This window comes from Ambystoma mexicanum, chromosome 4q (assembly GCF_040938575.1).
Source record: "Ambystoma mexicanum isolate Mex_15411 chromosome 4q, UKY_AmexF1_1, whole genome shotgun sequence".
In the NCBI taxonomy this organism is placed as follows: Eukaryota; Metazoa; Chordata; class Amphibia; order Caudata; family Ambystomatidae; genus Ambystoma; species Ambystoma mexicanum.
In genome coordinates this window covers 771,581,287-771,653,375 of record NC_090928.1, presented here as the reverse complement: position 1 = coordinate 771,653,375, position 72,089 = coordinate 771,581,287, and positions in this window count along the sequence as shown.

The following is a 72,089-nucleotide window of genomic DNA, read 5'->3' as shown; positions in this document are numbered from 1 at the left end:
GTGGAAGATTCAAATGCAGCTTAAACTTTCAATTCAGCATTTTGCTCACACTTCGCTGCTCCCCTCGGCTGCTTACTTGCAGAAAACGTTCTCATAATTTCACTAGCTTGCGTTGCTTTAGAATTGTACTTTAACTGTTCAGAATCTTTTGAACATAAATGCTTCATTATAGTAGCCATTCAGAAATATTCTTATTCATTAGCCTATTGTTGGCCTTGCATTCGTCTATTTCATCATTCGGTTTTCATCTGAGGCTTTCGAGAACGTGCTGCCTGCACACGAACACTCAAATACAGTGTAGCTTCACTAACTTTGAAACGTACACTGGGTTTCTCTCATTCATTGGCACTCACCAGTCGCATAACAGTTCTTTCCAGTGTCTTGGTTTGTACAGTTAGGATCTAACTGCCTGCCTCACAGACACCTCTAAACTGTTGTTTCCAGTCAGGGAATGAGCACTTCTCGGCCACAGCATTAGGAGCGCCTGTTTCCACGGCTCCCTTCTCTCGCGCTTCCCGGCTCCTTGCAGACACGGCTCCCTTGCCAAGCAGTGACACTCTGTTACACTATGCCTTTCTGAAGCGTCTCGGCATTCCGTTCCATTACCCTCCGGTTTCTCGCAGGCTGTGCTGGCCTCTACTGCCCCTCTCTCACTCCACAGGCTTCTCGCTTCATTTGCTGTTTATGGACTTCACCTTTTATACACCTGTGAGTCTCCAACAGGCTGCAGGTGTGAAGTCCCAGGTCATTTGCTTGACCACAATTAGTCCAATTAACAGGACATGCCTGACCTTCAGCTCTCTAGCCTTCAGGCTCCCTCTTCTTCATATCAGTACTATTGTGGTGTTTCCTATAGGTAATGTTCATTACTCTTGGGGTTAGTTTCTTCTTCTCAGTATTTGGCCTGACTTCAGAGGAAAACTAGTATTTGGGCAGCAATATCCTACAAAGGCTGAGGGAAGGTACAGGGTATCACTGCCAGGAAATGGGGGATACCATATCTCACCTTCAAAACCCTCCTCTCCAATCTGCAAGGACTCTCCACCCAGGTATTCCTCCCTTGCTAGTCCACCCCCAGGAGGGACTAGCCACCTGAAAATGTGATGCTTCAACAGTTCTCTGATTCCATCACTTACTGGTGATATTGCAGAAAGCAGAGTTCTTTGAATAATGTATAATGTAACTTTACGTGTATTTTAGAAATGTTTTGAAGTAAAGAGAGTTTTAATTCACTGGCCGATAAGCGGCATTATGGTTATTGAATTAAGTAGTGCTTAAAGGTGGCCCTGTATTACTTGTGGTGACTTCCCTGCATAAAGTAAGGGAACCACCTTCAATTTCATTTATTTAAATAAATGTGAGCTTTAATCGAACAGCTTGCTTTGTGGAATTATGGGGTGGGTCTCTATACCAAGGGGTGGTTGTTTACTGAAAAGATACACACATAGGAAAATTCTCTCATCAGATGAGCTGACAGAGCAGGTCCCGGGAGAAAGATCTTGCCAGGGCAGGACATTAGAAGGATTAGTTAAACATATAACAGGAGCAAATAATGTTCATGATTATGGTTATAGTTCATAAAAATAGCGTAAAAAAATCAGAATCAGCTAATATTATCCCCACCAATATCATCACCACATATATATGGTCGTCAAGAACGGCCATAGGTGATATTATTAGTGAGGATATTTTGGGGGGTACATGGGAGCAGGGGTTGCAGGGGTGTCCCTCGCTCCCCCCCAAAAAATATGGGGGTTGCAGGTGTGTCCCCCGCAGGTTTAATGGGTTAACATCACTGCAAAAATATGGCCATTCTTGTATGGTGATATTGTTTGCGGGGATATTAACACATGATCATTTCAATGACCCTTTTTGTAGTTATGTACGTAAAACTGCCTGGCGATGAAAGAACAGAGCCATTATGAGTTGGGTTAGTTATGGCAATGAGGGTGCATAGAAAGTACTGCATGGGTTACACATTTGTCACACTGGTAATTAGGCCCTTAATGACAAAAGGGGTGGCGCGGTAACTTGAACACATCGCAATTATCATGAATGCCCGAGAATAAGCATGAGAAAGTCGCTAAGTGCACATGAAATTATAACACAAGGAAACATTGGCTGGTTCCCAAATAAATAAATGGATTGTGATTCAAAGCAGGCACCAGCCTACTCCCAAAATAAGCATCAGGGCGTAGACAAAAGGCATGCGCACCCCTGCAGCTGGTGAGGTGAGGGCAGAAGAGGCCATTGGAAGGCAGGGGGCGTGTCACTCAACTACATGCAGATATAAACCCCCTCCTAGCGCCCAATGCATGTGCGTGCATATAAGGCATGCAGTGTGAGATGTGGGAAAGGGCATGGACCCTCCCAGCTGCAAGAACCATTTTAACACTATCATGCTGCCCTCAAACTAGAATATGCGCTTAGCGTGCAAACAAGATAATGTACAATTTGAACATTAACAAGGTATCATTTCAAAAACATATGCTGATATATACTATATGTGCAGTGTGCATTTTTATTAGTAATCATGTTTAATGTTATATCGACACGTGCGTATTTCTAGTAAGAAATGAGTGATAAAGCATTGTGCAACAAATGTATATTGTTATTGACTATGTGTATTTTTGTTAAATTTATGAATGGGTAAGGTTTGTTAATTTAAACAAATTCACAAATAAAAACAACAAATCATTCACATTCCTGCTCCTCCTTTAATTTTCGTGACTAAAATGTTTCTTCATCCCCCAGATCAAAATGGCACTCAGCCACGCGCATTGCGCATGCTATTTTGAGCTTCACAAAGTGTTGCCTTTGCTCTCTTTAACTGTTCCTTTTTAAAATGGCCTCCTCTTTCAATTTCGGCATGTACGTGATCATATGCAGTTAATACCCGTGTACGCAATCACATCAGTTTCTGCCTGTTTCTCAATGGCATGCTTTTAATTCCACACGAAGGCCAAAGACGGTGTGCTTTTAAGAACAACACAGAGCCGACAGAAGGTTCAGATCCGATTCCACGGTAGAATGGGCGGGAAACACGCACTGAGTAAGCGTCCATGCTACTCTAGCTACCTCTCAACACCACACGCTGGTGTGTAATTGACACAAACACTAAGATTCTAAAAAGACGCCTCTTGTTTCTTTTCCATCACAAAATAATACAAGATTTATTCATGGCTGGAAACAAAAGAAATACCTTTCTACTGGCGCAAATTCAACTGGGGAGACATATGGAGGATTTCAGTGGAATTCTAAGCTGCTGCAATGTCTTTGCCTTTTATTTTTTGCTAAATTATTTATCAGTAATTATCAGTCGAGAGGGCTTGATCAGTACTTTTAAGAATTTATTTTTCTTTTCAACCTCATTACCCCAGGGGGATACTGAGAGGATTAAAATGAGAACCATGCAAAAATGTTTGCCCCCAGGGCTGATCCAGCGTTAGTCCGCGATATCCGTTTGAACAGGAGGCCGTATAGCTGGTCCAAGCATTTTTCCTTCTACGTCTCCCCCATGTAATTGGATTGTCACAGTGCCCATCAAGACGCCGATTCGCTGCGACGATGAAGCACTTTAAATGTTCTTGCATTGAGATGTGGCCTTGGGACCCTTTCACATTGGACAGCTCCACGGCATTAATGTTTCAGAAGATGCAAGTTATGGCTGAGGCATCATTTAAGCCCCATGCTCACTGGGGATTCCTCCTCTTAGAATTGGAGAGCGACAGTGTGGTGTGTCTGTGGCTTTGACCAAGCCATATCATGTAAGCAGAGTCACATTTGGTGCTTGGCTCGTCAACAGGCCTAGCAGTAGAATCCAGCAAGGTTTGCGAGACCCCCACCATGAACATGTATTCGAAAAGATTAATACTTGCAATGGGTGATCTTTGTGTTGTTCATTCATTCTGGAAAGCAGACTGTATTTTACAACCTATTGGGTAGATCACCAAAGTTATCTTAAAATGTACTGCTTAGGCGTTATCATATCGATCGAGGCCATTGAAGGCTATCCAGTATGGGCAATTTACAATTGTACCTCACTTGACTAACTCATTCAACGAATGTGTGTGAGAATGGGTGCTTGCAGGATATTCAATGGGGCGGGGGGCGGTTTAACAAGACAACTACTCTACCTAGCTCATTCTGATGATCAATTTCAAATAGGCTGTTTAAAGGCTATTAAAAGGGGGCAGTATACCACTCTTTCTCACTTGCCTAGCCCATGCTGTTCCTCACTAGACCAGCTCTTCCAGTCACAGAATCTCAGAAGAGTGCTTGGAGTATATCTATTGGGTCAGTTTAGTACCACAACTCGCTTGGCAAGCTGGAGTTTCTTGAGGGCACATTACGTCTGAACGTACAGGATTTACAAAGTGCACCTTGGAAGCAGCAGTGCTCTGTGCAAAGGGGACAAATCCAAGTGTTTACAAGAGGGGTGCAGGGGTAGCACAGGAGCTGGGATGGGCAGGAGGAGCATAAGCGGGAGAGATGTCGAGAGGGGAACATATAGGACTGAATGGAGTGATCAGTGAGATATTAGTTGAAGAGAAGGTGTCTTCAAGTTACTTCAGTTGAGCTGTGGCTCCGCCCGTTTGGTTTGTACATCTACTGCTGTTAATCTTATTCAAGAGCATGTGAATCCATAAAAGATCCAATGCTTGAGAAGGAATAAGTTACATACCTGTAACTCCTGTTCTCCAGCATTGGTATCTTTAATGGATTCCTATGCAACCCTCCTTCATACCCCTCCATGGCTCTACTTGGTTCCTACTGCACCATTTCGTGCCCTACCAAATCTGAAGATGGCCACCAGGGGTGGAGCTAAGGGGACCTGTCTAATTGGCAGTGGGCAGTATGATCCAAAATGACTCTAATAGAGCACTAAAGTGACAAACAGTTTAAGAATTTAAAGATAAACTGCTTTAATGTTACTGAGAAGAATATGGGTTAGAAAAGAAGATGGGTTACAGGGGCTCTCCCCCTGTAATGATGAAGTGAATGGTAGAAAAATTGAAAGACAGACGATGTAAAGGTATTAAGAGGTTAAAGTGACAACATGAATGTAGGGTGAAGTAAATGCAGGATGCATAAGTAAAGACATACATCAGATGCATGAAGGTGGGTATCAGGGGGATGGATGTGGGAGGACCCTCTCTGCATCCACTGCAGCTGATCTCTGGAAATGTCTCATTTGCACAACTAAAGTTCAAGTCCTTTTGTACAACATCGTTTGAAAGTACTTCTTTGAGTGCCTCATCTTTAATCATTGCAGCTAGCTAGTACTGCCAATGAATCTCGGGTCAGAGGTAGTATAGTGTAGTGTGATTGGAGACTATCTAACAGGGGCACTTTACCAGGGTGTGGGACAAGCCTGGTAGAAATTCTAACCCTTCGTCTTGTTATAACACTGACGTTTTCAGGTTTCAGATAGTAAACAAATGAAAAACACTACTCTGTTGGAAGCAGGACTTTTTGTCTAGCTCTGTACATTTGAATCACGTGACAATGTAGACCTTTGCTCTGCAATACATCAGGGCACTGAGCTCCCCAGCATCTAGTATGCTCGATAAGCCCAACAAAGCTGTTTTTCTATTTGTGGGAAACTTCACAAATTAGAGAAGAAAGAAACGAAACGTGTTTTTGGCGATACATTGGAAATAAATTAAAGTACACCTAAAACTATGACTGCAGCTTTGTTAAGTTTGAGAGAGAACTATTTGTATTATGGTGTAACTGATAATGATTGTTCACAGCATGAAGTGATGGAGAAATGACGAAACTCTGCATTGATCAAGTCCCGCCTGTTTTCAGCTCTCATGCTGGAGCGCAATAGATTGCAAGTGCAAGAGTTCAGATCAACTCGTTCTCAGCTTTATTAGTTCAGCTGCCTACGGATGCAATGGACTCGGGCCCGCACCCGGTGGGGTAGATATTGTAGACACGGAGGACCGCTCAATTTAAAACATATGGCAGCATATGCTTTAATTTGTATGAAGAAGCCATTTTCCATCCCTGTGGGCCATGATTAGGATCGCTTTAGCATTTCTTCCTGCTAGAAAAATATGAGAAATTGCTCAGAGCAAGGCTATCCTTGGAAGTCTCATTCAATGCAATTCAAAATAGACGCAAGCGTGATTCAGTTTCATAGAGGATTGATTCGCCAAGGCATACTGACATATGGTTACCGCTTACATTGTTACGATAGAAGCTCTTTTACTGAAATTGAATATTATGGGATCTTGGTGCAGTCTGAAGAGGACTTGTGTTTATTTGACACAGTTAACAGGAAGGTGCCTAGAGGAACAATTCCCATAACGTAGATCCCTAAAAGCAATTCCAAGAAACCGGCTTGTCTGAAACTAAAGTAGGCATAGGTTTTGTGTCCTAGTGCAGGATCTTTCTTTTTCAACAAGGAAGAGAATATGTTTGGCTTCAGAAATGACTGGAAAACCTTTCCGTTTTTAAGTGTTTCCATTGTCCTTCATAAAAGTAAACTGTGGTGAGGTGCCGGCACCGCACACCCACACCAGTCCAATGTGCCTTTCCAGCATAAGATTACATCACACACAAGACAGCCAGAGAGAGAAAAGTGCAGAGGACTAAGATCGACATGGTGGTGGTTGACAAAGTCCTGATTGCTGGTGGCAGCAAAAGGAGAGGGGGGAGTGCCGGGATCTCTAGAGTCCTGAGTTGGAGGAGAGGCAAAAAGAGCTCAGGCCTGCATGCTCTACCTAGGACACAGACTCAGGGGAGCAGTGAGTACCGGCAAGTAACCTGGTCTTAGCGTGAATGACAAAAGCAGCTGACTCAGCAAGCACAAGTAGCAGCGTAGAATCAAGCTGACCACTCAGTGGGTCTCAAGCCACCAGGGAAGGAGGACCAGATCAACCTGGACACGATAAAAAGAAAAGAGTCATCGGAGGACAGCAGGCTACTCCTCCAAGGATGCTGACAAGAGGGGAAGACTGAAGGACATTTGGAAGACAGGTGAATCAGATTCATAGCCAAATGGGAGTCGAGCTGGATAAACTGACCAAGACGAGAACTGATTGATAAGTGAAGGAAGTGGCTGGAAAGAAAAGGAAAGCCATGAGGGGGAAACTGTTGCAAATCTGAGTGCCGAGTCCCCACACTTGCTTTTTTCATATCACTAGTGAAAGCACAAAGGTAAAAAGCACTCTGGTGGAGTTGTTGCAAGTGTGAAAGCAATATTGTGAAAACTGCAGTTGGGAGACCACAGGAGAACACCATAGACAATCTGAAAATATGGTTCTTACTGGATGCTATAGTAAGAGAAAATTACAGTGGCCCGAGCATACTAAATACTGTTGCTGCATGTTGGACACTGTAGTGAAAACAACTACAGAGGTATTCGTTTTTACTGTGCTCTTAAGTGCACAAATGATCAACCCCCCACCCCACCCGATAAATATATGAAGATTACAGGGCCTTAAAACAGCCAAATATAGGGACAGGAGGAATGCAAAGCACTGCAGGGTGGATAGAGCAGTTAGAGTTAACTATGGATACATTAAAAATAGGAAGGACTGCATCGCTGAATGTTTGTTTGTTTGTTTATTCATTTGTTATGCGCACCAGACTCGTAAGTAAACAGGCGCAGCAGTATGAAGATGCAAAACTTACAAAGTTACGAAATATACACCAGATACAGTACTTACATGTTTACAGAATATACACAATGTGCAAAATAGGAGCAAAAGCTAAGAATGGTCTATGTAATTACAGAGATAAAATAGTAGACAATGTATAGAAGAAATGTTGCAGGAGTGATACCCTTCATATATCCCTTAAGCTCACATAAGGGCTGGATTCCACATGGTCCTTAAATGTTACACAGTAACACAATATTAATGCATGGTGAATAAGTCTCTTCAGGTGTGGGCGAAGTACGGTCCAGAATGGATCCTGGGAGGCTAGGGGTCAGTGGCGATGATGTGTTTTATGACATTTTTGTTCTGAAGTTTAGGTAGGGTTGGTCGGCTCTCAAATCTTGAGGCAGTGAGTTCCAAGATGTAGCTGCCTTTACAGTGAAGCTATTACCACCGATAGTTGTGAGCTTGTATTTCGGTATGGTCAGACAGTTGTCATTCATAATTCTGGAGGGTCTGACACCCATACACAGAGACAACGACAATACAAAGCAATGCATGCGGGGCACTGTAGTGAGTACCAAACTGCCGGAACAGTGAGAATGAAAAGGACTCCTCTTCGGATATTTTAAGGACAGCGAAACAGAGAGAGATTAAGATTTTTAAAAAACACAGTAGGCTTTATATTGTAGTGAAAACCAGAGACAAAGAGATTGGGAATACAATATATTGTATATCGGATATTGTAGTAAGAACCAACTACAGAGATTGTGAGCAAAGCATGAACTAGCTTGCCTTTCTGTTCAGCTTGTAAAGAGACACTGAGACAAAATGTGTTGCATGCTGGACACTAGAGAGAAGAACTGCTTCAGAGACATTGAGAAAATTAAGCAATGCAGATTAGACACTGTAGTGAAAATAAACAACAAAGACATTGAGAGAAACCAAAACATTGCCTATTGGAACTTGTAGTGAAAGACAGGGAGCACATAATATTGGAATATAAATTGTGTTAACAGTGAGCCAGAAGAACATTCAGCAACAGACAGGCTGATATCAGTAAGGTAACCAAATATTATTTTTTATTTCTATTTATTTGTAGAAGAGGGGTCTCAATTTCAATCAGGAATTACTTAAAATGTCACATTGACAAAAGGCAGAAGCATTCCCCAGAAGAGCTCTCTGTACAATAGCATAAACATGAGAATAATATTGAGCCATTTTAGGAGGGTGTGAACAAAGTCGGACATAGGACAGAACCACAAAACCTAAAAAAACAAAGAAAATCAGGTGACATGCAAAAGTAACATTAGCCTATGGGGCAACTGCTGCAAACTAAATCTGAGACTGTACAAATGGTGATGAATCGCAGGATTCAGTCACTTCTCCCCAGGGGGAGGCTTTCCCTGTGAGGCTAGGGAGGAGAACCCGCTACACTGTGCCCTTCTTAGATGTAGAGGCAAGCAGGACCTCACCAGAAGAGACCCCCCCCCCCTTGGAGGCAAGGACTCCTGTTTTGAAGAGGTTCTCCCTAAGTTACTCACCCACAACCCACCTCTAACAACTCCTATCTAAAGAAGGCATGAAGAACAAAGTAATGTGTATTACTGTGGTGTACAAACCTTATATCCCTGTGAGAAGGAAAATGAATAAGATTCTGAGAAGAAGAAGATTGTCAGAGTAATGCAGAGAATTCAGACAACAGAGAAAAATAACTTTGACACTGTGCTGGGGAAGGCCCAGCTGTGTGTCATTAATGGAGGAGGAGAAATCCTGTCAGAGACAGCAGCCCAGGAGATTTGAATTAGTTGTACAAGGAGAGCTGTACCGGTCCGGGACATGCAGCTTCCAAGCATGGAAGCAAGTTGATGAGTGAAGGCGACATGAGAGAAGCCTGAAGTGAGAAGAGCTGAGGGAAGGATCAGATAGGTTACCGAGTCAAAGGTGGTGGCATGACAGAGTCAGTGGACTGCTAAGTCCAATAACGACGCTGAGATCACGGACCCGTTTAAGGCACAGAGGAAGAGAGAGAGAGACGCAGAGAAGCCAGAAGCCAACTTGACGAACTGAAGCAAGGATCCCATTCTGGTCGCAGGCCCGCTCACGCTAACTTCAAGTGATAGATAACAGGGAAGGTGGGATACCTGAGGGATATCCAATAATACGAGCATAATAATCATTCTGTCCCAGTGAGGACCGCAACTTCATATTCCCCAAGGAGAGTGGGATGTCATATAAGGACATTCATACTAATGAGAGAACAGTAAAGAATCAAGAGAATCATTACTGGTACCTTCATACTCATCCCAGCAAGACTAAGGAAGTGGAAACAGGTGATAATCATTACTGGAACATTCATACTCGTCCCAGTAAGGCCAGAAAAGTGAGAATTGTTATTGGAACCTTCATAATCGTCTCAATTACTATTGAGTGAAAGAGAAAAGCAAGATTTCAATTGAAAATCCTTTTAACTGTCCCAGCCAGGGAAAGGAGTGGACATTGTGTAGAGAAGAAACACCAAGTGTGATAAGTAAAGAGAAAGAGAAGAATAACCTCATAAGGGGAAAGCAAGGTGTCAAGGATATGATAGAGAAATAGAAGAGCCCTATTTATGTGATTTATGAACTGCTCAAAGTAGTTGCCAATAACTACCTATCAATAAGTTACTAAAGTGACTGTGCTGACAAGCATACCACAGGAGAAAGGATTCATTGTCCTGTGGCTCAGTTGATTTGGTAGTGGTAAGACAGAACAGTTTAGTTTTGGACAGAAGACAGATCTTTCTTTTGGACTCACTGCCGACTGACAAGCACCCTAGTTAGTTTCTTTTAGGTAGGGAAACCCCATAGATTGGGGACAGTTAGGAGTGTACATCTTTTCATTTGGTTTCTTAAAAGTCCTTCAATGGAAGATATCAGTGTCTGTCCTTCTTCTGACCTGCCATAAAATATACAAAATCAGATTGTTACTCGGCACTGGAGGGAGTTGTTTGATCAGGTAGGGGGTAAGGTGAAGCAGGTACCTCCTCTTTAACCACTACGCAAAGTCAAGCTTTGATGAGATCCACAGTGGGGCTGGCTTTGAGAGAGATGAGCAGTGGGTGTCAATGGAGCGGAGCAAGTAGGGAGAAAGAACCATTACATCTTTGATACCTTACTTTAACACATGCACAAACCTCATTAAAACAGAGATCTGCGATTAATCAAGTTTCACACCTCAACCGCTCCACTGCCTGAAGTCTTTGTGTTTGTTATCTTTAAATGTCCACTTTTCCTCTTCTCGGTCATCCCTGCTCTGTAAGGGCCACAATTAAATATGCAATATCCAGAATTGATGGTCTTTCTTCCCTTCCATGCGGCTACAATTCTGATCGGCTGTTTTTCAAACTTTAAAGGCATTTTACTGAACATCAATTTGTAGAAATGATAATGATCTTGAAAAGGTGTACACAAACCAGCAGCAGAAGGTTCTTTGGAAATTCCAGAGTGGAGGTCGGTCTCAGAAGCAAGATTTCCCCCATGCATTAGGGATTTGGAAAACAGAGAAATGCCTTCAACCTTATAATCATTGAAAGCACCATGAGTGCAATTACATAGCTGGATTGGGAGTGTTTCTGACCTGCTACACCAAATAGTCAGGCAAATGTTTACTGTTTGAGAGGAAAAAAGGCTGTAGAGAAAAGGAACACGGGAAAGAGCAAAGGAGGAGAAAGGATACAGTCAAAGCAAGATACAGAGGCGGATCACACAAGGCCACCTGACTCGTGTTCTAGGTAACAATCAGCTTATCACAAAGTTCAAGCAACTGTCTTCAAATCTATAAATCCCGCCCCTCCCCCCTCCCGGTGATTGAATGCTGTTCTCTCAATTTCTGCAAGTCCCAACATTTCTTGTTCATTGTTCACCTTGCAAGAGGGTTCCACTTTTTCAGGTCACCATTATCAGTGTTTCAATCTCTCACTTACCAGAATTTCCGAATGTTTGGGACAATCAATAAACATGTGCCAGAGGTTAGGCTTGGGATGTTTACATCACCAGCATACATCACTATCTTGCAGCTTTGTCATTTTCTTTGGCCACCAGTACATACGAAATGATTTCCTTTGAGTAAACATGTTCAGAATAGTTCTGCATACTGTCTGAGATGATTGTCCTGGCATTACTCTGGCTGGAAATAGCTGCTGATTCAATAGTTAGCTGAAGCCGACGTTGGACAGTGAATGAGCAACTTGTAAGAACCCATCTCCTCTGTCTGTAAAATGGTTTCAAGCGAGTGACAAAGGTGAATTCCAGATTTCTCCAGTGGGTACGCATGCTTTTTTGCAACTTGATGAATGTCAATACTTTACCATTTAGAACCATCTCTTTCACAAACACAAGCCTAATTTCCTCCAGAGGGGCCAAAGGTTTCTCAGACCCTGCATCTGGGCAGGTAGGTTGTGCCACAAAACCACTTGAATATTATTTTCCAAATCAAGCCTTTTGTTCTTAATGCACTGTTTAATCACTTATCGCGTGAGCGTGATGATGTTCAATGAACATTGGGTTTACTGTTTGCTTGTGCCACCAGGAGTGAAGTGGCGTGTACAGATAGTTTTTCTATTTGTACCCAAGCGGGGGCCTCATTCACAGAGCATTTTTCAATGGGATTGCACCATTATAAAAGGCTCCTGTGAATCAGGCCCTTAGTTTCTCCACTTCCCAGCCATGGAGGCGTGGTAGCATACGTTTTAACGGAAAGTCATGGCGGTGAGTCCTAAAGTCTGGAAAGTCAATCCTTCCTTTATAAAGTGAACTCTCATTTTATCCAATGACCAATGAGATGTTAGCCTGGCTGCAGGAGTCCATAGGAAGTCTGAAAACAATGCTTCTACCCATATTTATACAGCCAATGGACCTGGGTTGCTGACATTCTGAAAGATGTACATGATTCTAGGTGGCAGAAATGTGTTCACTTTTGTGAATAATGAGGGACTTAACACATTTCCATCTGGAGAGGTCAGTCTTCATTGTTTCGACTGCCCTGCTAATGTTTGTTTCCAAATACATACTGGATTCCTCGGGATATATGTATATTGCCAAATATTCCAGTTTTTTGTGCAACAATCACTGGATCCTTAACTCCTAAAGGGGGGAAATCTTCCATTACATGACTGCTTGGTGACAACACTCCTATCCAGCAAGGCGGCAAAACATTCCTTGAACTTGGCACCAGGGTAACATTGTAAAATCATATGTTATCATGCTGAAGAACTTTCAAAAAGCGGCTTCGCCTTGCAGTTCTTATGTCTCCTAGACCACCAAAATTCGTGTCACCTTTGCTCAAGAAACATATAACTTCCTCTCCTAAAATGTCAGAGCATTTAAAGATCTGCTTGCAGCAAATCCCAAGTTGGCAGAATTTACAAGCTGAAATTCCTGTACCAACGTGCTTCCAAAGCACACCAAGCTGAGTGCTTAACCTGTCGGAAGTAGTGCAGGCAGAGGCCAATGAACAAGTAAGTCTTTTATAAGAAAGGACCCCGCAGCTTCAGAGCCCACACAACGTGCACCACCACCTCTCCCTCCAAGCTCCAACTACTGATCTCCCTTCACCCCCAAGTTCTACTACAGAATCCAAAACACAGAAAAGGCTCAGGCAGCACGAGCCAGCCAGCACAATGTCACAGCACACACACTGACCACCTGTGGAGTGCTCCTGCTGAAACACACAGACTTTGTACATGCCACCTTCATGGCTAGAGCACTCTGGAGGGCACTCCCAGAGTAGTTGCACACTTTTACTGCTACATTTCAAACTCTCACATAATGTGCACCTCTGAGCACTCACGGCGAAGAAAGAGACTCCTGTCTGCCATCTGTGGTGGTAAGGAAACTATGAGGTTAAACCAAGAATGTCGTTAAACACCCTGCCTCCATGATGTCTGAAGTGAACACCTTTAACTGGAAGATTTATTTCTTGCACAATGTGTCATGTATCATTTTAAACATCCCTCATTCACTTCGCATCCTAATAAATGATAAATTACTCATTCCAAGTCTGGCGGTAACCCACCGGTGCTACCGGCAGTTTGCCGCCGGACTTTAACACTGTTTCCGCCGCCTGAGATCCCGGTGCCAATGGGACATTACAAGTCCTGACGGCCCGGGATATCAGGCGGTGGAAAATGTTGTGCCCCATTCCCGTGGAGTGAGGACTCCACGGGAATGGGTGCACGGAAGCACTGGCACCATGGCAACCCTGCCTACCGGGACCAATGTGCTGGAAGTCATCTGCTCCAGCAGGCAGAGTTGTAGTCCGTCGGTCTGGAAAGGGTGCCGGTATGTTGCTACCGGCACCCTTATTTCCAGACCGGCAGACTCGTAATGAGACCCGGTGAGAGTCAGCCCGTTCCCTGATCTCCAGTGTCCAAAGAGTGGCAGGGGGTTGTGCTCCGCCTATAGAAGTGGTACACCTCTTCTTGAAATGTCAGGGGGATGGCCTTTCATCAATATAAATGCAATACGCAGCATCTTGAAATTGTATTTTCTTTATTATTGTGAAAAATGAAAACCTTACACAAAACAAAAATAACACCAAATCAAAAGAAATTACCTATCAGTAAAATACATACACACATTATAAACATACAACATTGATGATTGTTTGCTATTAAAAACATAAACAAAACTTTATTATTAAAGTTACAAATGTACAATTCCGAATGTTTTTTTTTTCAATCTAGTCATCGCGAGTATCAATGAAATATGGTTGCCCTCCGTCAGCCTAATCCACAGTGGCTCTCCTGCATGAATGAATCTGAAATCATTTAATCTTTCGAAGAAAAAAGACTTAAATTGATGGTTCTGGGACAATAAATCACAAGATTTTTGATGATTTCATACGCGTCAATTGTCCTACACAACCTACAAATTCTTCTTTGAATAGGCCCAATCTGCTTTATTTTATGTATGTTTTGGTCCTCTCCTCCTTTGGCTAAACACAAGGGGAGCCCTGGAGTTTAGGATTACAACCTCCTTGTCCAGGCACATAACTGTAGTACACCATACCACAAACACCTTCTCTCACAGGTCTCTGCTCTAAACTCCTCATATAATCAAACCCTGCCGAAACCAACTGTCCAAATGTTGCATATGTCACTACACCTGCCAGTCAACACAACTCACCTATGTCATTTGATAACATGAGGTGCAACTCTGCCCTCTACTGGGAAAAATACTTCAATACAATCACCTATAACCAACCAATTAAACTGGCCTGGGACTGTGATGTCACTGTACCACTGAAGAAAAATGTACAGTGACATCACACGCCCAGGGTGACAAAATCTCTTAGAAACATTCTAGACTCTAACATTGGCCCAAAAGGCAGCCCAAAGACCTAACTACCCACCCTAGCAGGAGAGGCCTTTCATTGAACACCATGCTGATTATTTTGATTATTTCTTAAGAGATATCAGTTCTGCATTTCATGTGGCCCATGCATGCATACAGTTACAAATAAAAATAGTCAGCAGAAGCTGCTTGGTCTCACAGGTGTCTTACATGCCGTACGTGACACAGCCCATTCATTTAACTCTGTCCATGCTGCTCCGTTGTTGAAAGCCTGGACAGAGCCACATAACGTGTCCCAAAAATTGATGTGGTGCAGTATATCAAACTGATATTGCTAGTTGGCGTTATCAAATTCCATTTGGTCATTTAAGCTGGGAAGCAAGTATCGTTTCAATCGAGAGTTTGTGTCGTCTAGGGTTTCAAGGACCAGTCAGATGTTGTCAGACCTTCTTAGCTTGATCCTCATGTAGGATATCTTTGGCCAACAGCTACAGCCTTTCTGTCCAAATCATTGCCAGCACTTGGGCATCCAGGTTTTTCAGTGATATTGGGCATTAGCACAGAACCGATGACCCCTACATTGTTGCCATGAGAGGATGCCTTTAGAGTACTAAATTGATCTCAGAAGCTCATGGGAAGCTTTCGTTGACGTTGAGTTGTGTGGTTTCTGAAGAAATGGTGGCAGCTAATCTTTTATCATTTTGTAAAACTCTGCTGTTATACCACTGCTCCTGTTCAATTTTGAGACTTAGGGGAGCCCATGGTCTTAACAGATCTTCCATTGCGATTTCCTTATCTACTGATGCTTTACTAACGGCCAACCATTTCAGAGTATATCGAGTTTGTCCAGAAAGAAGTCTGCCACTGGTGATTTGCAGACTGGTTGAGAATACAGTTGGGTGTAGAATTTAGCAAAGGTTGTGTTTACCACTCTTGACTTTGTGATGAATTCCAGGGTTTTGTCACTGATCCCATGGGGGCAGCCCCTTCTAATTGGGCCAGGGTGGTTTGGCTGCTATCCTATAGTCCCCCTGGGGTTGGTACTCAGTGGGAGGATTTCATGGGGAGGGAATCCCTCTATGAGACCAGTGACGACTAGCATGGGAGAATGTGGTATGTACACTCTCCACTTCTGTCCCCTTTATCCTCCGACCCTATTCAATACTCTGTAGTCCTCCATACTCTGATATATTTGAGTAGAGTAGAAGACCCATCCATATATGATATAGCTAGATGAGGAAGACTGGGGACTGCCGAGATAAAGTATATGGAAATATTGGGATGAAGAAGAACTGTGGAGAAGGAAAAGGCCTACCACAGAACCAAGATACGCAGTCCAGTCAATTTAAACACTATGTGAATATAAAAAAGGAAGAAGGACTACACAAGTTGTCTAAGCCACCCTGGAGGAGCTGCGACAGGGAGTCAAGCGAGAAGTCGGGTGTCCGGGATGCTGAAGCGGGAGGAGGCTGGTGTAGAGCAGGGCCAGAAGCAGGAGACTGCTCACCAAACACCAAGGACCTTGCGTCTCTACGTTTTGGTCAGTGTGGAAAACTGAGATCACACTGAACGTTGAAGGGCATCCATTGCAGAGCCGCCGCAGCAATGTACCCAAACCGAAGAGAAGGAGAGGCCCTGTCGCAGTCCACAGGCACCAAGAGAAGCCAACAACCTGCAAAGCACGAGAAAACAGGTATGCAGGTTACCAGGAAGGGCCGATGGCCAGGAGAAGTCCTGTGAAAGCCCCAAGGGGAAGAAGAGAACCATGTACAAGGGTCTGAGACTCATACAAATTCAAGGAAGCCCCATGAGAGCCATACACAAGAGTCAGGACCCCATATCAATTTGGAGAAGTCCAGCGAAGCACGCAATTGAGGGTCGGCGACCCATATGAAGTCGAGGAAGCCCCACGAGAGCCAGTGCGAAGTTGGGGAAGCCCTCTGGGAGCCATATACAGGGGTCAGCAATCCATATTAACTCTGGGAAGTTCTAAGAAATACGCAACCAAAGGTCTGTAACCCATATCAAGTTGGGCAAGTCCCAAGAAGCACGCTAACAGGGGTTTGGGACTTTGGTTAAGAAGTCAGAATAGTCAGGGACCCATTGTTAAAAGAGAAAACCCATTAAGCACAACTGATCTCCATCAACAAGTTTGGCAGGATAGTGTCACGATCCATGCCCCTGAGCCCCTCAGGTATAACAGCCTCCTGGCAGCAGTTGGGCTAAAGTCCTTCACACCGGCCCCAAGGGCCTTAAAACTCCACCAGAAACATACATGGAGGCAGTCCTGGCGCCTTTGGCGCCAGGGTCATTATCAGGAATAAAGCAAAACCAGTTTTGGACCTTAATCCAACATGGAGACCTATTACACAGCTCAGTTCTTCAGAACCAAGCCATGAGGTCTAGTGTTTTGGGTGTGGCTGGGCCTGGAACTACTTGGCCTGGAACTACTTTACCTGGGCTATTTAAACCACACCCAAACAGCAGAACACGCTTTGCGTTATCCTGCACTCCTGCAGCGTAACGCTCACGGTGTCCAGCTCCTGCTCATCTGCTTCTACGGCGGCTCGATCCTGAAGCCCTAGATCTGGATTCCATTAATAACCTGGAAGAACAAGAACAGCATTAGCGAGCAAGAACACTTACCTGTGAAGTAACGGGTCTTGAATTCATCCTGCGCTTCGCTTACCTCGCCAATCTCCGGAGTTCGCCGCAACCTGCAAAGGTAAAGAAACAAGGGCAGCATTAATAACAATTCTTACCTGGGCAAGCAGCGAGTCCTGGCAGCACCCTGCGCTTCTCTTACCTCGCCCATCTCCGGGTTTCATCACAACCTGCAAGGGAGAAGGAACAAGGTCAGCATTAACAAAGCACTTACCTGGGCAAGCAGCGTTTCGATCGCTCATCACTCTGGAACATCACCGCAACCTGTACAAAGAAGGGAAGAGAATACAGGTTAGCAATTAACACCAATAAACAGTGCAGCGCTCCGCGCATCAATAACTCACCGTGGTCTTCGCCATTGACGCGGCAACTCCGACATCGCAACCATCCCTGTGAAAACAAAAAGAGACATTGTTAGGGAACAGCGTAGTGGAGCAAGACGCCGAGAAGACAGAGAAAACGGAGCGAAAGAAAGAGACAGAATAAAGACGGAAAAGACCATATAACTCACCTGGAAGACAGCAAGGAGAGTCAGAGTCACAGCCGGTCTGGACCTGACATAAGGGAATACGGACCAGTGAAGCAACTAGGTCCATGGAACGCTCGCACCAAACACGCTCCCCTGCACAAAGACGCAGGACAGAGAGTTCAACACACAAAAACCTAAGGTGAGCAATAACCCCAAGGGAGGGGATTTGGACCAGAGGGAGGTGGGAGTCCACCCATCACAGAACTAGTATCTTAACCCTCCATTCTCCTGTTAAAGGCGCTACCCAATGTCTGGCACATAACCAAGCAGAGAGGGGTCCAGGATAGCGCTTAGACCTCCATTCAGTATCGTGTGGCACCCCCGTGGATACCAGGTGAGCGTAACATATAGTGAACCAGACTTGCTGCTATGTCTGTGAACCTGAGGGGGAAGCGAGACATTACCCCTGATATTTGAATACTGTGTTTTTTGTGATTCGGACATCTTGAGAAAGGCAAGGGGAAGGAAGACATTCCCCCACTGATCCTTTTTGTGCCAGTTTTGTGAAGCCTGAGAATGTTAAAGGGACGGAGGCGCACCCCCTCCCTCTCAGAGTGTGAACTGAAAATAAAACTGTAGAGATATTCTTTTCTACATATTTGACAGATTGTCCATCTTGGAGAACATACTGAGAACGTGTGATTTCACACAAGGAGAAGAACTGTTTTTTCTTTCCTCATCAGGAAGTGAACATTAAGCTATCACCCAGAAGTAGGGAGGGAGTAACTCTTCTGGACCAAGAAGATACCCAGTTTTCCTTGGTTTAGTTTGAGTGTAAGGGAAGGAATTAGGTTTGGACACAGAATTTTTAGTATTGTTGTTGAGGCAGGATCAACCCCTCTTAGAAATAGGGCAAGATAGGTTTTCTTTTCTTTATTTGTATTCCTCAATAAACGTCTTTGCCAACAGCTATGTCCCACTGTCTCAGGCTCGTACTTCTGCACCCTTACACCTTATTATGCTACCTTTGCCATCAAGGTTGTCATGAATGGAAACATCACTACAGGCTAACTTAGGCTGGGTGTTTGTCCACTTTTTCCTCCTCTGCTAAGTACCTGGATTCAGGGTAGAGTAGATAAAACTTGTCTTGCTTTAAATGGTAAACCTTCAGATCATATTTTGCCTTCTCTTGTCGATGTTGTCCTGATACCTCGCAAAGTTCTAAATTATTGAAGCAGTATCATTAGTTTTAAGTTCATCGAGTATTGATGTCTCTTTCTTTAACTTCTGAGATGTTTCCTTTATACATAAACTCTATAGAAAGGATTTCAGACACTGCCACACATTCCCCATATTTTGTACACGTTCTGTGTTGCTTTCAAAGAAAAATACTATTGTTCACCTAATCATATCTATAAGAGGATTGCAAACAGAAAAGATGTATCAAACCTCCAGAATTTGAAATGCATAGCAAGTGTCTGTGGTGAAAATGCCATGTGTGCCACTGCATGGTCTGGTAGAGATATACTGCCCAACCGGCATTGTAGACTTTATGAAGTCAGTGATTAGTCAATCACACAGTCTTGTCTTGAAATGAATCTTAACTTCTATGCAGTGGAACTCAGTAGTTACCATGGATCTTGTAGTCCTTTATTTTTCACGAAGGCCTGTAAAACCTTCCTGTCTCTGAGTAAACTGTAACTAGTCTTATCATTTTTGACCACCGCAGCATTCACGTCAGGTTCAGGTATCACCCACCAAACGTGTACGAGTCACATCTGTTGTAGCTGTCACTTCTATGAATGCTAGGGCCTCTGAGGCTGTCTTGCAGGGTATATATTCATTCAGTTATGGCTGTATGGTCTCCTCTATTCGCATGTGTGCCGCCACACATCACTGTCCATGCAGACATTTAATTTAGACAGATTTAGCTTGTAACAATATTATGACTTCACATGATTAGCTTGGGGCCCAACTGTTGGGCTCTACTACTCTCTTTGGAGCTTCCATGCCTGTGCATCAATAACGTGCAGAGTTATAGAAACCTTCTCAAAAGTGAACAGGCCACAAGGAGTCTGAAAGCTGGAACAGTCGAATAAAGAGCCATGGTGGTGGTGGGACTTGGACTTAGACTAAAGATAGCTTCATATCAGCTCGGAAAGCCACATACGCGCAGCAAAAGGTGCAAATGAGTCGATCAGAGCGTGTGACGAATCAACATCAGTTTCTGGCTAAGATGAAAGGTGGTGCCCACCATGTCAGGTATTGTGTTAATTCAGAGGATTTTTATCTCAATTTACATTAAATCAGTTGGTTTCTGGACTAGATTCGCTTGATATCCTGTCTGACATAACTGCAAATCTTGATAAGAGAAAAATATGCAGAGTATGAACTCTCCCGTCCCCCGCACACTGAATACTGCAAACTACAGCAGCAATCTTAATGCAAATTGACCAATAAAGATCAAAACAACAAAATGTAACTGAAGCACACTTTTTTAAATGTAATTCAATGAATAAAGCAGAGCTTCAAAGCGGATGATTCATGTAGAGGCGATACAATTCCAATTATGCTCGATGCGTTTCGGGGCTCAGATCCCTTCTTCAAGAGCAATACAAAACAAACAACAAAAACAAAATTCAAACAAACCCATTACAAATTGGCAGCACATCATGTCAAATAATGTACAATAACCATAGAGAACAGTCAGACATATCATAGGAAATCAACAGCACCACAGTGGTCATATACGGTATCTTCATGAACCAACTTCCAGTGTCGTTAAAATGGTTCAGCAATGAGGACATGCCCCAAGTTAACTAAAGTGCATCCCGTGTCTAGACTGTGAAAGCACCCATGCAAGTAGTGTAAAGACTAATGGTAAACAAGGTGGCAAAAAGCCTACCTGGCCTGCATCTCCCTCTGCCTATGACCACCCCCTCCTGGGCAGCCCTCTGCCCGGCAGCCCCCTGCAGCTAAGGGCCCCAAGGCCAAGGGCAACTCCTACAGTTGCGGCTCCCTGTGTGTCTGCAGGTGCCCGCAGGGGACGCTTGGCGCCAGTCCACCTTGGTTAGCTCCACCTGCTCCCTCTGCCCACTGTATTTAGACCTGTCACCTCCTTCGCATTGTGCCCTGTCTTCACTATGCCTTGCAAAATGTGGTAAACTAGGGTTTTTCTCCACTCACAGGATTTTCAAACTTAGGTGGCCTCTCTACTGGGTACCTGATATGCATTACTGTGTTCACTGTGTTCTGAATCTGTGGTAAACTAGGGCTTTTCTCCCCTCGCAGGATTTTCAAACTTAGGTGGCCTCTCCACTGGGTACCTGATATGCATTACTGTGTTCACTGTGTTCTGAATCTGTGGTAAACTAGGGCTTTTCTCCCCTCGCAGGATTTTCAAACTTAGGTGGCCTCTCCACTGGGTACCTGATATGCATTACTGTGTTCACTGTGTTCTGAATTTGTGGTAAACTAGGGCTTGCTGCTCTCTTCCTGCCCGCTCGTGCTTGTCCCCCCCACTCCCTCCTATCCCATGGTGCTCTCTATCTCACCTTTTCTAACTGCTTCTCCATTGACTATCCTACTCTCCTCACTAAATCTGGGAGGAAAAGGTTTAAAAAGGACATCCTGGTCTCCAACCCAGCCCTCCCTATCGCTGACACCTACACCAGTGCCTCCCCTAAGGAAACTCTCACTGACATCCTCTTTTTCGCGCCTCTTCTCCCATTAATGGTGGCACCTGCTGGGACGTCCTCTTGGCCTCCTTCCACTCCTCTAAGGCCATCATTAATGTCTACGCTAATGGGACCGTCTTGGTTCAAGGCCCTCAGGCCAACCTTCACCTCTTTGATAGACGCTTCCCGTGCCTCATCAACTTCCTTTCCTCTCCTGCTGTCCCCCCTCCTCTGTCCTCGGCTACCTTGCCTCTACCCTCCCTCCCTGCCCCCTCCCGTGCTCCTTCTTCTACTCTGCAGGGCGTACCTCTGATCTGTACCCCTCCCCGGAAGTCCTTCAAAGATGGCAACCTTCTCCACATTTCCACTCTTAACTCTCGCTCTGCTGTCAAACATTCCTCTGATATCTGCCGCCTTCTTGAGGAACTGGACCTTGACGTACTCGGTCTCACTGAGACATGGTTCACGGCCAGTTCTGTCACCAGCTTTGACACACTCCTACCTGACGGCTACAAGATCCTCTCCGTGCCCAGGCCCAACCGTGCTGGGGGGGTGTGGCCCTTATCTTCCCTGAGTGGATTCCTGCCACTGCTATTCCCACGCAGACCTACTCCTCTTTTGAATGTCTTGTCTGCCGACGCTCTCTCTCTCCTAGCCATTCCCTTACCGTGGCTACTATCTATCGGCCACCTGGTCAAATTTCCTGCTTCCTCTCCAAGTGGGCGGACCTCTCCTCCTCACTCCTGTCCTCAACCACTCAACTCCTCTTTCTTGGAGACTTCAACATCCACCTGGATGCCTCCTGTTCCCCCTCTGGACTCTTTCGCGACCTCTGCGACTCTCTATTCTCCTGTCTGGGTCGACCCATTCTGCTAGGCACAGTCTTGATGCCCTGATCTCTTCTGACCTTCCCCTCTCTGTCCCTCTCTTCTGGAGTGATCACTTTCTCCTCTCCTCCCACCTCACCCTCCCTACCCCACAGGCAAAGCCACCCTCATCACTGCCATCTTCCTTCTCGGTCATCCGACCCATGAAGCGTGTGTCAGTTGAGGCTTTCGCTGCCACCTTCTCGCACCCTCTTCCCCCCTCAGCTGACTCCCACCCTGACACAGCCCTCTCCACTCCCTACTCTGCTATATCTGATACTCCTTGCCCCTGTTATGAGAATCCGCCTGAAGCCCAAAGCCAAATGTAACTCCTGGTATGACTTGGATCTCGTCACCCTTATACGCTTGTGCAGGGTGGCAGAGAGGAAATGGCTTGCTTCATGTTCATCCTCTGACAAACTGGCCTGTCGCCTGCTCCAAAGGCAATACCGGCTCTCCGTTCTCACCAAGAAGAGAGCCCTTATCCAAGCCCGCATCACTGCGGCATCTAACAATTCGGCTGAACTCTTTAAAATCTGCAAGGAGCTGGCCAACCCTGCTGCAGTCTCTTCCTCTCCTGTCCCCTCTCAGGCTCTCTGTACTGCACTGGCCTCTCACTTCATTTCAAAAACTCAGGACATCCTGTCCTCACTCTCCTCCCATCACCTCCCCTCTCTATTCCCTGCTCATCCTCTGGCCCTTCTGCAGCCACCCCTCCTCTCTCCTTCTCTGCCTTTCCCCTTTTTTCTGCTGATGAGGTTTCGAGACAAGTCCGATCTATGAAAGTCTCGTCAACACAGGTCCACCCCTGCTCCTCCAAAACTATTAAGGACCACATCGACTCCTTGGCTCCTGCCCTTGCTGACTTCTGCAATCACTCCTTCGCCTCTGGAGTCTTCCCATCCCCTCTCAAGCACTCCCTTGTGCACCCCCTTCTTAAGAAACCCTCTTCCGACCCTTCCTGCCCAGCTAACTATCGCCCTATCTCTATCACTCCTTTCCTGGGCAAGCTCCTGGAGAAACTTGCCATCTCCCAGCTCAATCTCCATGCTGAATCTGTTGGTAGCCTTCATGACCATCAGTCTGGCTTCAGAGCTGCCAGAAGCACGGAAACTGCTCTCCTGAACATCCGTGAGGACCTGCTCTCGAACCTTGACTCTAACATTCCATGTGTTCTCATTTTGCTTGATCTCTCTTCTGCCTTTGATACTGTCAACCATACCATCCTACTCAACCGTCTCCGTGATAACCTGGGTATCACTGGTCAGGCTCTGGCTTGGCTGACCTCTTTCCTCTCAAATCGACCCTCCCAGGTCCAACTGGGGTCTTTCCTGTCTGACATCTTTTTCTCTACCTTTGGTGTCCCCCAGGGCTCTAACCTCTCTGCCTGGCTGTTTAACCAGTATCTGGCACTTCTCGCCCACCGCATCGCTGCTCTCTGCCCCAACTTTCAGTGCTATGCAGATGATACCCAGCTCATTTTCAGGCTACCCTTGGCCTCCTCTTCTCATTCCCTCATCTCTGACTGTCTTTCTGCTATCCAGGAATGGTGTGCCGCCAACAACCTCTGCCTTAATGCCAGCAACACCGAGATTCTACTCATCGGCACACCCACTCCCTCCTTCCCTGCAGCTCTCTGGCCGGCCTCTCTTGGCCCTCTTCCTGCTCCTACCTGCAAGGCAAAAAACCTTGGGGTCATCTTCGACTCCACACTCTCCTTCTCTCCTCACATTTCTGACATTTCTAAGAAGTCACACTACCAACTGCACCTCCTCAGAGGTATCCTTCCTTTCCTCTCCTTCCCCCAGAAGCTCACTGTCTCCAGAGCCCTGGTTCTCTCGAAGCTGGACTACTGTAACAGCCTCTATCTCAATCTGCCTGCCTCTCCTCTCCGCCCTCTGCAACTCATCCAGAACAGGACTGCAAGACTTGTCCTTGGCCTCAAGCCCAGGGACCGTATCGCTCCAGGACTGAAATCGCTACACTGGCTCCCTGTGGCTGCGAGGATTAAGTTCAAAACCCTCTGCATTGTCCACAAGGCCTTGTGGGGCCTGGGGCCAAATTACCTTCAACTCTCCCTTCCTAAATATCTTCCTTCTCGAGCACTTCGCTCTTCCGCCTCCAATTCCCTCCGGGTCAGCCGCTTCTCCAAGCAACGAGTTGGGGTGAGATCTCTCTCCGCAGCTGGGGCCTCCCTCTGGAACAGCCTTCCTGCCTCCCTGAAACTTGAGGAGAACCATCTCCGGTTCCGGAAACACCTCAAAACCTTCCTCTTTGCTTCTGCTTTTTCTCTCCCTCTCCCCTGCTAAATCACTGAAACTGTACTGAATCAGCAACTGGGCCACTCACCAATCTCGGTCCTTGGCCCAGCCACTCTCCCCTGCACTGCCTTCCTGGCAACCCCTGCACTGCGGGACTGTCTCTGTATCCCTACAGCCCCCCTTCCCAGCACTTGTCTGCACTTATCTTGCACTTGCCACCAGCTGGCCCTTATTATTTATCTTGTTCATTATTAACCCTTGTACTGCACTTTCCCCTCTCCCTTTCCCCCTTGCACTTTTCCCGTCCCCCCTACCCATGCATTTGCGCGATCTGAATGACACCTGGCCTAGTAGGATCGTTGTCTGTCTCCCCTTGCTCCCCCCTCCCTGCCTCGTCGCGCCTTGAAACACTTGTGTAAAGGCGCGTTACAAATGCCATATCATATCATATCATATCTAATGTGGCGAGCAGGGTTAACTGTAAATCTTGTAGGCGCAACTATCATTCAACCCCATTTCACAACTGAGAGTTCCAATCTACAGGGAATACATTTGCGGCACTGTGTTATTCTAAATTGTGGCTTTTTGGGTGCCCTTAGTTCCACAATTTCATTTAAAGTGTGGACTAACGGGAGAAGAAGTCATCAAGTGTCTGAATTGAATTGTGCGATTTGAGCCCATGCCTCTACTTTTTGGAGTCAGAACAGGCTTGTGAGGCAGCTCCATACCGGGAGCAAAGGTGTATGTATTAATGTATTAAAGGGATGAATATGTTTGGTAATCTTCCTGGGATGGAGTCAGGAGAATAGGCTTGTGTGGCAGCTCCATACCGGGCGCAAAGGTGTATGTATTAAATTATTAAAGGGATGAATATGTTTGTAATCTTCCTGGGATGCTAGTCTTCAATTGCTTTGACAACTGTTCTGTTCTCCTACCAATTAATCTGCATACATTACTTGTCTATCCAATATTTATTTAATGACTCTTTCTTACCCTTCCCGCATTCCGTACTTTCCCTAACCTCATGCCATCAGCTGGGTTAACTTTCTTACTATTTTCAATTTATTGTGTTCAAATATGTGCATACGCTGGCCTCTCAATATCTTTCCTTCGTGGTTTCAATCTATGTCACCATCCCTGGCATCTGGTCCTCATCGTGGGCCGCCATGTAGCCCCCCTCCCTCCATTCCTCACTGCTCCCTCGCATTTGTAATCATTATCTCTCAATTTCCCGAAACGCTATAATCTTCTCCCTCCACCTGTCCATTCATCACCTACTCCATTACTCTTCTGATCCCTTCTCAGATCACTCCTCTTATCGGTTGTATTACCCGGCCACATTCCTGACATTCGTTCATATAATAGTAACCTAGGTCCATTGCTCTAGCAAAGGCACTTTATCAACAAAATACCACAAACGCAATCCAACGCTCTGAGGCCTAGACAATGGCCAACATGGAGTGGGGTAATAGTAGCGCCTATTGAGTATAATTATGCAAAACTGAAGGGCTATCTCAAAGTAAAAAATAAATAAATATTTTATTACTAGATATGCCAATCTAGTAGGCCCTTCACTTCTCACAGACATCCTATGACTTTTAGATGAATGGATTATTATTATTATTACAAAATACATGTTTTGAAAATGTGACTGCTTTATTTGGCATCACACCCCTAAAGTGTCTATTGTAGTTTACTCAACATTAGAATGGCAAAGGTGACCATTCAGAATTGTTTAAAGATGCCAGTTGCTAGCTTGTCATTAATCTAAAGTACACCCTGTCCTCACAGGCCCACCCTTATCTACAAGGGAATACGTTTGGGATAAGAACAGACACATACTTGCACCCACTGGAAAACTGTCCTGAACTTCAGCAGTGCTGGGGCATTTTAATATCAGCAGAACCACGTTATTCACCCAATGTTTTGCATGTTATCTTTCCTAACACTTGAGCACAACGAGTGGAATGAGTGGAGCCCAGTAAGTATGAACAATATCCAGGGTGTTGCATAGAAATCCTAAAATATAAGATTACAAAAATACGGAGTCAAGAATTATTCACAGATACGGTATTCTTATTTCATTTTTAAATCAATCATACAACAGTTACAACAATAACAATAGCGACTAGAATCCATTTTCATACATATTTGGAAACAAAAACGGCAAGAAGGAAGACATTGTAAAGGGGTACGAGTGTTCAGCAGCGCCATGATCAAGCAACACATTAGCGAGTTGGCTCCATTGAATCCAGCTAGCCCTGCAACCTCATCCATTCATGAAATGCATGGCGAGACCTGCGCCCCCGATATCCAGGGCGCTAGCTTTTCAACTTACGGGTACTGATGTTTCTTTCATGGTGGTCTTAGGTCGGATCAGTATTGCAGTAAGACTAAGTACTCGCAGTGGCATAAGACAGAATTTGGGGGCCCGCTGCAAATCATGCTGAGGAGGCCCCCCAAATCGCGGGTCGCTCCACACTCTGGGCTGGCCTAGTTTACCACGCTTGAGCAATAAGCACAAACTTGCTGCTGCAGGGGTACGCTGCACACTGCACTAGTGGAAAGATATAAATATGTGTTTTAATGCATTATACAGCACACTTTCTGAGAAAATGTATCTAAAAGGCCAGAGGGTTGGCAATTGTTTTGTAGGGGAACACCAACCCGAAAATCCAATGCATGCAAGTCACCAACAGTGCACAGGAACATGAATGGTTTAATTAATATAATGCCTTGCTATTAAAAATGCCATGCCACAATGAAAACATGTCCAATTGCCTGCACAATGTAGACCAGTCTAGACACATAATAACATATTACAGTAAAGCATGCCAGGCCAGATTTAGACATACCTAGACTGGTTGCACCAATATGCCAGTCGAAGCTATAACACTTAACAAGGGTATTTTCTCACAGATGCCCAGAAAAATATCCAATGCTGAAGTAAGAAACGGCTAGACTGGCAGCACCCAAATACCAGTCTTCTAGCCAGGTAATTAAACTTAGCAGGACTGCTTTAACAGAGATGTACAGTTAAAAAAAAGTCAACCAAAACTAAGAAATTACTAGACTGGCTGCACCAAAATGCCTATTTAAATACCACATATCATGCGTGTTTAGCCTGGACATGGATGACAATTACGATTCATCGCACAATCCTGGTCCCTCCCCACACCCCAGACTCCCTCTCACTCCCAACCCCTTCTCCAACCACCAAAATCAGCTTCTCGGCCCAGAATTACCTCCACATCCCTTTTCCTTGTCCCAGTGCTTAGGTATGAGGCTCCTTGCCTCATAGGTAAGTACTGGGATGAGGAAGAGTGGGACTAGGAATAATGAAGATTATAAGTAACTAAGCCAGACATTACCTCCATGTCCCTCTACTTGTACTTGTACTTGAGCATGAGTCCAAGTGCCTCATACACAAGTACTGGGACGAGGAAGAATAGGGCTATGAGTAATGAAGATTACCAACAAGTAACCAAGGTATTAAATACAAGTAGTGGCGCAACACCATTGAGCTGACCTACAGAGACATTTCCGGACATAACAGGACACAGATGTTAAATGGTACCTGGGTTTCGCTGTTAACAAAGTCCCAGCAATTACTAACGTAAAGCATTTTACTATTAGGACCTGCATTCAAATGCATAATTATTTAGTCAATTGAAACCTTGATGTGGGTTTAGAACCTGTAAACCAGGAAAGTGATTGGAAGGATATAGAGTGGACAGGAGACCGCTTATTCTCACAGCAATCTATAAGTGGGTGCTTTCAGACTTAAATGAGAGAGTTAACTGCTTGTAACATTGAAGCTGCACTAGAATAGTCTCATAGTCCCACACAAATAAGTTTACCCCTCCCCCACCACCTGTGAAGTTAGCACCTCCCCCAACATTTGAAGGGTTAGCACACCCCCCCCCCCCACACCAAAACATGGGCTTTGTAGCACCCCTGAACACACACAATTCACCATACACACACACTCACACCTAGCCACCCATACAGGCACACCCAGACAGCCACCCATCCATTTAAGTGTGCATCCTTTCACCATACAATCACACACACCCACTTCATGGGTTTTAGGGGGGGGGCTATTACTTCAAAAAGAAATGGTTTCTTTTTTAAATCACTCTGACTTCATAAAGAAATTATTTCAATTAAGGACTGAACCATAATAGAAATAATTTCTTTATGAAGGCAGAGTGACTTCAAAAATAAACGATTTCTTTTTGAAGTCATAGATTTCTTTTTGAAGTCATAGAGCTCCCTCACCCCATGACATGGAGGCCTCCAGCCTAGATGCTTCCATGTCATGGGGTGGGGGGAACTCTCAGACTTGAAAAATAAATAATTTCTTTTTGTAGTCACTCTTCCTTCATAAATTAATTATTTCTGTTACACTGTAACAGAAATAATTTATTTATGAGCGCAGAGGGACTAAATATATATATATATATATATATATATATATATATATATATATATATATGTATATATATATATATATATACATATATATATATATATATATATTTTATTATAATTTTTCTTTTTTTTTAGACCAAAGTTGCCCTCCTCCCAGGACATGTGGTGGTGGCGGGGGCCCCTGTTACGCCAGTGAAAACTCATCCCACCTCGAGTACAGACTTTCATCTCCCGCCCTAGTGGCTCTCTGTATATATAGATCTCGCTCCACGGTGGCCCATCTCAGCAGGTCACGTTGCCAGTCAGTGTATGCAGGAGCGTTGGCACTCTTCCAAAGCATCACAATTCAGCGTCACAATTCTATGTTTAAACAAAATGAATCCTAGTGCAACACATTCCCTGGTAACTCCCATTTTTCTGCACTGGGATTTTCCTTAACATGCATCGTGGGCTATGCTCGGGCTCCCATCCTGGCAGCTCACAAAAATATTTGTTGCTACGCTGAACTAAGTGGGTGACATTCCCAGACCAAATGCATGAAGGTCGCTGATGGTGCTCCGCATCTGGGGTAGGCGACAATGCCACCCAGGGCACACTTATATATGTGTTCTGGTGTCATATATACTCTGTGTACATATTTATATTGTATCAGTTTCAGTCTAGCATTTCTCAATACTTCCCTCATTCCACACCCCCTTTTCCACATTGCATCATCTCCACATTGAGGTCTCAATAGAAACTGGGACCTGCACCAAAAGGAGGGTCATACAGAAGGTTGTGAATTGATCCTCCACCCGCCCCCTGCTAGCTCCTCAATTGCTGCTACTACCGAGTCCTCAGTACGCATTTCAGGGCACCCCTCCCACATCATTCTAACGGCTGCCATCGTTGACGCATATGTTAACCACTGGCACCCACACATATTCCACTTCATGCAGAAGTCTTGAAACGACAGCGCTCTACCATCAGCATATAGGTCGCCAAAGGTTCTGCAGCCTCCCGGTCCCCAATCTCTGTGTCTGCTAATGCTTAATGGACCTATAAAAATGGAATTATCCCACCATGGAATGTCATGTGCCGCCACTTTGGTTACGCAGGCCCATTCTGCTCCACACCTTAACTAACCACTTTTCCCACTTTGGACCACCTTGCTGCTCTTAAATTCATCCTCATGTTGCCTACGGGTGTAAGTGTGCTATATAAATAAATCAATAAAGCATAACATAACACATCATGCAATACTCTTACCAGGGCCAGCAATTCTGGAGCCTTTGCCGCTCCCGACCACAGAAGATTTAGCAGCTGTTGCTCCTTGCTCCCTGGTTATTGCCTGGGCAGATCTAATTTGCCCTCCTTCCACCAATTGACTACATTCTGAAGCTGTTCTGCATAGTAGAAGCACGGAATATCTGGGGCCCAAATATGACCCTGTTCCATGGGTAATTTCAATTTGGATAGGCACAGCCTAGGAGTCTTACTACCCCATAGTAACTTGAGCAGTATCACATCAAGTTTCTCAAGGAATTCTGGAGGTCTGAGTGTTGGCAACACCTGCATATGATGCAACAATCACAGTAGAAGCACCATTTTAGCCGCTGTAATTCTTCCCATAAGTGACAATGGAAAGTTGTTCCATGTGGAGACCATACAGTCTAGCTGGAGCAGTAATTCGCCTCCATTCTTCTTGAATACTACCATGAATCTTCATTCACCATAATCCCTAAATACTTGAAAGAGTCCACAGTCACTTTAAGAGCTAGGCGATCTCGTCCCAGTCCCAGTCTCCTTAAGCCCGGCAGTGGGTACAAGATTGAATTAGACCAGTTAATCTTCAGCCCAGATACCAAATCACTCTATTTCGTGAAGCATTAGTGGGACACTGCTCACTAGGTCTTTTATGTATAACAATATGCCATTAACATGAAGTGAGATTATGTGACGGCTACCAGAGATAGTGACCCCAAGGTCAGGACATGTTGATCTTAGGCTGCATGCCAGAGGTTCAATGATCAGGACAGATAATAGGTGGGGGGAGGCAGTGGACGCCCTTGCCTTGTCCCCCTGTCGATGCTAATCGAAGATGATGTGATGCCATTTGTCCTAATCTTGGCTTTTGGACTATTATTTAACAGTGATATCCACCTGCGTATCACTGCCCCAAACCCATATTTCTGCAGTCTTGCATACACAACCCCCCATTGCACAGAATCAAATGCTTTCTCAGCGTCTAAACTTGCTAGCGTGAAATCGCCGGATGTAGCAGTGATCCTGTCAAGTACCAGAAATAGTCAATGCAAGCTAAGAGTATTATTTCTGCCCATTATAAACCCTACCTGGTCCTCAGCAACCATACAGGGTGCCACATGCGTGATCACGCCTGCCAGAATGTTACTACTGAACTTTACATCTGTATTTATAAGCGGTAAGTGTCTGTATGACCCACATTTTTCTTCGGATTTGTCCGGCTTTAGCAGCAGTATAATCTGCACTTCAGTCAGGGTGGTTGGTAACCACCCCACTTCGAATCTCTCCATATATATGTTGTGTAAGAGCAGTGGCAGGAGTTTGATAAATATACTACATAATTCCAACGGCAAACCACCCAGTCCTGGGGCCTTTCCTGCCTTCAGGCTCGTTATTGCCCCCTGTATTTCTTGCGTCATGAGGAGATTGTCCAATAGTTGACAGTCTCCTGGCGTCAGCTGGGGCTTTACGTCTTCTAGGTACCCAGCGACTGGTGTGTCTGCCACTCCACCGACTGCATTATTAAGTTTAGCAAAATAGTCCATGAACACCCTATTCATTTTCAATGGGTCTAGAGTAATGATCCCCTCTGGTGTCTATATTCGAGTAATGGGTTTTCTATCTCGCGATCTCGAGGTCATCCATATCAGAGTTTTACCCACTTTGTCCCATATTCATGCAGGAACCTAGTGTACTTGCGATATAAAAACTTTCTCAACCTCTCCCACGCTGTGCCAAACTTAACCTGTGCTGGTGCTAAGCGGGCGGGACCATCTCGTCTGTGTGGTGTTGGATGTCTAATGTCCATATTTGTTTTTCTATTTCCGTTACCTCTCTGCTAAGCATATTTCTCAGCCCCCAGGCCTTAGACATGAACATGATTGGGACCTTAAGGGCCACCCAGAGCTTCTGTTCCCGTATTTATGTAAATGAAAGCCAGAATGTCCTCCTCGATCATGTGCCTATACGCCACATCTTGTAGTGCAGAAGGTTGTCGTCTCCACTGTGGTGAAGAACAAGGCCCCCCTCCCTCATCCAGCTGCACCCCTATTGGGGCGTGATCAGATATCGAATTGTCTAAAAAGTTTGCCTGCCTCATCAGATGCGCCGATGTCTGACTTAAAAATATCACATGAACATAAGAAAAATGTATTATGCACCGGTGACCAGTATGAAAATCCCAGCATGTCCCGATGATGATTGCACCAAATGTCTATCAGTTGGAACACATCAAGGATCTGTAAAAACGTTTTGGAGACTAAACCCAGGGGACGGCCCATTCTCCCAGAACTGTCCAGGCTGGTGTTCAATATACAATTAAAATCTCCACCCCAGATAATTCTAGCGCCCAGTTGATCTAGCAACAGTGCTGACTGTAAGCGGATTCAATTCAACACTACAGCTAAGTCAATGCCTAGTCTGGGATGCTGATGGAAACCCTTATTTATATATTGTTATGGCAAGTTATAATCTGGATGGTGAACCCTTGTATAACACCCCTCTCTGAGAATCCCCCTGACCCCACTGAGCCAAGAAGTAGGTTTGTTTTGCAAATTAAAAGGTTTATTTGAAAATGTAAACAATATATATATATATATATATATATATATATATATATATATATATATATATATATATATATATATATATCACACTTCTATAAATACATTGATAATGGATATTACACTTGTGAATATGAGCAGTAATCAGCAAGAGGTAACTTATGAATAGGAACAGAAGAATAAGGTGGGAAAGAATGCTTTATATGGTTCAAGGAAACGCACTGATGAATGAAATGCAGTACAGAAGATAACTTGATATGGCTTCAACAAAAGACAATGTAATCACTTTTCCTTGACAATTCACTCCCCCCCCCTATGTATACAATGTAAGAAATGGAAGGAGAGCACACAGTCTTCAAGAATCCCAACAAAATGCAATACGAAATGCAGTTCCCCCCCAGCAAGCTTAGAGGAAAACAGGTAGAGGTTTGAAACACAGACCCAAAATGCTTTTAAATGTGATGGCAATGGATGGGAAAATGTGCTAACTGATTTTAATTCCCTCTAGAGATTCAGGGTGAGTGAGAGATGCTTGTTGGTATTAGTTCAGGCTCACTTTAGCAATGCTCTAGGAGTTATTACCAGGTTGCAAACGGATTTTTAACAAAGGAAAGAATGGAGCTGGTATTTTGACAAGTGGAGAAATTGAGCCAAATCGCAAATCGTGGTAAATTTCGCGAGTGCGTAAATCGCGATTGCGGTAAAAGTATAAGGAGTATCAAGTCAGTACTATTCTTTGGAAAGCCTAGAATCTCAGCTTTACAATGAAAGTTAAATTTCGTTCCTAGCCCAAACGGTTCCAGAGATACGGACGATTTCAGAAAGGTAGATTTTCGGATTTAAAGTAAACTCAAAATGACAGGTGACAGCTTGCAGCTGCAGAATTGACAGGTGACAGTTGTGCAGCTTTAAAAATGACAGATGACACAATTTCTAGGAGGCAGTTCTACTTAGGTTAAAATAGCTTGAATTAGATTATTTTAACTAAGAGATTGGTTCTGCACAGTTCTGCTAGGTACTCACAATATAAATTTGAACTAGGCCTCGTCACGGATCTGGTCAACACGTCCAGCGGCGGTTCTCTCTGCACGGTGGGTCAATGAGGCACCGGTTCTGCTCACAGCGATCCGGATCTCTGGTTCTGCTCACAGAGGTCTGGGTCTGGTCTGCGGTTCCGGCAAAAGTTATTGGCAGGGAATTCAAACAGCTCGCCCGGCTGTTGAATAGTTTGCAAATGATTTTAAGGATGCTGAGGCCTGCTGAGAAGAGTTCTCAGTTTGTGGGTTTAGGCCCTTGCTTTAAGTTCTAAAGTAAATTTCTGGTCTCTGAAGATTGATGGATGTTAAGTCTGGAGTCTCCCGGCAGAGCGTCCCGGAGAAAATGGAATTGAATCTCTCTACCTGTCCCAGCAGTCTCTTTTTATGTGTTTTGGAAGTGGGTGTGTGCATGGCATAACTGAGCCTGACCCTCTCTACTTGTCATTGGCCCAATTCTCCCCTCTCCCATGATTGGGGGAATTGGGTTGTGAGTCAGAGTGATGAGGTCTGTTTATGGGTCAGAGGATCCTCCCCTGGTCAATTTGCCCACAAATCTATATTTGATTCAAATACATATTTCCCAGGTACACAGTTGTTTGACATCACATACACACATCATATATTACTAAAGATAGTCCATGTCCCGACTCTGGCGTTTCTAGGAGCTTGCATTCAAAAATGGCAACTTATTTTCGATTTTAGTGGGTTTTGCAACAAGGGATTTTCATCAAAAATTATACAAAGGTACATTTCCCTTCCACATATATCCCAGTAACTTTCCATGTCTCTAGCTTAAATACATTGTCTACAATATTCATAATTAGCGGGGTTTTGCCCCATAACATGGTACAAATTGGAGTTTGGACTCAAATCGTGAGGGCATTTTTCAAACTAAGACTCTCAAAGTTGTACATTCCTGTCATTTGGTTACAATAAGTTATCACTGTTTCTATAAAATATATATTTGTTGCAATTCAACTCCCCAAAGTGTTTGGGTCCGCCTCCAGAAGTCTGGGTGGGTCCGTGATCACATGTCTCTCCTTGCTGGCAGAGGGCTGTTGACAGGAAACACTCAAAATTAACATACCCCATTCAACAGAAAGGGGCTATTGTCCCTCTCCTCCAGGCTGAAGGGGAAACCCCCTCCCTCTCACTCAGAAGGGCCATGTGATATCCTGCCTCCTGTGGTGAGTCTCTGGGGTGTTAAGAGTTCTCAGCCTCTTGTCCTCTGGGAACAGCAGGTGGCTAAGATTTTCAATTAACCAACATGCTTTGAAGTCCCTGTTGACTCAAGTCCCTTTGTCAGCCAGTTCTCCTGTCAGAGTTTAGACCGCTAGCGCCGCCTTGGGGAATTTGTCAGTACTGCATCCATTTTTGAGTTGTCTTGAATTACTGCATTTCAATAGAGTGGTCATTTGCTTGATAGTATAGGACCCTTGCTTTACATTGTTTTGATGACATCCTTACAGTAGAGTGGTGATGTGGAACCCCCCAAAAGAAGGTTGTATCTTTGGAGTGGTCTTGTGCCAACTGTGCAGTTCTCCTATTCTGTCGTGAATGTGGGCGGCGATAGCTCATCCCCACATCCACCCAGTCTATTGATTTAGTTTGTTCTGGGATAGAATAATGGGCGGTGACAGCTCATCCCCACATCTACCCAGTCTATTGATTCAACATGGGTTAAAACCCTCGACATGACATTGAGCGAAAGGACACAGGATCGTCTATGTTGGGTGCATATGAATTCAAAAGGAGCACTCAAGCGCCGTGCTGCTTACCAGAGACCCCTAAAAACCTAACAGAGTCATCTGAGAATTGTTTCATAGCTCAGTTTGCACTGACGGCGTTATCCAAACGTATACCCCTGTAGCTGAGGAGGAGAATGATGAAAAATATAACTGGCCTTTCAGTTTAGAGCATAATTTGGCATATTCAGTGCCAGTGAGGTGTGTTTCCTGCAGCACTGCCATTTCTATTTTGTGACGTTTTTAGATATGAAACAACCCTGCTCCTTTTCACCACAACATTAATGTTCCATGTTACCAACACCACATCTCCGCCATCAGTTCCAGTCGCTGAGCGTTTCTCTGCCCTGCCACAAGTCTCCGTCCCCCCTTCACGACACTAAAACATGAATGACATTGTCATTATAGTGTAAACTAAAAACCCCAACCATAACTTCCCCAAACCTCCCGTGCTCCTAAAACCCAACCATCGAAGCAACAATTGGCAGGAGCCAGCCAGAAGAGGTGTACCCCATACCATACCCAACTTGACTTTATTGTAACCATCCAACTGTTTCAATCCTGCAAGGCCAGCCCCCAGCTCAAACTCTGGTGACATGGCGGTGACATGCGACCGCATAGGGTGCAGAGACACTGGATGTAAGATACCGTCCCACCTCTGCTCGCATAGCAATCCGTTTACATGAATGCCTTAAGCAATGTGTATGGTACCATCACCTTATATGCGTATGTCCTGACCCATGGCGCTAATATTTGTTGCAGCAGTGCATTGGGAACACATCTTGTGTCATTGCAGTGCTCAGCACTTCAACCCGAGAAGTCCCATCAACAGCTCCCATCTAGTGCCTAATCGGGAGCAAATCTGCAAAACTCCTTTGGGGCGGCAAAGAAGTGTCTCTTGCCCTCCACATCAATTCTCAGTCTCGCCGGCGGTCGTAGGGCATAGTTCAAGTTCTTCTCACGCAATATCTTCTCAGCCCCTGCGAACATCTACCTCTGTTTTTGTGCCTCGATGGTGTAGTCTGGGTAAAGCACCAGTCTGCTGTCGTCGTATTTATTTATTGAGCATTTGTAAGGCGCCTATACATTAAAAAGTGTTACCAGGCGCCACAAGACAAAGGGGTGGGAGGGGAGAGGAGAAAATATCAGGAACGGTCCTACTAGGCCTTGTGACATTCGGATTGTGCAAGTGCAGTAACAAGAAGTGCGGGAGAGGGGAAGAGGGAGAAGCGCAGGGGGGGTGGGGGCAAGGGGCTGAACAAGTGCTAAGGGAGGCCCAGGAGGGCAAGTGCTCAGGGAGCAACGGATGGGGGTCAGCTAGTGCAGGAAGGGGGGGGTGGACCAGACTCAGTAGGCTAGTCAGAGAAGGGGCTGGACAAGACTTAGTAAGCTAGCTGAGGAAGGGTGTCAGAGAGCAAGTGCTGGTAAGGGGTGAGGGGGAGACTGGTCAAAGGAGGGCCTGACCCCAGAAAGGCTCATGAGGGATCCAGGCAACCAGACATAGAAGCAGGTGGAATTAGCAGGGGACGTGGAGGGGGAAGGAGGAGCAAAGGAAGGTCTTGAAAAGCTTCCAGAATTTAAGGAGCTCCGGCTCAAGGCGGAGAGGGGCAGGGAGGCTGCTCCAGCGGGAGGCTCCTGCCAAAGAAAGAGATCTACCCTCGGCACTCTCTGTTTGGAGAAGCGTCTGACCTGCAGAAATTTAGAGCTAGAAGACCGAAGAACTCTAGCAGGGAGGTATTTAGGGAGAGAGAGTTGGATGTAGTGGGGTCCCAAGCCCCAGAAAGCTTTGTGGATGATGCAGAGGGTCTTGAATTTGATCCTTGCAACCACAGGGAGCCAGTGGAGAGATTTAAGGGCTAAATAGATGTGGTCTCTGGATCTTGCAGTTCTATTCAGGATTATTTGAAGAGGGCGGAGGGAGGAAAGAGGCAGATTAAGGAGGAGGCTGCTTGAGTAGTCCAGACTGGAAAGAACCAAAGCTCTGGAGACATTGAGTTTCTGGGGGAAGGTGAGGAAAGGGAAAATGCCTGTGAGGAGGTGAAACTGAAAGTGACATTTCTTGACAAGGTTTGCAATGTGAGGAGAGAAGGAGAGGGAGGAGTCGACGATGATACCCCTGTTTTTTGCCTCACATGAGTGTGATGGGAGGGGGCCCAAGGAGGGCATCCAGAGAGTATGATGGAAGGAGGGGGCATGAGTCCCAGTGAGAAGTATCTCAGTCTTACTGACATTAAGGCAGATATCATTAGAAGCACACCATGCCTAAATAGCAGTTAGTCAGGAATGAGAGAGGAAGAAGCATAACATTGAAAATGAGGAGAGAAAGTGGAGATCAAGTGGGCGAGAGGAGCAAGGTAAATGTTGAAGAGTCATGGCGAGAGGATAGAGACCTCAGGGACGCCACAGGTGGAGAATGAGATAGAGGAGAGAAACGGGCCCAGTTGCACTTGGCAGGGCCTATTCGAAAAGGAAGGAGGTCAACCAATCCAGTGCCCGGTCCATGATGCCCAGGGTATCACAAAGTCAATTTCTGAGGATGGAATGATTGATCGTGTCAAAGACAGAGGCCAGATCGAGGAGGATGAGAATGGAAGGAGAGTTGAAATTGAGTTTTGAAAGCAAGTCATCATGGGTGTTCAGGAGAGCAGTTTCCGTGCTTCTGGCTGCTCTAAAGCGAGACTGGTGGCCGTGGAGACAGCCAACAGAGTCAGTGTGGTGGATTAGTTGGGAGATGGCCAACTTCTCCAAGAGTTTGCCCAAGAAGGGGTAGTGGAGATATGGCACTAGTTAGCCGGACAGCAAGGGTCCATAGATGTTTTCTTTAAGAAGGGGTGCACAAGGTAGTGCTTGAGAGGTGAGGGGAAGGAGCCAGTGGCAAGAGAATGGTTATAGAACTCAGCCAAGGAGGGAGCGAGAGAGGCAATGTTGTCCTTGATAGTTGTAGAGGAGCAGGGAAGCACCTGTTTGGACAAGACTTTCATAGAACAGTCTGTCTTGTTGACTTCATCTGGCGCTATGGGAAAGAAGGAGAAGAGTAGGGGGAAGAGGAGAGGGGCAGAGGGAGGCCTGGGTACAGGGGGAGAAGTGAGGGGGTAGCATAGAGAGAGGACATGATTCGGTGGCAAAATGGGTGAACAAGGCTGTGCAGAGGGCCCGGGAAGGAAGAGGAGAAGTGGAGACAAAAGTAGGATTAGCAAGTTCCTTGCAGATTTTGAAAAGTTTGGCTGTGTTGTTTGTGGCCCCAGAGATGCTGGCTTAGATGTGGGCCCATTTCTTGGAGCAGATGGAGAGTCTTTGTTGCCTTTCGAGGAGGCAACCGGCCATTTTGTCAGAGGATGTGCTAGAAGCCAACCATTTTCGTTCAGCGACTTTGTACTTGCATTTAAGTGAGGCTAGGTCACATTCGTACCAACTATTGCACTTGGTGGCAGGCTTCATGCGGATCATCATGGCAAGGGCAATGATATCAAGAGTGTTGGCGATGGAGAGGTGAAGGTTATCAAGGGAAGTGTCAGTGTGGGAGTCAGTAGAAGGAGTGGGGGGAGGAATGACAAAGGCGGCATAAGCAGCTACTGACACTCACTTCATTGGTCGAATGATGGAGAAGGTGGCTGACAGTGAAGGCAGAGGCTTATCCGGGGACCCAAGGAGGTCCATATGGGAGGAGAAGAGTATGGTCAGACCAGGAGGGAGAGTAGGGAGAGGGTTAGAGAGGGAGATATCAGCTGTGATGAGCGCATCCATGGTGTGCCTGGCTGAGTGGGTTGGGCCAGAGGGAAGAAGTGTGAGGGAAAGAGAGACGCAAGGTTGTGGAAGGAAAGAGTGGCTGCATGAGATGCATCTGTGTGAATATTAAAGTCTCTGAGGAGAAGTTTAGAGGTCGAGGTCAGAAGAGAAGGGGTGAGGTCTGCCCAGCAAGAGAGGAAGAGAGAGATCGGCCCAAGGGGTCCTGGAGATGGTCGCGAGAGTGAGGTAGAGGGAAGGGAAGATGCAAAGCTTACAAACAAGACATTCAAAGGAGGAGAAGAATTTAGTGGGTATGACAGAAGCAGGTTGAAAATCAGCAATTCCAAGAGCAAATCGAATTGGCATAACCTTGATGGAGAGGAGAGGTCAAGAAGCAAGGCTGCGAATGTTCAGTGTAACATAGGAGAATAGTTTGACATTTCAATAGAGATATTATGGTCTGAGGCACAAGGAATTGACAGGGAAACGAAATAGTCATTTAGCCAGTTATGACTAGAAGGTGTGATGAAGGCGAGTCAGTAGTGGTGTGCAGTCAGGTGAGAGAAGCATCATCGAGGAGGGGAGTAGGGAAGGAGAGATGAGGCGGGAGGCGGTGTGAAGTGAAATACACCCGAAAGGGATACAAGGAAATACACCCGAAAGGGATACAAGGCGGTAGTTTCTGGGAAACAAAGTACAGAGGGCAGTTCAAGGATTCAGGGGGCTGTGGAACAGAGCGACTTGCCGCGGCATTTGGGAGCGAGAAGGCTTACTAGGTATGGCAATGTTCAGGAAACTATCATTCATAGACCCAGGTTTGCTGTCGTGGAGCAGGGGGATGGGCCCCCTGCAGTCCCAGGCAGGGTGAGCTGAAGCACTTTGACGGTGTCCCTTAGAGGGGGCAGTGTTCACCTGCCAGCTCCCAGGCCTACTAGGATAAATGGGCTAGACTGGCCGAATCAGGCAGCTCATTGGAGGAAGGTCGGGTGCCTCATTCAAACTGCTGTATGCTCAGTGACCATGTTGGAAAAGGCCCTGGCATATGAAGAAAATGCAGTCTTCGCGGCTGCAGGGCCTCATCTGCGATGTTGGTGGAGGGAGGGCAGGTCTGGAATGAAGGCACAGACAGGGGAGCAGAAGCCCTTTGATGGTGGCCGTATGAGATGCCTGCATGATCCCTGGCAGCAGTTAACAACCTCACTTTGACTTGATAGCGGAAGCATTTTAGAATGATGGTCCTCGGGGAGGGAGGCTCCAGGTATTGGCTGCTGCGTGGGGACATTCTATCTATTGCAATCCCTCGTAGATCCACTGATCCCGGCAGTAAGCTGGAGAGACACTTGAGAAAGTACTCCATGGCCACTTTCTCTGTGCCCTCAGGCAGGCCCAGGAGGTGCACGCCATTGCTGCACGACCGGTCCTCTAAATCTGCCACCTTGCACTGAAGCTCTCTGTATCTATTCTCCAGAAGTGTGATGTCCTGAGAGGTGGCCACCAGTGAGTCCTTTACTGTTGGAGCATGCTGCTCCACTTCAGCTGTTCTTCCCCTTAAATTGTCAATGTCCTGCCTGATAAGGGAAATGCTCTGAGACAGAGTGCCAATTTGATCCGAGAGGCTTCCGTTGCCCTCCAATATCAGCTGCTTGAGTTCATCGTTTGATGGGTTATCAGGCCCTGGTGCACCCCCACCCTGCGCACACAGCCATTGTGTCATATTTGTAGGGAGCTTCGAGCTGCCCACTGCAAAGCTCCTCTGAATCGAGTAACTGCTCACTTTCTTAGCTGGTGTTTTGTCTGCCTGCTTCCCAGGTATCTGTGGAGGGTTCCATGGAGCAGCCAAACCCCCAGACCATCGCCCTAAAGGCTCTGTTCCCCTCTAGGTTACGAGGAGCCCATAGAGCCAAAACAAGTATAATTGCAGAAGCACCTTGGGACTTCCAGGCGTTCAAGTCCATTTATCATCTCTCACCGTCAATTCCACTTGTCAATTTAAGGGTGCTGCGAGCAGGCACTTACGGCAAACCACTGCCATGTTCCTGCTGCAGAGAAAGGCTAGTATGCCCGCCGGTTCCCCACAGTACCACTGAGGTAGCCAGGCTGCCAGCAGCAAACTAGGCATGACAGGGAGCGTGAGGGGCGCCTGTAAGCCAGCCCCACTCTAGGCAACTCTTTCACTGTGCCACCACCAGCCCAGTCACACAGGATTTTCAGGCCGCAGTGCTGTGCCAGTTCAGGGCACACACTGCAGCCAAACCGCCCGCACTGCTGCCAACGTCATTGCAGTGCCACGGCACCAGTCGCTAGACCACACTGCCGACCACCTTGCGCAATGTGCTGCGTGAGTCGGAATCGGGATTGAGTTGCCAAGCCTCAAGGTTCTCGTAGCAACAGTGCTATCGCAGCATCCACGTAGCTGGGTTAAGGTCCTGTTAAGTTCTGCCACTCATGGGCATAATGTGGCCCGGGGAACAGCAAGTTTACAGGATGTTGCAGGTTTTCGGTCGCAGAGCCCCACAGATACACTATTCTTAAAATTCGATTGTGTCAACCAGCCTACAGGTTTTCCAGATACAATGTTGCTTTGCATGTCCCTGGCATCTCCACCCACACAATGCCTGCAGTGATTGCATGGCCCAAGCATAACTAAGAATGTCACACGTCAATAGTATGTTGAAAGTAAAACATTGTCAAAAGCAAAGCAAAGCAAGGCAAGTTTTTACCATATTAGGCACATTTATTTGCTGCTGCAGTCTGAAATTATTCCTATGCGTGCTTCAATAAACAAGTTAACAAATCGTAAAAAAAATGCATTATTAAACAAACAGATGATATTATCCCTAGTGTGAACTCTTTAGCTGAAGTCAGAACTGTGAAAAGACAAGCACTTAGTTAAAGACGAAAATATTTTATTTTTTCAATAAAGTACAACTAATGAGCTTGCTAATGGTTGACCTGGATGTAGACATTCCCAGGCATACAGGATTACCGGAGGAAGGGGATATTGATCATTGCAGTATTTGATTGAATTATTTATTGTTACTCGATCGTTGTTGGCATTAGTGAAAAACAAAGCACCAACGGTCTTCTTTAATCTGGAATATTCTGCCACTTGATAGTTAATATTCACAGCTTCTCTTGGTTGCTTGCCTTGCTAATAACCAATGAGGACCAAACTATTTAATTTTTATAACGCTCCCCTCTATCGGAGAAAAAAATACTTGTTGTAGTGCCTTCCCCGCCCCCCAAAAAAGATCTGGCTGTACGCCTAGTAGTGTTTAATTCGTTAATACAAATAAAGTGTTGCAATGGAAGCATCCAGGCCCTCTTGTGCATAAAGCCAAATCACAACTATAATACATTTTCATTTTCATCAACACTTTATATAGGAAACTTTTTTATTTGAGAGTTTTACTTAACAAGAGTATAGACGCGCATTCCTTATCTGCATACTTGAAAATCACATGAGTAACCCAGTAAAGCAGGTAGGTCATCTGCTGGCAACATCCTCAGATCTATTTGATGCTGTATGTGGTAACCCAACACAACTGTGACCTCCACCCAGCAGGCTTTCCAGGGCAATCTAGGAAGAGCTCAGAGCTACCTAGTGGGACACCAGTGCAGGAACTGCAAAGAGGCACTCCATTTCCAGGGTCCTTCCCTAACTCAAGTGATGTTGCCTCCAACCCTAAAAACAAGAGCTTTAGAAAGTGGCATTGTTTCACCACAAGGTATATTTTATCTATCTCAGTGGGAAAAGAGCAAGCTTTTGAAAAAGAGTTGGATTAATACCTACAGAAAGGTGAAGCATATTCATTGTGGCAATGCCACAAAACATACTTTAACTATAGCATGGATGTGAGTGAGCATCCAGGGGCAGGCAAAAAAAAGGTTTTCCAAGGGATAATGCTTTTGTCACGACAAAAATAGAGCAACACAGTCTCCCACTGTTATGGGGGCACTACATCACTCAGATGTACAGAACATGGGTATAAAGACATGAACCCTCATCACTAATGACCAGTCCCCGTCAGCAATACATGGCAAACTCATGTGTGCCACTTAGAATCAAATCTGGAAAATTGCTTCATATGTAGGAAGGCTACTGGAAATTCCAATCAGAAGAAATGAAGATGGCCAAGCTCTATCACACAACTGCAACCCCTTCTAAGTCCCCACAAACAGATTATTTAGACATTTAGGGGAAGTTACATAAGAAAACAATTTAACATTTACGGTACTTCCTTTATTAATCCTTTTCTCAAGCCACTGTCACAACAATTATATATCCATTCAATGCATTTCCAATACTTTGTAATCTTTTATCAAATAGATAGAAGGACACCTAGATAGACACTTGCATACTGGGGAGATGCTCAACAGGAGGTTGTGTAATGAAATATAATAAGGAATGTAAAATTACTTTTATAATTGGTTCCTTGATTATGGAGAATTATATCTGGTCTAATAAGCCCCACCGCAATAATCCCAGCACACAATCCAGGACAAAAAGAACATCTGTTTTAATTATATCTTTTTTTTATTTCAAATTATACAATCATGGAAATGCAAGTGGTCCCCTGGCTTTCCATTTTCATGTAAAATAGCATATGCAATCTACTTTGCATTGTCGCATACATATTCATAAACAAACAAAACAAATCTGAATTACTATTCTTGAGAATATGATCAGATACTTCACTACATGTAGGCACACAGCTTTCACAAAATTAAATCTAACAATATACAGTAGAGAGTTATGTCTACCACAACTCAATGTCCCTCTGAAATCAAAGAAGTTCTCAGAATAAAGTTTAAAACAAAAATAGTTTGTTGGTTTTCTCTGAAACCATTAACACGTATTGGAATCAGAGAAATATGCTTAATTTACAATATGGTTATCAAGTCCTCAGGCTGATTTCAATATAAATTGTTGGACACTATGACAAACTATTGATCCTAGATTGGGCAAAACGCTACTTGATGGTCTCTCAAATAATGTTGCATTTGCTTTAAAGGCTTGGGTTTCTCAGGATTTCTTTTGCTTTTGAAATGCTGGGATAGCACCGCCTAACCCACTTACTGTTTTCAAGGAATCAGAATCACCCTTATACCAGAGTAGTGTTCATGAAGGAACAGATTTCAATGATATATTGATTATGGCACACAGCAATCAAAGGACTTGATAATCACATTTTCAATTTGAGATACCTATAGCATCAAGAAATCCCAAAGAAAAAAAGGTAATTTCTGAAGATATTCTGAAGATGCTACCTAGGTTTTCAATTTTAACTATAAATCATATTTCCCTCCAGCCTGTGCAATTGTTCTCAAAGTCACTCTCATGTAAACTGTTTCTGCTTCCAGGAAAGGCATTTGCACCCAGTCCATTTTGGAATAGGCCAGTTTAATCAGATTTCCTCATCAGCAACATCCACATGAAATCTAATCTGCTTTTCTCCTGTCAATTGGCTCTTTTGCTTCTCTGCTTTACCAAAAGCACTCTCCTGCTCCTATGTGTTTGAACTTAAATACCCAGCAAACTCCATCCATGCAGTATTAACTGGCACAGAGTTTTGGGTTGGACAGACCCTGTGATAGGCTGCCTCAACTTCCTCATACCATGCTTGCTTATATTGGCCCATTGAATTCTGTGCGTCACTAGAGGGATGTGTTGGCTATAAACAACTCTGCCCTCCCGTCAGCAGTGAGAAACTAATACTTAACTGGAATATTCATTTTTCGCCTAATGCTCTATATGGACATGGATGTTTGTAGAAATTTACTTTTCAGATTCTTAAGACTATTCTGAATCCGGCGTTAACATTTATGTATCTGCCACTTGTAAAATATGGAGGTATTAAAATAATCAAATAAAGCATAAGTCATACATTTTAGTATATAATGTATACATGCTTATATGGTATCTAATGACAAGACCTGGCTAACTAACATTCTAAGACTTTTTAAAATTGCAGCAATGGTCTGAATATTCCCTGGCTAAAGTATGTAAAAAATACATTATCTCAAAAACATTTAATACACTTTATGGCCGTTCCTGAGACACTTACAAAAGCTATGAAAACAAAAATGGTTGCAGACAAAATTAATGGGCTAAAGAGGATAAGAGAAATTGATGCTATGCTTAATCGTGATATTGCAGCAATTTAAATCATTCTTGGTCAGCAACCATACCAAACTCCTCACAAGCATTAAGATATTAGAATTTATTTTTACTTCTTATATTAAAATGATGTAGCTTTAAGCACTGTCTCCCAGCTTTTACTTATTTACTTTGGGCAAACTCATAGGCAACCTCTTAGTCTCTTGTCCAGTTTTTAAGAAGAAAAATGTGGATCAGAAAACATTTTATTTAAATGGTTATTTTATATTTTATATTTGTATGACTTAATGTTTTTGAGCTATTTATATACATGTATTCATTGTTATGTATGTTAAGAATAGTTTAATTTTTTTATGAATTGAGGCATTTAAAGCAATTTATTTTTGCATGACTTGTTATATATGTGAATAACTGTTGCAGTTTAATGGGACTTTTATACTGAATAAATAATTTTACTACCAATATATGCTTGTGATCTGTGTTTTTCTGATGAACACAGATCTGTATTTGGTTATTAAGTGAGACAAACGGTTACAAAATTACGACTGATAATGGATTTCCATTTTTTCATCTTTCATATTGCACAATTCAGAGTCAACTTCAGACTGTACATTCAGTTGGATTGCATTTGTGTATAGCTTGAACATTATCACCAGAAGCCATCTATTATTTTGAGATAGACATGTTACGAACAAAGTATTGTTTTAATGTGCTATTTTCGATTAATAAAGGCTTAATGAACATCAGTCGATTGCACCATGCAAAGGACCAAGTCAAAACCCAGAAAGGGTACATAGTGTTAGCCTACTTCGATACCATCAATGCGTTTGACTCCTTGGAGTGGAGTTGGCTGTTCTGGATATTAGAGGGGTATGGATTTGGGGCAAACATTTGCAGATGGCTAGGACTTTTATATATTCACACAATAGAAGACTCAGGTTGATCGATTCTGTAGGGATATTTTCACAAAATGTTAAATTTTTTATTTCTAGTTCGCCCTCTAGAGAGGTACTTGGAATTACTTTAAAAAGACTGCTTCATAGATCAAAAAATGATTTTATTCGGTTTCTCTATCCACGGGGGGAATAAAAAGGAGGTACAGATAGATATATTTCTATTGTGTACTGATTTTCCTTCGTTTTTTTAAAAAAAGGATAGTGTTTCAAATCCCCCGTGTTTCTCTTCTGTTCTGATCTTTCTCATAATTTTCCTCAATTTTCAGAATCCAGTTTGGAAGGTTTTTGATGATTCCCATCTTTTTTGTGGGGAGTCATAAATCAGGTGGCCCGGATGAGTTTTGAGTTCATTATCTACTCGTCTGAGACTCTTCCTGATATTTGAAGCCTACGGGCTTCAGTGGCACACGGGCCACATTCATCAGGGCTGGACAGACACTTAAAGATTAATGTGTCAATGTCTAGGTAGCTGGTTGTATAGTGTTAGGGGATCCCCACGAGTATCCGTGTGGTTGGAAAGATGGAATTGTGTACTTCCCAAAGAAGCCTGAAACATTTGTCATGCTCTGGATTCTTCTCGGCTTTAAACTTTCAGGTCAGGGAGGGACAGCTCACTGAGGATGGACCGACATCATCCTCGGTGAGCCGTCCCTCCGCGACCTGAAAGTTTAAAGCGGAGAAGATTCCAGAGCATGACAAATGTTTCAGGCTTCTTTGGGAAGTACAAAATTCATTCTTTCCAACCACACGGATACTCGTGGGGACCCCTCTAACTAGGTGGGATCCCCTGGCACTATCCAACCAGCTACCTAGACATTGACACATTAACCTTTAAGTGTCTGTCCAGTCCTGATGAATGTGGCCCCTGTGCCACTGAAACCGGTAGGCTTCAAATATCAGGAAGAGTCTCAGACGAGTAGATAATGAACTCAAAACTCATCCGGGCCTCCTGATTTATGACTCCCCACAAAAAAGATGGGAATCATCAAAAACCTTCCAAACTGGATTCTGAAAATTAAGGAAAATTATGAGAAAGATCAGAACAGAAGAGAAACACGGGAGATTTGAAACACTATCCTTTTTTTTTAAAAAACGAAGGAAAATCAGTACACAATAGAAATATATCTATCTGTACCTCCTTTTTATTTCCCCCGTGGATAGAGAAACCGAATAAAATCATTTTTTGATCTATGAAGCAGTCTTTTTAAAGTAATTCCAAGTACCTCTCTAGAGGGCGAACTAGAAATAAAAAATTTAACATTTTGTGAAAATATCCCTACAGAATCGATCAACCTGAGTCTTCTATTGTGTGAATATCTAAGGGTACACTCAGGCTTGAGACCCTTTTCTTGGTCCTTTTGTGTCAAGTAGGACTTTTATATAACAAGCCACTGGCGGTGGTGAGGACCAATGACTAGGTGTCAAGATGATGGGAGCTAAGCAGACGGATGAAACTGAGGTGTCCGGTATCCCCGATTCTATTCTCAATGGCTCTAGAACTGCTGGCAGGGTTTTTATGACAAGAAATGGAGGTCTGGGAATATTAGTGGGGGTGGGGTGGTGAGACATGTGGTCTCATTATACAGTGATGACTTATTGTAATATGTGAATACCCCACAAGACAATCTGCCAATGATACTGGAGGTGCTGGGGAATTTTCGAAAATTCTCAGGTTTTAGAATAAATACAGAGAATTCCCTGTTGTTTTCGTTGGGAGGACTCAGAAATATGAAAGGGAATGACCTACCGGACTGGGGGTTAAGATGGTAAACAGACTCATTCAGGTATTTAGGTATCCAAATATTCCATGAAATAGACGAAACATTTGTGCATAACACACGGGGTACATTATCTAGAATAGGAGACTCAGTCAGGTTCCGCAGGAATCCTCTCTCCCTAATGGGCAGGGTGGCACTGTGTAAAATGATAACACTGCATAGACTGCTCTACTATTTCGTCATCATACCCTACTTAATTAAAAAGTTGTTTTTCAAGATGTTGGACGAAACAATTGGGGAACTACTGTGGAACATGGGGAGGAGGAGGGTATCTCTAGCAACACTGCGACGTTCAAGATCAGACGGGGGCCTCTGTCTACCAGACTATGAGGGGTACTTTATGGCAGCACAATCACAGATAGTGCTGGAATGGGAATGTGTGGGAGGGGAGTTTCTCAAAGGGTTGGTGGAGAATTTACTGGCACACAGACAAGGGGTGGAGTTGCTATGGGGCACAATAAAGAGTAAGGGTATGACAACTGTGTTTCAAATGGTAAGGGAGGTATGGAAGAAATACATGCAGAAGAGACGAGCTAAGGGGTTATATAGTGGGAGCTTACCACGGAGTACAGACCTGAAACTAAGGCAACACATTGGAAGGATAGGAGCGAAACGATTGCGAGAAAAGGGATGTCGGATGGTAGGAGACCTTTTTGAGAGAGGGACTCTGATGACATTCTCGGAGTGGTGTACAAAATACAGGCTACCCACAGGGTTGTTCTGGTCATACAGTGCGGTAGTTAGGAGACTGGTGGAGATATGGGAGGAAATACCAATGGAACCCACTGATTCAACTACTTTTAGAACAGACAAGGGGGAAGGCGAAAATCTCCTGCATCTATCAGGCCTTATAGTGGGAAATACCTCTCAAGATCTGCTTTTAATCAGAAGGTAAAAAGTAAATTGGAGGAGGAGGGAGGATATTGGGAAGCAGTCATTAAAGTTATAAATGAATTGTTAGGCTCAAGGTTGGAGTGTGACCCGAAAGTGTGTTTGTGGGGGTTACTCTCAGAGAGAAAGTGATATAAATCACAGAATAAACTAGCTATAGTCTGGAAGCACCCACAGGGACCCGCAATAGCGTTATGGCAAGCGGAAATGGGAAATGGCAGAATAAGAGATATTACAGCCCAATTAAGAGCCAGGGGCTGAGGAGGGGGTAAAAGTAGATTGGAGCCAATTGTTGAATGAGCTATGCATATCAAAAGATCTAAAACCACGTGAAAAGATATTTGAACAACTTTCTAAAGCGACAAGGAGGACAAGCAGGAAAGAGTAACGAAGAAAGGAGGAAAGAAATGTAAAGGTGTATCTAAGCTGTGAGTCTATGGAAACTGTTAAGGATAACAAATTGGGGGGTGTGAAAGGGGGATATGCTGGAAGATGGGGTTGTTGTTATTGTTGGACCACTTGTTTATGAAAATGCCAATAAAGTGTTTTGAAAAAAGAAACAAAGGCTTAATGAAGCATGTGCACATTCCATGCATAGTCTAATGTATCGCAATGACTTTGGTTCATGGACCTCTTTAATGCAACTGTTTCTGGGAGAACACTTAATGTGTCAGTAAAAGTACAATCTGACAATATAATGGCTTTCTGGAAATGGCTTCAAAACATAGATCCATGGTTTTGAGATAGATTTACAATAAAATGCTTGTATTTAATGTTACTTTAGAAACTTAAGTAACCAGGCCATGGGCTTAGGCAAGCACAGATGTTCTGCTCATCTTTCATTCATTGATGCTACTATTATCAAATGTTTACATTATCCTTGATCTAATTCTATCATGTAACTTGTGCCCTGTAATCAATCTTTATGAAACTATTCTTGTAACCAGCTCTAAGCATTTCAACCATGTAACCAATAAGCTTTTAAGTTTTACTTGTAACCAATAAGTTCGAAAGTACTCCTGTAACCTATACTGTGATAGCCCCGGGTTTGGGCGTGTAATCAAATGCAATAAATAAATAATAAATAGGGCACAAATATTGGTCTGACGATGTTTGCTTTCTTCTGAGCTTAGTTAATGGTTGTTTTACGGGGAGAAGGGGTTATCAACACACATTGCTTATCTTCTCCCTAGAGTCTGCACTTACTGACTATACACATACAGCTAAGAAAGTGATGGCACAAACAACCCTACAAGACTGAAGTTCAATAGACGTAAAATGAACTGCTACATAATCGAGTGGAACCAAGAACAATAACGTAGTCTTGGCCTTTTCTTCATATCTCTGCTCGCTGCCTATTTTGCTGGAAGTGCATATTGTTCTTATCCAGGACCTTGGAGAGTACATTGGCCACTTTGTAACATAGGTTTAAAAATGATTAATGCAGTTAATTTGTTGGCCCTGGTACCTACCACACATGATATAGTCAGCTTCATGCTGGTCGTTTGGGCTGGAAACTGTCGATGGGTGCTGTGATGCCGTTCAATAAGTGAGTTGGCAGCTCCAACAAATGGGCACTGAACAATACTGCAGTTTAAACCCATCATATTCAACTCAAAATGAATTCCATAGTCCGCAAAACCAGGGGTTCAGTGACACATAAGAGAATGAAAACACATTGAAATAGAATTTGAATTCTTTTAATTCAAGCTAAATAAAATGACAATACAGTTAGCATTGCTGAGAGGCAGATACACTCACCCAGACATTGGGACATTTTAAAGAACACACAGGTTAAATGGGTTCCATCATCTAAACACAAGGACAGCTTTTTTCCTACTAGGCATCTATACACGCGAATGTGCAATTTTCTGCTGTGATCAAAGTGAAAAGGTCAGGAAGAGGTCAAGCCTGCAGAGTAAAACCTCAATCAGGCCTGACCTCTCAAGATCTGCTTTTAATCAGAATTGACCTGTAGGCGAGGCCTGCCCTCGCCCATCAGCCAAGGCCCTCTGCTATCTTAAGAGCAGGTTCTGGCCAGAAGATGGTGCTGAATGACCTTTGAAGCAATGTCTCTGCCGAGCCACACATGACCCCAAAAACAGAGACGTGGCTAATGAGGAAACAAAAAGATACCCTTGCTTTAGCCCTTTGTCTGTAAGCACTCCCAACAGCCCTGTCTTTTAATTATGATCAAGAAAGGTTCTGTTTTTTGTGATAGAAATGAAGACACTGGGCCTAAGGAAAGGTTGCAGCAGGCTGCAAAGAGGGATTAACTTCATTCTCGTGGGCACGTGACGTTACATGAAATGACTGACCAATTTCACAATGGCTGTCAGCGCGGCCATTTTTAATGCTGGCTTGGCGCGGGGAGGATGCAGACTGCAAACTCTGTAGATTTTATATTCCAGCGCACTTGGGAGTCAAAAAGTATTGTTCTGTGATTTAGTCCAGCTGGAGCACCATGACATGCGTTTCTCTCTACAGAATTCCTGTCAAATTCCAGCACGTCCGGAACCTAAAGAAAAATAATGTCACACTTGCAGGAGCTCATCCGGCCTGGACTATCAAGACAGATTGAGTGCTTTAGGATCGCGAGATGAAAGCATGGCTGACAGAGAACACTTGTGTGCACGGTTTTCTATTGTCAAAAATAGGCATGAAAGAGTCTGCTGGATTGGCAGATTCCAAAAGAAGGAATTCCTTGCAATCCTAAAGTCTGCTCAAATTGGACCCAGTTATTATTACGATCGGGCACAAACCACGATCATGCTTGCCAACAGACTGTGACGGCCCCTCCTGAGAACAAAAGGTGAGCTTAAACAGACTGGTCTCAGGGCTGTGGCCCACTCAGGAGGAGCTCAATCACGTTTCCGCTCAGGGAAATATCCATTAGCTCCGCTCAGGGAAATATCCATTAGCATAGCAGTCCGACCTTCCCATAAGGGCCGGCAAATATCCTATGAACAAGAGTACCAGCAGTAATCCCATGTTCCTGCTGTGTAGGGCTAAATAGGTGAAGCACAACTGCCTCTCTCGCCACAGAGAGCAAGGTGCCCACGTCTGGTTCCCCTACTAACCAAGAGAATCACAATTTGCCAACATGAAAATTAATATAAGCTAAAATAGCTTGTTCTAGTATAATGAAAATATAATAATTTGGTTAATATATCCAGCACATCATACCGCATTCAATCATATTTTAGCCCTGTGTGTCAGACAGAGAGCATCTCTCTGAATAACAGACTGATCCAACCCATGCCGGCAGACCAGTCCAAAACGCTGGGAGAAAACTGCTCCAAGCAGGAGTACCAGCATATGCTATGATATAAGTCATTTATCACGCGCCAGTACGCAGGTGTTTCTAGGCGCGACAAGACAAGGGATGGAAGACAGAGGGAGGACAATACAAACGATCTTACTAAGCTTTGAGACATTCAGATCGTGCAAGTGTGACGGGGCCAACGTGCAGGGAGGAGTTAGAGGGGGAAGCACAAGGAAGAGGTAGAGGGAGGGGAAGTGCGATCAGGGCAGCAATGCTCTGAGTAAGTGCATCCAGGGCAGCGTGGCTCTGGGTAAGTGCATCCAGGGCAGCGTGGCTCTGGGTAAGTGCATCCAGGGCAGCGTGGCTCTGGGTAAGGGCATCCAGGGCAGCGTGGCTCTGAGTAAGTGCATCCAGGGCAGCGTGGCTCTGGGTAAGTGCAAGGAGGCAGGGGGCTCTAGAGGTTACAGCTACAGCTCGTAAGTGAGCAGAGCATCTACCCAAGACACGTTTCGACCGCCTTGTGCCTCATCAGAGAACATGAGGCCCCTGTGTGGATTTCCCTACTAACTTAGGCTCTAAGTGATTACAAATTAGCTAACAATTGTGGGGAAATCCTCCACTATGGATCGGGCCGAAGCCAAAATAGCTTGTTCTACGGGCCATACCCCACTCTGAATTGGCAGATGCAATAAGAAATAGTAACCTGCAAGTCGACAATGATAACAACACACTCAATTTACATAAACTGAAAATACTGCTATTATGAAAAGTTACCAAACATATACATGGACTGTCCATGGTCAGTCAAGGACTGCATGGTTTAAGAATGTACGGTGATGTTGTGTGAGACCTGTGGATGTAGTTTAAACAGGGGCCTCAAGCAAAGCAATGGGGCCACACTTTGAAACATAGTGATTGAGTAAGATGCCCCACCCCCACAACATGTTCCTGCCGCATTGGCCAAAAGGCAACGGATTGAAAAGATCACATTGCAGGGTTCCTTTGGGGCTCACTGTGTGTCGCTGGCGGCCGGGAAGCAGGTGGCTGAACAAATGCTCCGAAGCCGCACAGGTGATGTTTACCTTGGTCTGGAGCCCAAAGATTTCACATAACCAGGGCCTAGGGATCGGGGGGGGGGCCTGACCAGTGGGCTACACAACACACAAGTGCTGCACCTCAGAAATGCGTCCAGTGGAAAGCCTGCTCCAAGTTCAAAAAGGGATTCGCTTTTAGTTTTTCACCAAAAGGCACAATTCATCTGGGGGAATTTCTCAAACAAGTCATTTCTTAAAAGATGGCTGAATGAGCAATTTAGCATGAGGTCACTTGCTTCTCCCTCACAGACACACTCAATGGTATACCGTCAAGCGGGAAAAACGCGGAGCAAAATAACATTATATTCCAGCATGAGACTCTATAAAGCATGAAATGACCATGAGGACACCGCAATGAAGAGAGACGGGAAGCCGTACATTGTGCCAGGCGGGAAATGCCCATGTGGATGCCACCCGACTTCATGCTCAGGAAACTATGCCTTACAATGTTTTCCATCGGAATAAGGAGATTTGGAGGGAATGCAGATTAGAAAATCATGCCTGGAAAAAATGCCCATTAGAATGCTCCCAGTGGCATCAGCAAAGGCCCAGTGCCAGTGTAAAGCGTATTGGCAGCTCCACCCCCCCCCCCCCCGAGGGAATGCCCAGCATGGAATTGTGCATGCCTATCAGTAGGCGCGGCAACATACGACATTCCCAGTTCAACTGGCGTGGGTGCACATGGTCAAGGAGTGGGCCCTCTCGCTCAGCAAGTCTTTTAAAATATATATGAAGTTAGGCATTATACCATCTATTACAGATCATTCTTGTGAATTATGGGCTTTAGAAGAACTACTGTTTGTTGAATAAACATAGCCGAACAAGTGAAAGTGTATGTTACATTTTTGACTATGCTTCTTTGTTATGTTATGTCATGTGACTGTGATTTCTAACATGCACTGCTGCCATTTACATGGTCTCCAGGCACTCTGGCAGATCTGAAAGAGATAGCGTGTGTAAGGTTCACTTATTTATTTTAACATGTATAAAGCACACTAAACCCAAGGGCATCAAGGCTCTGGTTACAAAGGTTAAATACATTAGTTACAAGGATAAAAAGTCTGTGGTTGGTTGGCGGCAGCCAGTTTTTTATTTTATTTTGCATTGCAAGAGGTTAGGGGGAGAGAGATAAAAAGCAGTATGGCTTTGCTGCTGTACTGATGTGTGCAGTTTGGAAGTACTGTGAACGGGTCTGCTTCTAAGTGGTCTTTGTCAATGGCATAGAGCAGTGGTGGGCAACCACACAGCCAATAATTAATCAACATCTGGTGCTAGATTTGTTAACTTTGTTATTACTGGCAGGGTTCTGACTGTGATAAAGTGAGATGGGCCACATTGCACTATCGATTGCAGTGAGTGTTGTGCTGCACTAGGTGGCAGGCCAAGCCTGAGGTACTGCTGTAAACTAGGAGCGACAGTTGCCCTGTCAGACAATCTGATAAAGAGAACTGTATACAATCACAGACCAGCTGAGGCAGTAGGGACAATTGCAGAACTGGGAGACCAAGACGGATTGTTGCACTGTTGCTTTGGGTAAGAATGAGACGCATGACAACCACAGACTCGGTTCCCCATTACAATCTATTGCACAATTGTTTTATTTCAAAACCTACAATTCATAGGGACGATATCATGCCTTCGGATTAATAATCAATGGTTTGTCATAATTGTTGTGTGGTATATATTTCAACAAATACATGCCTGGTAAGTGTAAGCATTTTGGAATTTCCATGGGAAGCTGCATTCTGCATACAGCAGCTCTGACACCCACTACTTTTGCAATAATTCTTTTAAAATCTGCAGTTTGAAATTGGAATCATGTCCTCGGTAAAATTCCACCTAACGACTAAGGTCAATGAAGTATACATAAAGGTTTGCCACAAAAAAGCACTAATACACACAAGCATAGCAGAAATGTCATCCAAAAAAACTCATTATTCATGACACTGAGATAATCAGATAAATGTCTTATGTTGACTAAAAGCGTTGAGGTGCTCAGTGGATCCATCCCTCAGTAATATTTGTTTTCCAATATGAAAATCATCCAGTGGCTCTTGTAGACATTGTGATATTGACGGAGGATCATGTTGTTTCCAGCTCAGTCTAGTTGCATATGCGCTATTACATTTGAAACAAAAACAAATTGCCTTCCTACTTGGTGTTGCCATTCTAAAATCCAAAAGCTCTATAAGGGAAGAGCTGGCAAAATCTCAGGTTTATATATTTTAGATATATACTCAAAAATCCCTTACCAAAACTCACTAATTGCTGTGTAGTGAATGAGCATGTGTTCTAGATTTCAACCCAGGTGATCATAAAAGGTACATCAAGCCTCATCCTAGGGTAACCTTGGTTTAACTTTGCAGGAGAATGGTTCATTCTTCAGGGATCTGCAATCTTTGGCTCTCTGGATGTTTTGAACTACAACTCCCATTCGCAATAGCCAAGTTGTCAAAGGTGAGGGATCATGGGAATCATAGTCCAAAACATCTGCAGAGCTAGAGGTTACAGAACCTTGCTGTAGACATAATTGAAATGCTGCAAACTGTAAGTACTACACAAAAATAATCTGCTACCTCCCCTGTCTGCTTGGATAGCCTGCTGCTTATTAGCTAGTACTTCAAAGGATGTATATGGTCTACTTAGTTATTACAGCCTACAAAATAGGACACAACACTATTTCATATTCTACTTTAAATAGTTATGTACGTGTTCCCAAATAAAATTAGCACCCTAAAAGAAGCAAAGCAATGTACTTTTTCAGCATCTTCCAAGGTGTCAGTGTCTCTATAACATAGTCATGAAGACAAATAACTGAATAAATGCATCCATTTAAACAATTAAGGCCCGAAATCCAAGTCCCCTACGTCCAAAAGATGATAAAACATATAGGGCGCTGCCTTCCCGATTTCATCAATTATGGAGACAAAGGACTAAATAAACACTGTTCATCTGAATATGCAGAAGAAGTCTGTTCCACAATCCCTAAAGATAAATCACAACAACTTGTTCACAATTCTTGTGAAGTTATGATACTAATAAACGCAAGGCAAAGCAACCGCCATGTTTCTTCCCTGTGCAGTATATATTTTCTTACAGAGAATTGCCCAACAATGGCTCCATTACAATTATGCGTATGTACAGTGAGGTTCACACATCAATGGGTTAGGCCAAGAAACCAGTAAATGAGTCAACCCTCCATAATGCTGTTGACAATCAAAATTGTGTGTGTGTTCTTACATTAACTCATCATACACTCAAATGCATGAATTAATCTTGCATTACCCCGCTGTTAAGCACAGGACTGGGATTCAAACCTATGTTGCACTTTGTTGTTTCCAAGACAAACACGTTGCCCCAGAGCTATCTTCCCAGACTTTAACATTATTCTGGAAATAATGAATGCAAACGTTCACCATATGGGAGACTAAACCAATTCAGTTACTTTCAGAGTTGTATATTCTATGTAAGATAACATATGAAGAAATTATGTAAAATGCATTACAAAGGCAAACTCACCCATACACAGCATAGTCTGAGTTGCAATTAATGAAATCCTTAACATAATATATCCACAGATAACACTCAGAACTGAACATATTGTTCTTAATGATATACTCATAAATTGTAAAACTACCACAACTGGGGGAACCACAAGGCTTAACCAGCCAGCTCTTTGGAACAACTGTTTGGTTATAAAAGCAACTACTCGTGATCAAATAAGCAATGTTTCTCTCTTACCTGCAAATGAAGGACCCTGTACCTGATATTTTATTCAATGCATCTTCATTCTTTAATAGGCTCCAATAGTTATTGAACACACTGTCATATTAGTCTGTGTACCACATGCCCTGGAAATCTTTGATATTTGTCGAGTTTTAGATGATTTTGTCACTTGAATTAAGTAACCTTGTTTCAAGAATCTCACATGCTTAGAATGAGTTTACTCACTACTGAATTCCAGAGTACGACAGGCGTCTTTGCTCTAGAAAACTGCCCATAGAAGAAGCTCGATTTAGACTGAATCTTTACCACTGGCGTCGCTCTGGGCAACCTTCCAGACCATCGTTCTTTGCCTGCCAAGCCATTACAAAAGGGGAAAGACCATATGCAAATCAGGCTTGGTCCCACCCCAAAAGGGGCAGTCCAGCCCGAACTGCTAGGTCACATCCCTTCTGCACGAGACCACAAGCATCTTTGTTGATGCCCTTCATCATACTTGGTGGGTGAACTGATGATGTATGTAATATAGCGTTGACGCAGGCTTCTTTTCTGCTGAACTCCTTACTGAAACTGCGCTGGTCACCCGGCTACTCTCGAATCTCGGGCCCAGGTCCCCTGCCCCCGCCAGCTGCACCTCTGCACTGCCTCCTGGACAACTCCTGCACTTGGGGGCTGTTTTCTGTATCCCTACAGTCCCCACCAGCACTTCACACTTGATATCTGCACTTAACCCTGCACTTGACACTAGCTGGCCGCACTTTTACCTACCGTTTTTATTTATCTTATTTATTTTATCGATGATCCTATGTTTTGCACTACCCCTACTCCACCCCCACACTTTCCCTTTCCTCCCCTCCCCTGCACTTTCACGATCTCAATGTCACCTGGCCTAGTAAAATAGTTGTCTCTGTCTTCCCTCTGTTCCCCTTCCCTTGCCTCGTCGCGCTTTGAAACACTTGTGTATAGGCGCGCTATAAATGCCACATCATATCTAAATATGCCAGACTCTATTTTCTCATTGTTTACCAAAATCCGGTAATTATCAAAAATCAAATCATAGTCTTTTAAAAAAGTATACATTTCTTGAGCTCCACCTCTATTTCCTTCAAAACAATAGCAAGTTCATCAATACAAAAATAACTATACTTTCATTTCACTGCTTGTTCTGAAGATGCCATGTGAATTGCTGTCTCCAGTGACCCATATAGCGATATGAGCATATATAGTAGCAAACAAGGTCCTCATCATAGTCGTTTTATTTGGTATTCACTGATGGATAAAAAAATAGGCATGCCTGGTTATGAAGGCTGTCAAGGACAGCATCTCTGTATGGCTCAGCAAAGTGCTATCGCATCAAAAAACCTAATGGCTTCCTACCAATCTCATGAAGGTGAGACATCCAGTGTTACTAAAAGATAAACATCCTCTCAGGGACTAACATGCTGTTCTGTTGCCCTGGTACAAGAAAGTAGGCTACTTGTGTACAGGCACCATACAAATGTCCAATAAATAAATAAATAAAAATACGACAGGCTGGACAGGGGGACGTTTTATTGATTTGTGGATTTTAGGAAGGAAATGAGTTGCCAATATCAGAGCATTTTTGTAAAAATAATTATTTAGGTCTAAAATACTCTTGATTTTTCCAATAATTTTACATTTCATCGGATGTGTGTGCGATTTAGAAATATAGATCATTTCCAGTAACATTATAGGTTCCATAATTGCTTCTGTGCCTCCCTCACGCAATCTTCTATCTACCAAATCAATTAATTTCCCGCTTTGTTAGATGGCTTAATGACAATAGTTTTATGAGATTAGAGATGCCAATCCTTGCCTATTTCTGGCAGAAAGGTTATTAATTATAACAGTTATTTATAGTCATGTCACAAAAGTTTACTTCTTTGCATCTTCAAAGAGATCTTGTGGACCCAAGCGTGAGACTGTGTCCAGGTACTTTATTTTGCGGAGGGAGGGGGGGGGTCATCCCGACACAGCCGGAGTTAATGACTGTCAGCCACTGCTGACGCAGCACGTCTCACGCTCAGTGAACGAACAGCAAAGGGGGAGCAGCGCATGTGCAGATGGGAGACACGAGTGTGCGGCAGTTAGCGTGTGTTAAGAATAAAGGACATTTCACTTTTACTCTGGTTCTGTGTTGTATGTTCTCCACATCAGCACAAGCCTACTCATAGGGTCAAAGTTCGCCACAGGTATGTATGTCATAGAAGCCCAGAATAAGTATATAAAATTTGGGCGCACGGTTGGGAGGGAGACTATCCTTCTTGTTTGTAAAGGGGAGGGGGAGCAATTAACTACTCCATTCAATAAGACTATCAGGCGCATGCAATCTGTCTGACAAGGCTCAAGGCATACATGTATGCTTATTTTCCCGTCTTTTCTTCTTCCAATGAGAAATCACTTTTTAGAGATAGAATGATCACTGTTTAAAACATATTTGTAAGCCTGAGTGATTGTTCATGTCAACGTTACCCTTTGAGCATTTAAAATGTAGAGAAGAGAGAAGCTACAAATCTGGACATTTTGCTCACAAATCACGTGGACGCTGAGATGTATAATGTGCCTGTATGCTTAGCAGCCAAGAAAACTTAGTTTTTGTGGCCGACACCTCCACATTGGCTTGTACAGCATCTTGCAGGTTGTCGTCCTGGCAGGCTCAATTATTACATTCAGGAGTGCTCATTTTTCCCCATCTGCAAATTGCTGACTGGCCGCTTTGACTGTGCCATGGCCTGCCGGGAATTCCACATACACTTTTTGCACATTGATGGGGGCGATGCAGGGGGATGGTGGATGGGAACAGTGGAGCAGTCAGAGGTAAGGAGTGGGCGTGGAGGGAGGTATGGTTTCATGTGGGTAGTAGGTTAAGGGAGTCTAAGATGATGTAGGGCTGGATCAGAGGAATAGGGGAGGCCTGATGGGAAATCGGGGCTGCGCGGTGTACCCGGCACAACAGCAGGGTGGCGGTATCGAGGGACGCACCTTATATGAGTCTGGCTTAACGTTGGATAGCAATGTCCATATATATTTGGCATCTTCCAATCTTATTTGCTGCAACCGTTCCAATATGTTCTGTGAGGACCTTGTAAATACCTTCTTGGAGTCCAGTTGTGATAGTTGAATTTCACAACTATACCTCATCGATTATACTAGAGAACTCCCTGTAATCTTAAGAGTAAATAATTTCCATACACAACTTTTCTCCAAAATATTTTAAGCCATTAAAATACTTTTTGGATCTATTCAATTAATTATGACTATATTTCCTTGTAGTCACCAGATACACATATAGGCAGACCGTTTAAAACATACTCTGAACTTGTAAGCAGGTTTCCAGTTGGAACATAGAAAAACAAATTACTTATCACTGGTAACGTTCTTTCTACTGGATGTTTCTCCCACGGATTCCTCAACTAGGATATACCTATATACTGCTTGCAGTCTTGGAAACCATTTTGACTGCAGAGGGCACTGTGTGGCATCGAGTCGATGTCCCTCGGCAGTATCCGTTCCCTCGCTTGGACGTGATGTCGATGATGGTATAAATAGCACGCACTGCACCCTTTGCCTCAGTTCTTGTTTTTCCTTCTTTCTGCACAGCCAACTTGAGGATTACCAAAACCCCCATGGGCGTTGAAAGAGAGTGAAGTGTATTAAAAATATCACCCACAGTTAGAAGGGTAGGCTGGGAGGGCAATGAGGAATCTGTGGAAGAAACATCCAGTAGAAAGAACATTACCTGGGATAAGTCATTTTTCATCTAATGGATTGTGTCCTACCACGGATTCCCTTTCTTTGACAGGCTCCTTTGTCAGTTTCATAGAAGGATGTGGGACGAGTGGCTTTTTCTTACTGGTTTATGTTGTGCAAAACAGCTTTCCCATACATAGCATCTAGACCCAACAAGGTGTCCTTTTGAAAAGGTGTCTATTGAAGACCAAGTTACAGCATCACAAATGTCCTGCACTGATGCACCTCTCTACAGAGCTAAAGTGGATGCCACTACTCTACTGGAAAGTGCCCTTAGATTTGCAGGAACATCTTTCCCAGCAATAGAATGACATTTTGTAAAACAAAGAATGATCCAACGTGACAAAGTTTGCTTTTGTCATGGCTTGTCCTAACCTGTGTCCAGTATAAGCAAAAAAGAGTTAATCATCTTGCCTGACATTTGCCAGAGCCTGGAAATATAAAAACTTAGAGCACTTTTTAGGTCGAGTCTACGCAACCTCAATTCCTCCTTAGAAGGATGAGGGGGTGGATAAAATGCTGGCAAGAAAATGTTTTGTGTCAGATGGAATTCGGACACCACCTTGGGAAGGAAGGAGGGACGAACCCGCAAAACTACCTTCTCCCTGGAAAATATAGTGAAAGTAGGTTTACATGATAAAGGTTTTAGTTCACAGTGAGCAAACGTGAAGTCTACCAGAAAGATTGTTTTGAAGGTAGATAACCTGAATGGGCAGGAATGGAGAAGTTCAAACGGCGCTCCCATCAACCACGTTAGTGGCAAGTTTAGATCCCCAGCTGGACTATGAAATGGACCGGTGGGAAAATGTTTGTCAGTCCCTTTGGCTTTGATTCTGCCCTTTTGGTGCAAACGGTTGGTGCTACTCGAGTAGGCATCTTAGACGTCTTCGGACTCTGGCTTTTGGCTACGGATGTCAAAGCCTTTGACAATTGCATGCCGGCTTCGGATGGCTCAGTGGGATCGTTAGCCATTTTTGGCTCTTTCGAGGGACCGAGATGGGCCACCTTTGAAAAAATGTCCATCATTTCTTGACAGAATTATTCCCAGTCAGCTGCCAAGGCAGACTTATCAGGGAAACATACCCGTCTCCTGTTGGGAGAGGAGTCAGAAGATGAAGAACCATGGCATCTCTTGAATCTTTTTTGTGAAGCCGAGGACGAATAATAGAAAAAATTGCTCTTAGATCTCGACCGCTTGCAGTGTTTCAGCGTTTCTTAGGCCTCTAAGGTGATTTGTCCCCTGCCGAATTTCTGAATTCAGAAGATTTTCTCTTCGAAGGAGTGGAGTACAGAGAATTTGGAACCAACTGACCCAGGGTGAGGTTCAACTTTCTCTCTTTAAAGGCCTTGTTAGTCATCAACTTGCAGGAGATGCACTCAATGACGTTCTCCTTATTTATTTATTTTATTTATTTATTCACATTTGTTGAGCGCACAACAGACCGAAGGCATCGTGGCGCTGGTTACAGTGTTTCTTAAGCTTAGTTACGTACAGTTGGTGCCCGTGGTTACATTGGGCAGTGATTATGCTTTATCGACATGTACATAATGAACACAAGAGTGGTCAGGTGCGCAAGTTAGTTGAAGAGGGCAGTTTTGAGTTGTGTATGGAAAGAGAGGAAGGATGTTTCTGCTCTGAGGTTGGTGGGCAGTGTGTTCCAAAGCTTTGGTGCCAGGTAGGGGAAGCCTATACCTCCAGCCTTGGATCTATTGTTGCGTGGTATGGTGAGACGGTTGGTGTATGTAGATCTGATTGGTCTTGTGGACTGGGATCTATACTGGGTGTCGGATAGGTAGGATGGTGCTGTATGGTTGATGCATTTATGCGTAGTAGTGAGGATTTTGAAAGCAATCCTATCCTTGACTGGGAGCCAATGTCAAAGTCTCCCTTGACTGGGAGACTGTTGTCTCCTTACCTTGACAACAGAGGCATATCCTGTTTGGCTCTGTGATCGACATCTTCAAGTCACAGTCCACACACCTCTTAAAGCCTGTATTCGGAGTAGACATACTCAGAAGAATTCAAAGAAATGTATAGAAAGAATCGCATGTGCAAAAATGGAACTTTGGCAACGGGCACAGTGCCTGCTATCTGTATCATCATCTACGTCACGTCCGAGGGCCGGAAAGGAATACCGTCAAGGGACATCGACTCTGTGTCACACAGCACCCTCTGTTGTCAAAACAATTAAAGACTGCAAGCAGGACATCAGTATTTCAAAGAAGAGGAATCCGTGGGAGGACACAAAGCATTAGAATCAATATTTTTTCATCGCTCTTTTCTAGCACTGGAGAAAGCAACACACACCAGGTGATTTTGTCCCAAGGTTGTGAACACTCTTGAACTTGTTCAATAAATTGGATGCATTTTACGCATTTCACTTACACAGTCGTCTCTGATCCTACACTTGTCTGCTCACTTCACATCCTTTTCTATCACCTCTCTATCTGTTAAGACCAGTATGTAGTAGCTTGCAGGTCCTTTACTCTTACCTGTTGGAGAACAGAACGCTTTTCAAACTCGCACCAGCTTATGTGCATGCCTATTTTTCCAGCTCTCACTCAACAGTATTGATATCATCATCGTATCAAACAGAGCTTGGGAGTTGAGAGACATTTCACCTAGATAACCTGAGGGTAGTTGGCGCAGCACCTTGCTGCTCTGATAAACCAGACATGCTGCTACAGATTTACGTGGAAGGACTTCATTAAACACTGGACAGTTCTGTACTGTTCACTCACTCCCCCTATAATAAGACTTAAGAAACTGAGCTTAGGCTACTTCACTGGTGGTCCTGGGGTAGAGCTACTTAACTGGAGCTCCAGGGACAGTGCTAAAGGCCTTATGTGTTAACCTGCACTTCCTCACCACTAATTACATACTCAGATACTGACTTCTGAGAGTAGTCGCTTCTTGCAGCACAGGTCCTGAACAGCTTCCCTTCAAGTATCAAACTGCAAATCCTGGCATATAGTGCACTCCTCAACTTAACTTTAGGCTTTATTCTGAGCACTTTAGCCTACCTGGCCTGTTTTTACAGCCCTGGATGGCGGGTCTTCCTTCTCTGGAGACAGTGGCTCAAATGCTGTATGTTCCCCCTGTTTCAGGTCTGCTCGCCTGGTTTTGTTTCCTGGCCCTTCCTTGGGACAGTCATCACTAGCAGCGCAGCAAATTGGCTGCAACAAGACAGAGCAGCGATCCGGCAAAACTTGTCTTGCCGGAGTGCTGCACTGTCCTGTAGCCAGGCTTAAGGCCCACACTCTCTTTCTCTCCTCACATCTCTGACATCTCTAAGTCGTCACACTACCAGCTGCACGTCCTCAGAAGCATTCTTCCTTTCCTCTCCTTCCCCCAGAAGCTCACTGTCTCCAGAGCCCTGGTTCTCGCTAGGCTGGACTATTGTAACAGCCTCTATCTTAATCTGCCTGCTTCTACTCTCCGCCCTCTGCAACTTATCCAGAACAGGACTGCAACACTTGTCCTTGGCCTCAAGCCCAGGGATCGTATCTCTCCAGGACTGAAATCTCTGCACTGGCTCCCAGTGGCTGCGATGATTAAGTTCAAAACCCTCTGCATTGTTCAAATGGCCTTCTGGGGCCTCAATACCTTCAACTCTCTTCCTAAATATCTTCCTTCTCAAGCTCTTCGCTCATCCGCCTCCAACTCCCTCAGGGTCAGTCACTTCTCCAAGCAACGAGTTGGTGGTAGATCTCTTTCTTCGGCTGGCGCCTCCCTCTGGAACAGCCTCCCTGCCTCCCTTAAACTTGAGGAGAACCATCTCTGGTTCCGGAAGCACCTCAAAACCTTTCTCTTTGCTTCTGCTTTTTCTCCTCCTCTTCTCTGCTGACCTCCTGACTGTAACCGGAACTGCACTGGCTACCTGGACACCCTCTGATCTCCCCGGGCCAGGTCCTTCCCCCACCAGCGTCACACACCTGCACTGCCCACCTGGCAAACCCTGCACTTGGCTACTGTTTCTGTATCCCTACAGTGCCCCTACCAGCCCTTGACTCCGGATGCACGCACTTACCCATGCACTTGCCACATGCTAGCTGTTTACTTATTTATTGTTAACAACTTTTCCCATGTACTGCACTGTCCCTGCCCCCTTCCCATGCACTTGCGCGATCTGAACGACACCTGGCCTAGTAGAATTGTTGTCCGTCCTCCCTTTGTTCCCCTCCCTTGCCTCATCGCGTCTTGAAACACTTGTGTATAGGCGCGTTATAAATGCCATATATATCATATCAAGGGCTACCACAGGACACTCACAGATCTGTTCCGGAGCAAAGTTATTGCACAGGTGAGCAACCTGTGCTTCAACAAGCAGACCGCTTTCAGAAGACTAGACCTCGGAGACTGGATGCAGAAACAGCCAAAACCTCACATACATGTTGCAGCTGTACAACCTGGTATGTACATGTTGCAATTTAAATGTTTTTGATAGGGTGAGTTTTGTGAGCACTCAATAGGGTTTCTTACTGAATCACTTTAAGACATGTTTCAAATTTAAAATTGTGGGCATTCTTATGTTCCCATAATGCTCTTTGCTTTTATGCAAATCGCCAGGATTGGGATCTATGAAGAGATACTGTGTTGTGTGAGGTGGCCTGGGGTCATGCCCCTCCGTCCCACCCATCCTCCTCACTACCTAGCCCCTCCAAGGAGGAGAGGGTTACCCCAGTAAAATGGTTCAATTTCCAGCACTGGTCACTAGTGAAACACCACATATTCCAGGGTGATTCAGATAGCCATTAGGTCAGTCTTCTGATAAGTAACTTCTTTAGTGAGTGTCAGTTTCATGTTTCATTACATGTAATTCAGTAGCTTGACATCCCCCCACCCCCCTGCCTCCCACTAGAAAGGGAGGCCGCCCCAATTGTCACTCCTAGAATCCAAAAGGAGCACTCTAGTCTGTCATAACACACACAGCCCAGAAAAGGGGAAATCAGACAAGCTATCACGCCTGGTGTTTGGCCCAGCCCCCACCCTCCCCCTCACCCTCCGACCCCTCGCATCAGATTCTGCTTTGGCTGAATCAGATATTTCCATTAGCTAACAATGCAGCACACACATCAGTCACTTGCGGCCCAGATAGTCTGGGGCAAAACAGCATCTTAACTAGGGACAGTCCACCTGAGACACCTCATAACCGCAGTCGCAAAGATGCTGCAGTGACTGGTGGGGCATATTCAGGTGGAGCTGCGCGCGCTAGCCAAAGAGAACTGATGCGCAGAAACGGGCTCCGGACAGATTCGCACCCCTCATCACCTGATGATGTGTTTAATGCGTCACAGAACGCTTCACAACACAGAGGAACACAACACGTTGACTATTATCTCGCTCTGGAATGCTGTTCCATCACAGGGGAGGCGTTTTGTAATGTAATGGCCATGACGTCAAGCGTCGAGTGGGCTCAACAGGAGCACATCTAGGAGCGTGGCTACATACATTACATCGAACCGTCTCTAGACCTCAGCGATGCATAAAAAAAGGTATACACGTGTTCTTGTTTTCTTTCCTAACCCTCTCTGCTCCAAAGCACAAGAGTGTAGCTCAGCAGTACGATTATTAGGGAGCCTGAAATCTAGCGCGCACAACACCTCTGCGAGCCCCGAGAGAGATAACGATCGAATCCTGAGAAAACTTCTCTCCGACTGAACAAACATGTTATTCATTTGAAAGGTATGGAGTTGCAAATGTCACGGACTGCACAAGCATGGTAATTTACAGAGCCGTTATTGAAGATGAACCCAGGGATGCGCGAGATAAACTCCGGTCAGAAAAGAAAAAATATGACTTGGATCCCAACTAACATCTCGCTGGCACTCACAGCCCCCACGCTAGGGGGATCTGCATATCACGCCCCTGGCTGACCGCGCAACTGATCATTTGTTTCGTCCTATCAGATGTGATGGTTCTTAATAAGCCACCTGTGTGTTTCCTGCATGAAATAGTCACTTTTTATCCTTGTTTATTTTACAGCTTGGAGTCATGTTGGTAAGAACCAACATGGCGGCTCTCTCATGCCCGGGCATTTAGCAACACACACTTTTCAAATGATGCACTGTGGCAGGAAAGGGACAATTCAGATATTCTCAAAACTCACAGTATTGCATATTTCTGTAGACTGGATCAAACGCCACGGGGATCATACTATCATCAGAACTGCCCCCGTTTCTAAACGCAAAACCTGGACAATGATGTCACCAATGCCACGACCATTTCGCCAAGACCCTGCCAAACCGACTCAAACCCTTAATAAAAAATAAAAAAAACAACATAGCCTGATGTCAAATGGCGTGATCCTTAGTTTCTGCCCACAGCTGAAAGAATTGCTGGAAATCCCAGAGTCTCCACGCTCTTCCCTGGGGACCAGGGGAAAAGTGTACAACCCAGAGTCTCTGCGATTATCCCGGAGACTGGACATGTGCTGGTCATGCGTCTGATTGGCTGCCTTCACCCAACTACGCAGAAGGCAGCATCTGTACTGCTTCTCCCCGTGTGTACACCATAGCGGGCAGATATGTAGAGTGCAGGATCAACCGTGGTGGCCGCTCTTGCCACTAAAGACAGATCAGAGATGTTTAATACAAATTTATTTTGGAACTGCACATTTCTGCTAATAGATGTTGAACTACGTTAGGGTAGGTCAGGGCAGATAGCCTGGGACAGAGATATCGTGGTAGCCAAGGCCACAGTGCCATATGTTGTTTTGCGTTACTAAGTACTGTTATATCGCTGCTTTTGATATTTGCAGGGCCTGTAGACCCTCTTGGTCCTTTGAGTAGAAAGGAGGGCTTATGGGTGGGTTAGTGAGTGCAGGGCAGCGGTTGCTTTCAAATTGGCTGTGCCCCGTAGGCCATGTATTATCGTGGTGTTCATTTGATTTGTATGTGGTATGCATCAGGGCTGGGGGCACTTGCCACTAAGCTAGGCCTAGGGGACAATAGCGAACTCAAAGAATGGGTTATAGACAGGAATGGCTGTGTTGACTAAGTGAAAACCCTGGCCCAAATGGGGCCCTTAAAGATCGAGGGATATAGAGAAATGTATCAGTAAAAACAACAAGACACAAGGGGTTTTAAAAGCACGTTTATATATGGTAAAATGTGCTTGTGCTTGACAGTGGACTTTCCTGACCATACAAAGTTCCCTACCATGGGGGTTGCACATGGAATACTCCCCTACCCATAACAATACACTTACCTGTAGAACGTCCTGGAGAAGGAAAGAACCGCTTTAAAGTGACAGCTGAAAGAAGGATAGTCAAGAGAAAGGCAGAGAAAACAAAGGAGAGTCGAAAAAAGTAAAGAGCTGTGTTCCATGGGGGGTCACAGCCTCGAGCGCTCCCCCGCCCCCAGGCCTCCTGAAGGGTCGAGTCAGACTGTGTCTGTCAGCTGCAGCCTGGTGTGAAAGTAAAACCCAGGCTGTGTGTGCGGTGCAGCCTGGGTGAAGAGGAACGCCAGCACCCAGGGCCATGTGCGCAGGGCGGTCCCCAAGCAAGAGCGGGGCCTGGAACGTAGAGGCCATCCCGGGCGGGCCAGAAGAAAAGAAAGTCCTGGGCAGCGTGTGTCGTGCGGCCCAGGTGAAGATAACGCCCCAGTCTGGGGCCACGTGTGGTGGAAACCGGAACTGGAGCATGGCTTTATGGCTACAGGCTGCACGGGGGCCAGTCTGGGCAGCCTGGAGGTAAGAGAAGTCCTGGGGTGCATGCACGGTGTGGCCCGGGTGAAATCGTGGCTGTGCCTGGAAAGCCCACACGCCCTGTGGCCAGGCGGGGCGGGTGGTGAAGAGGAGGAAACCATGACGACGCCAGCCGGAAAAACGAGATCGTCAGCACCGCCGGGTGTCCTGCGCACACTCTGCTCTCCCAGGGGCCAGACGGGGAGAGCGGTGGAACTTGCCTGTGGCCGTAGCAAAGCGTGGGCTCCCAGTGACAGGGAAAGGCCCTGCTCAGGTAGGCAAGGCTTGAGCAGGGCCCAAGTTGAAGGAATGCACCACCACAGAGGAAATGCATTGAAGGGCTCAGGAGGCCCTAGGACTTCTCTCATGTGTGTGAGCACCATCACAGAGGAACATAAAGGGCTCACAAAGCCCTCTTCAATGAAAGCACCACCACAGAGAAACATTTAAATATGGGCTCATAAAGCCCCGTCAAGGACCCTGGGCTTCCAGAGCCCAATGACATAAAAACCACCACCACAGAGGAAATCAGGTCTCTAACAGCCCTATGTGGACACAGGGCTCTCAAAGCCCAGGAAGGGCAGACACGTGCCCACAGGCAGCCACCCGCGGCAGTGCAGGAGGTAAAACATGGAGGCACCCCAGCACCGGTGCTGAAACAAGAAGCTACTGTGCATTATAGAGATGTTTATGTGACTGGCTAAGACTGACAAGTGGACTGAGGTTTAATCATATGTAAGGGCAGTCTGCAGCTGTCGGGATTATGTAAAAAGGGAAATGCATTAAATGTCTGGAGGCATGGGAGTGTGGAGCCCAGGGTATGTATAGTTGGAACCTGGCTAAAGTTCATATGATGGAGGGCTGTTTCCCATGGCATGTTCTACCTTTTCTTTAGTACAGTGAGTTGAAGGGGAAAAATGAAAAGGGAAAACTCTCATGGGAAAGGACATCAGGGAAGTGATGTATTTTTATATACAAGTCTGAAGGGCACCAAAACTCCCCCTACAGTGTCCTGTGCCTTATTAACATCAGGAACTCAGCATTGTGGCCCATCATATTTATTTGCCGGTTGCTCAGCGCCCCGGCAGAGCAGCTGGTCTGGGATGGCGGGGTGGTGCCAGGGTGGTCCGTTCCTGGCTCAGAATATTTTTAATACTGTGTACACCCGGGCCAGGGGCCGGGGGGGACTGACCCAGGGGCTACATAAGTAAGCACGAGATGATCAGATATACATGGAGATCAAGCCGCTGAGGTGAATAACAGCTATGCCTTCAGTTTTTGAGATAGAATAATGGTTCCACTCACAATATACAGGGCAAAGAACTGATAGGTTTGGGGAGTTGAAGCCACATGAGACTGTGCAGCAGCTTCCAAAGGATTCCGGAAGCCTTGGTCATTACGTTGTAAAGCAGAGGCACCCTGGCACAATAAACAAGAGGTGCTGGTTTGCTGTGATAGGAAAGCACATAGCGGGAGGCATTCAAAAATCCCCCACTAACTACTCTCACCAGAATAATGACATCAGAGTCTGCCTTGGTGAGATAATAAGACATCATGTCTTATTGGTCTCCTCCTTTGTCACCTTCATCATGTAAATAAGGATTTCTCCTACTTTGCCATAGCTGTAATTTAGAAAAACAACTTCCCATCCCTTTTGGTCTCTCCCCTTACATGAACCAATAAGGAGGCTAGGCCATCAGAGGACATCTTGTTTTTTTCGCCTGGTAAAGCTACTGCCAAAAGGCAGAGCTTGCAGCTGCCCTGAATGTGTCACGTATTTTCTCCCAAGGGAGATTCTGCCAATGCATGCCCGTGGAGCCTTTCGAGGACAGGGCCCTCAGCAGAAGTGGAGTCCAAAGGTCTATCCCGCATGTGACAATGGAAGTCCTGGTGTGGTAGGTCAGAAGAAGGACACAGACTCTGATTAGAAATTTCACTGGTAGGTTTATTCAAAGAAAAGGAATACAGAATGTTGTTCCCTTTTCTATAAGGCATCCCTACCTAATGAAACTAGCTAAGGTGCTCATCAGTCGTCAGTGAATGTCTATAAATGAAACAGTCCACTGTCCAACTCTAAGCTATGGGACCCGGCCACTATTCCTGACAACTCAAAATTAAGAGCACTTCTCCTGAGGTGCGTTAACCTATCTTTCAGTCACTTTTCAATAGATGATCTTCAGTCTCTAGTGATTACTTTTATCAGTTAATGTAATGTTGTTTTGGACTGTTAAGTCTTCCCCTGTTTTCTACTATGAGGGTCGTTGATCCTTTTCTCCTCCTCTAGTAAACTTATCACAGAATTATCTTTGCCTTCCCATTTTCCTGAATAGTTCATAGTCTTTGATTTCCTTTTGCTCTTTAACTTGATATGGTTTTACCAACTCCAGCTTGTTCTCAGGGTTCCTGCTTATACCCAATTATTTTAACTCACTTAGGCCTTTTTGCTATGAATTATTATGAACTGAGTCACTCCCAGAATATTTCTCTTTCAGTTCTCTTTGAACTGACTTTACACCACTTCCTTCTGAACTAAGACTACAACACTTCCGTCTGAACTAACAATGATTCTCAATCACTCTTGTTATGATTTCTCTCTCGTGACTGTGACGAGTATGAGCATTCCAATAATGATTGAAATTCACTCGGATTATGTTTTTTCTCTCTTGACTGTAACAAGTATGAGCATTTCAATAATACTGGTTTTCATCCACTCTCCCGGGTCTCCCGTTATCCCTAGTACCTTAGGTTATTAGGGCTAACATCACCAGGGTTTTTGTTAATTGAGGATCAGTTTCCTCTTCTCCTAAACTGGCTTCTAGTGTCCTTTTGCCAGCCTCTCTTCCCTTCCTTTGTCTTGGATGGTGAATCGGTATCTCGGTTGTCAGCTTCTCCCAAGTTGATCGTATCGGAAATAGTTTCAGCATTGTTACTTGGAACTCTGGTCCACCACGGTCTTCCCGTGATCCCGCCACCAGTCGCTGCTTCTCTCTCTATCTCTGCTCCGGGCTGCCCTGCGCCCAGCTTCAGTTCCTCTGGCTTCCTGGTTACCAATGGTCTGTTACCTCTCGGTCTCTTGCATCTGTAGAACGTTGTGCGTCTTGCCCCTGCTTTGCTCTTAAGTCAGTGTTACTTCACTTTGAAACCCACATGCTTTTCTTTCATTTCCCCAGG